This window comes from Stenella coeruleoalba (genome assembly GCF_951394435.1).
Source record: "Stenella coeruleoalba genome assembly, chromosome: 15".
Lineage (NCBI taxonomy): Eukaryota > Metazoa > Chordata > Mammalia > Artiodactyla > Delphinidae > Stenella > Stenella coeruleoalba.
The window spans coordinates 26,194,404-26,265,158 of NC_137161.1; the positions used below are offsets into that span (position 1 = coordinate 26,194,404).

Here is a 70,755-nt window from a genome sequence, read left to right on the forward strand (position 1 = left end):
GACACAGGCTCATGCTGATTTGAGATGAGGCCTGGGAAAGCACATTCAGCACATCACTGACTAGCAAACAGTGATGATTTTCGGTTATCCCTGTTCCTACATCTGCAGATCTGCCCTGCCCGTAACTCTCCAATGGCTCCCCTTCCCCCAGGCACATAGCTCCGAGGCTCCTCCCACCAACACGGACAACCTCATTGTTGGCCGTATTTCCCATGTTTCTCTGGCTAGGTTGCATAAACCCACTGGCCTCTCTGTACCTTTCTTCCAGAGGTCCTTCTCCCCTGTAATGCCCTCTCCCCTGGACCCCTCTTCCCATGCACACATGACAGATCTCTCTTCATATCTGTTCATCATCCCCGCCCCCGCCCCAAAATAGGATCCTGCAAACTTCCTCTTTCAGCTGGGTTTTGTCTCAAGCTCGCACGAAGGAAATTGCTGTATGTGCTGGCACCTAAGAGGAAAATGTGAACTGCGCATCTAACAATTAAAACCAAAGTCCCCCTTGAAAACCTTGGAAGTTACCTCAACCACCCTTATCAAAAATTACCTTCATAGGGACTTCCCTGGTGGTGCAGTGGTTAAGAATCCACCTGCCAATGCAAGGGACACGGGTTCGAGCCCTGGTCCGGGAAGTTCCCACATGCTGCGGAGCAACTAAGCCTGTGCGCCACAGCTACTGAGCCTGCGCTCTCGAGCCTGTGAGCCACAACTACTGAGCCTGCATGCTATAACTACTGAAGTCCGTGAGCCTAGAGCCTGTGCTCTGCAACAAGAGAAGCCACAGCAGTGAGAAGCCCATGCACTGCAACAAAGAGTAGCCCCTGCTCGCCGCAACCAGAGAAAGCCTGCGTGCAGCAACGAAGACCTAATGCAGCCAAATAAATAAAATAAATAAATAAATTTATAAAACAAACAAACAAAAAATTACCTTCATAGGCAGAGCTGCGAACAGTGCATGGAAGCCTGAGAGAGGCCCTCATAATAGTTTAGTTATTTATTGCATTTATTTAGCACTGCATATTTATTTATAAATATTTATTATTTATTATTTATAAATTCTTTATTTATTTATAGCTCTGCATTTATTGGGTGTTTCCTTATGCCAGGCACTGTGGTAAATACTTTACAGTTTATCTTTCTCTTCACACATTTATGTCTTTAAGAGGTGGGAACTATTATTATCTCCATTTTACAGGTGAGAACTGAGGCTTCAAACCATTACCCAGTAAGCGGCAGAGCCAGAGTCAGTCTGTTGTAATCCAGTTTCAAAGCCCATGACTTTGGTGTCTCTGGGCCCACAAACTGGTGAACTGTGGGAGCATCTGCCTGTAGTTGCATTTTATCTGGCCTGCTCCATGTTTTAAAAAATAGAGAATTAACTGCCGACATTTAAAGACTAGGAGATTTCTCATATCAGTTGGGATCTTCAGCTTCTCTTGAAATATCCAGGGAATTCCCTGGCGGTCCAGTGGTTAGCACTCCACATTCTCACTGCCATGGCTCAGGTTCAATCCCCGGTCGGGGAACTAAGATCCCACAAGACATGCAGGGCGGCAAAAAAAAAAAAAAATAAGAAGAAAGAAATATACAAAGACTGGGCTCCCCTGGTGGCGCAGTGGTTGAGAGTCCACCTGCCGATGCAGGGGACATGGGTTCGTGCCCCGGTCCGGGAAGATCCCACATGCCGCTGAGCGGCTGGGCCCGTGAGCCATGGCCACTGAGCCTGCGCGTCCGGAGCCTGTGCTCTGCAATGGGAGAGGCCACAACAGTGAGCGGCCCGCGTACTGGAAAAAAAAAAAAAGAAATATACAAAGACTTGGCCACACTTGGCCTGGGTTCCCACATGGCAATAATTGGCTGGGAGGAGTAGCAACTGTCCCCCTTAATCAGGATGTGTGCATTCCACTTTGCCATATACTCGCCAGTCACCTGCAGACCTACCTCATTTATTTTCATTGCCTGCCTGGCCCTTGGAAGCATGTGAGTTTATACTCCTGGGTCCACACTCTCTGATAGCTGTAATTTCCTTGCAATGTAATGAGCTTCCCATCACTGGAGATGTGCAAACTGAGGCCAGCTGGCTGTTCGGTATGGGTGTTGGAAAGGGATTTCAAGAGGTAGTTGGAGAACTAGATCAGATAATGTATATAATCTCCTCCAGTCCTGCAATGCCAAATATTTACTTAAGACTTTGCAGCATATATTGTTAAGAACTAACTTCCCCCTTGGTCTCAACTTACTGTTTCAAACTTTCCTTCCCTTCACCTTGGTTTCTTCATCTATTTATATATTTTAATCATATGATTACGCTATATCAATTCTAGTAAGCTTCCTCAGATCCTTTTTGGAACAAGGCATGGGGAACAAACAAATCCAGACATAAATATTTACATAAAGGGCTTGGTTCCAGATACTGAAAAGAAAAAAAAGGAAAAAGAAAGGATTAAAAGTTGTAACAGCAAGTTATCTCAGTTTCACTGAGATGTTTGGGCTCAAGGAGATAAGGACCTAGGAGTCTGGGATGCAGCAGCTGTGAGCATGTGCCTAGGAGGTCCCAACCCACTATCTCAGGAAAGGCATCCTCAATGTTTTATTCTCCATTCTCTATTTAAAATAGATTTAAAAATTTTTTATTTATTTATTTTATTTTTGGCTGCATTGGGTCTTCGTTGCTGTGTGTGGGCTTTCTCTAGTTATGGTGAGCGCGGGCTACTCTTTGCTGCGGCATGCGGGCTTCTCACTGCGGTGGCTTCTCTTGTTGCGAAGCATGTGCTCTAGACACACAGGCTTCAGTAGTTGTGGCACTTGGGCTCAGTAGTTGTGGCTCGTGAGCTCTAGAGCGCAGGATCAGTAGTTGTGGCACACGGGCTTAGTTGCTCCGCAGCATGTGGGATCTTCCCGGACCAGGGCTCGAACCCGTGTCCCCTGCATTGGCAGGCAGATTCTTAACCACTGCACCACCAGGGAAGCTCTAAAACAGATTTTAAAATCATATAACTAATTGTGGCAGTTTAAAAAAATTACTTCAGTTTCCTTAACGTTCCTCCCATCAAGAGGGAGAATCTATGTCCTCTTTCCTTGAATCTGAGTAGGCTTGTGGATGATTTAAACAATACAGTGTGGCAAAGTGATGCTCGGTGACTTCTGAGACTGGGTCATAAAAAGACATGCAGCTTTGCCTGGTTCTCTTGGAATATCCTCTCTCCAAGAGATATTCCTCCTGCGACACAGCTTCCATGCTATGAGAAAGACCAAGCCACAGCGAGGGCCCATTTGTAGGTGTTCCAGTCAGTGGCCCTACCTGAAGCCAACATCCCAGCCATCCAAGCCCAGGCACCACAAATGTAGTCACTCCCAGCTGTTTTCGTCCCCCAACTTAGGCCCTTAGACTCCTTGGAGCAGAGACAAACCAATTCTGCTATGCCCTGTCCACATTCCCAACCCATAGAATCTGTGAGCAAAATAAAAGGATTATTATTTTACAACACTAAATTTGGGGTGCTTTGCTACATAGCAACAGAAAATTGGAACAGCAAACCCAACAAATGATTCAAACTATAAAGTAAACTATAGTGTAAAAATGGTAAGTTCCCTTTCACAACATTTCATTCCATCTCCCTTCCCAGAGATAACACTTTTAACAGCGTCAAATGTATCCTTCCAGACCTTTTTCTATACATTTACATATATATATATGAGATACGAATATGTACATTTTGTTTCTTTATTAAGTGCAATTATATGAAAAGGCAACTTGCTTTTTTTCTATTAATAATATATCTCAGTGATCTCTTTAAATTTACAAAAGAATTTGAATTGGTGATCTATTCACATACTGTGGTAGGCAGCATGTAAGATGGCTCTCAATGACACTCACTGTATTCAAATCCTCGTGTAGTCCCTTCCCGCCCTGAACCAACAATGGCTTGTATGGTTAGAATAGGGTTAGAATAGGATATGGCAGAAATGTTGGTGTGCCACTTCTGAGGTTAGTTTTTTTTTTTTTTGCGGTACGCGGGCCTCTCACTGCTGTGGCCTCTCCCGTCGCGGAGCACAGGCTCCGGACGCGCAGGCCCAGCGGCCATGGCTCACGGGCCCAGCCGCTCCGCGGCATGTGGGATCTTCCCGGACTGGGGCACGAACCCGCGTCCCCTGCATCGGCAGGTGGACTCTCAACCACTGCGCCACCAGGGAAGCCCTGAGGTTAGTTTTTAAAAGGCACTGAAGCTTCCATCTTGATCTCTTGGATCTGGGGAAAACAGCTGTCACATCAGGAGCAGCCCTATGGAAATGCCTACGTGGGGAATAATTGAGACTTCCTGCCAATAGTCACCGGGGAACTGAGGCCTCCTGCCAATAGCCATGTGAGTGCACCATCTTGGAAGGAGACCCTTCAGCCCTAGTCGAGACTTCAGCTGACTACAGCCCAGGTTGACATCTTGACTATAACTTCATGAGAGACCCTGAGCCAGAACCACTCAGCTAAGCTGATTCCAGATTCCTGACGCTCAGAAACTGGGTGAAGTAATAAATGTTTGTTGTTTTTCAGCTGCTGAGTTTTAGGGTCATTTTTTCACACCAACAGATAACTAGTACAAGAGGTTTGAAATTTTTAAAAATAAGAAAGAGAATATAGCAAAAGCTCTTTGTCACTCCTACCTCTAAACACCTGGTCCCCTATCCTCTCCCAAATCCCCCAGCTAGCTTATAGAAAGCCCTTGGGAAGCATTAGATTTATTATCTGGGATACAGAAGCAGATATCTTCCTGGCTCCTCTTATAGATCATTTGACCCAAGAAAGGCTGCAGCAATATGGCACTCCCTTTCAGCAGCTGTAAAATCATGCCCTTCTTTCTCCACAGGAACTGGGCCTTTTCAGCCTTGATGCCACCTTTCCCTGCCAAGGCCTCAGTCTCCCACGAGCGTCCCCACATCCTATCTCAGGTCTGGGGGTGGGGGATTCCCCTCCTTGCACACCAGTGGAAAACATTACCTGGCCTTGTTCTTCAACCCATAGAAATCAGAAATCAACCACTCACTTCCCAACATGTAGTCTTAGCCTAGTCCCTGGCCTTCTTGCTGAGGGGACCCACCCTTCATCTTGCCCCAGCCTGGCATCCTCACCCCAGACAGCCCAGTCTCCTCCTAAGATATCGCCCATGCTCATCCCTCTGCCCTGAATGCTCTGCCCCCAACCCACCCTTCTGAAAACAGCCACGTATCTTTGAGACTCAACCCAGGGGCCATCTCTGTGAAGCTTCCCCAAACATCCTCACACGCCTCCTTGCTTCCAACCTGGCCCCCACCCCCACCCCCGTCAGTCCATGGTCCACTTGACAGCCAGGAGGATGGGTGCAAAACCTGAGGTAGTGCTTACTTCCAGTGAGTTGGAGAAACAGTCTCCACCCTGCCTCTGCTGCTGAATGCAGCTCCAAACCCTGGACAGAAGATACTGAGCAGCTCTTGAGGGCTCAGAAAAGTCAGCAGTAGCAGGCAGACTGGGGAAGACCAGCAATCAAAGTACCACCAAACTGGCAGTGAGTTTACACTTTTGTTTCCCCTCTGTATTCTTTGGGCTCTCTCAATGCAGTTCCAAACCTAGAAGTGGACATCAGCATGACAGAGAGAGTGTCAGGAGAAACCCTCTAGTTCTAGCTCCAGAAACAGGAAAGAGGTCTCCTAACACTCAGAAAGACTGGCGGGGGGGTGGGGGGGAATTCCTATTTCCTTTCTTTTCTCCGTTTTCTTGTGTCCTAGTCCCCAGGCCATCCATGGCGGTGGAGATGGTGGCAGGTGCCTCCAGGAGCCTGAAACTATGAGGAAAGCGAAACTTCCTCTCTAACTGGAAGAGCTGTGTCCTGAGATGTTGGGATGAACCCCTACTGATTTTCAGTTGTTGGAAATGCACATCAGGGCCACGTAAATAAAGCCCCAGGGAGCCAGAGAGTCCCAGGGAGACAGCACTGAGGGAGGAGTTTGGGAAAGTGGCCCTGTAACGTTATCAATGGGCTTCTGGGCTCACCTGCTAGCTGCATATCAGTGGATCTAAACTAAACAGCGTACCACAGACTTTGAGAACTGAATCATGAGAGGCCGCTTCCTGAGCTCCAGACTGGCCCATGAGCGGCATGCAAACAGAGCAGATACACATAGCACCGCTGAGGGTTTGAAAACAGGATTGACACTGGAACTAAACCCACAGAAGGCAGGTGGAGCCGAACCCACTGTGCCAATTGCCTTCTAAGACAAACATATCGATATCTCCATGGGATTTTAGTGAGACCCATTGCTCGTAACATCCTATTCAAAATGTCCAGGACAATTTACCTGCAAGACAAAAAAGCAGGAAAGTCTCAACTCACATGGGAAAAGTCAATGAAAAGATGCCAACACCAAGATGTTGGAATGATCTGAAAAAGACCTTAAAGCAGCTGTTACAAAAATAATCCAAGGAGAGAACGGGGAGTATTTAATGGGTATGGTTTTAGTTTGGAAGGAAGAAAAAGTTCTGGAGACGGGTAAGGGGTGATGGTTGCACGACAATGTGAGTATACTTAACGCCCCTGAACTATACTTAAACGTGGTTAAAGTGGTAAATCTTATGTATGCTTTACCACAATCTTAAAAAAATACTCCATGTAGTAAGGATGAAGACTCTGGGCTTTCTCTAGCTTTTTCATAATAGACAATCTCCAATGGATATTTTAGAACTGAAACGTACAAAAACTGAAATTAAAGACTCAATGGACGGGCTAAACAGCAGAATGGAGATGGCACAGGAAAAAAAAAATCTGTGGACTTGAAGGCAGAGCAATTGAAATTATCCAATCTGAACAACAGAAAAAAAATAAACAGGGTCCATGAGACCTGTGGTACAATATCAAAAGGTCATCAGAGTAGCAGAAGGATGGGAGAAAGAGTACAGTGCATGAGTGTTTATAGCAGCTCTATTCATAATCCACACTTCCCAATTGGAAATAACCTCTTCAATGGATAAATCAACAAACAAACTGTGGTATAGCCATACAGAGCAATGCAGCTCAGCAATACAAAGAAATGAGCTATTAATACTTGCAGCAACCTAGATGAGTCTCAGCGGCATTATTCTGAGTGAAAGAAGCCAGTTTCAGAGGTTGATGTACTACTGTACGGTTCCTTTTATGACATTCTCAAAGACAAAACTATAGTGATACATCAGTGGTTACCACAGGTTAAGGGTGGGAAGAGCGTGTCACTACAAAGGGAAACAGGAGGGTTTTTTGAAAGGTGATGGAACTGTTCTGCATCCTGTTTGTGGTGGTGGTTATGCAAATCTACACGTGTTAAAATTCGTAGAACTATACACCAAAAAGAAGTACATTTTACCGTATGCTAATTAAAATAAAACAAAATAAAACTTGTGGTAGTCAGTCTCAAGCTGGCTCACAGAGATCCTCACTGCCTTGTATTTATGCCCTTGTGTAGTCCCCTCTCACATTGAATAGGGCTGGCGGGTGGGACAAATAAAAATGGCAGAAGTGACAGTGTATGACTTCTGAAGCTGGGTCATAAAAGACACTGCAGCTTCTGTCTTGGTCTCTTGAGTCACTCACTCTGAGGGAAGGCAGCAACAATGCTGTGAGGACACCCAAACAAGCCTGTGGAAAGGAGCTGAGGCGTCCCATCAACAGCCAACCCCAACTCGCCAGCCACACAAGTGGGCCACCTTGGAGATGGAGCCTCCAGCCACAGTCAAGCCTTCAGATGAGTGCAGCCCTGGCCAATACTCACTGCAACCTCATGAGAGACCAGAACGGCTCAGCCAAGTTGCTCCCAAATTGCTGACCCACACAGAAGCTGTGAGAGAGAATATATGATTATTGATTATTGTTGCTTTAAGAGACTACATTTTGGGGGCTTCCCTGGTGGCGCAGTGGTTAAGAATCCGCCTGCCAATGCACGGGACATGGGTTCGAACCCTGGTCCCAAAAGATCCCACATGTCGCAGAGCAACTAAGCCCGTGCGCCACAACTACTGAGCCTGCACTGTAGAGCCCGCGAGCCACAACTACTGAAGCCCGTGTGTCACAACTACTGAAGCCCGTGCACCTAGAGCCCACGCTTCGCAACAAGAGAAGCCACCACAATGAGAAGCCAGTGTACCGCAACAAAGAGTAGCCCCCACTCTCAGCAACTAGAGAAAACCTGCGTGCAGCAGTGAAGACCCAATGCAGCCAAAAATTAAATAAATTAATAAGTAAATAAATTTATTTAAAAAAAAGAGAGACTACATTTTGGATTACTTGTTATATAGCACCAGGTAACTACAATCCCGAGATATAGTTCAGATCATGTCGCTCCCCTGCTCAAGATCTCCCAGTGGCTTCTCACCTCACTCACATAAAAACCAGAAGTGAGGTCCACTCTGATCTGGCCCGTGCCCCCCTCACACCTCACCCTCTTCCCCTCCTCCCTGTCCCTCAAACATGCCAGGCTTACCCCCACTCCAGGCCTTCTGCATTTGCTGTTCCTTCTGCCTGGAATGCTCTTCCCAGGTATCCACACACTCACTCACCTCCTGAGGGTTTCCGCTCAAATGCCACCTGGACACAGAGGCCTTCTCTGACCACCTCAGCCACTCTCCTTCCCTTTATCCTATTTCATTCTCCTTCATGGTCTTCATCATCTCCTCACACTTTATGTATTTTTTCCTTAGCTGTTTCTCCCCACTAGAAAGCAAGCTCCATGACAGGAGGGACTCAATTCATAACTCAATTCAATGGTTTAATTTCTATTCCCATTTTACAGATGAGGACACTGAGTCCCAGTGATTACGCACTAGATTAATGTTAGGGTAGGCTGTGCACCCAAGTCTTGGGACACCAAACCTAGTGCCTTTTCTATAGAATTACCCAATCCAAAGTCCTCATTTTCTAGTTGAAGTGGAAACAAGAGTTCAGAGAGGGCTGGGGACTTTCCTGCCACAAAGAAACAGTTCTCTGTACCCTCCCCTTGTATACAACTGGCCTACTCCTCAGAAGCTTAATCCCCCAGAGGCAGGAGCGGTTCTTTCCCGCCAGCCCATCTCCCAAGTGGGCTGAGTGCTCAGCTCCTGTTCGCTTACTGGCAATGGCTGGGAAAAGATGGTCTCACTGTGAGCTAACACAGCACTGAAATGCCAAGGAGACACGTAAAGGAAGTTTACAGCAGGTGGCGCCTGGCAGGGCTCCTGTAGCCCCAGTAAAGCTTAACCCCTGTATCTGGGGCCCTCGTAATAGTTGCAAAACATTTTCATGCACTTTGGAATCTCTCTGGCAGCCCCATGCCAGCTGTTCCTGGGTGAAGAAACTGAGCCTCAGAAAGATGCTTTTGCAATTTCATGAAATAACAACACTGTTATCATCAAGCATCTATGATGTGCCAGGTACTATGGCAACAGTCATTCCTTAAATTCTCACAATGACCCTACAAAGCAGGATGAAGTTATACCACATACGGGTTTAACAAATTAGGGCACAAAGAGAGTAAATTTTGTCTTTATACTTTAGGACCTGACTTTAAAGTAAGATAGACTCAACTGAAGACATTATTTCCATTTGACAGATGCAAAAACTGAGGCTCAGATAGGCTAATAACTTGATTGAGTCACACATCAGTTAGTGGCTGAGTTGGGATTCAAACCCAAATCTCCTCGACTGTGTAGAGCCAGCACAATGCAGCACCAGGACAGAAATTAAAGTGTCTAGACCCAAGATAAGTGGCTTCTCCCTAAGCCACATGAAAAACCAGTGAAACCAGACAGTGTAGGGAACAGGCATTATGCCAGGGAGGGTGAATTGGCACAAGCTCTTTGGAGGGCAGTGTGGCCATGCCCATCAAAGTGACAAATGTACACACCCTTTTGACTCACCAATGCCACTGTCAGAAACCTATCCTACTGATGTATTTGCACATATGGGAAATGGCACCTGTTCCATGTTTTTCATTGTGGCTTTGTTCCTGATGGCCGAAAACATCAAACTTAAATGTCTCACAAAGGTTAAATACCCCTCCCCCGACAGCCCCATGGGTCTTATTCTGAGGGTCTGCGGGGCCTGGCATAAAGATAAGGCTGAGTGAGGGTCTCCTAAACTTCATCTTCATCATTCACACCATATCATTTACTTAATATTTTCTCTAAATCAAATCACTTTTTGTAACCTAAATCAATTACTTAAAAGGAAACTTTAAATCACGTCTGTAATTGAAAACATACAAAATATCCAAAAAATAAATATAGTGAAAGCAGAAGTGTTACTAAATTCTAGATAGCTAACTCTGACTCCAGGTCTGCTCTCTCGCTTACCAGGATGGATTGGCAGGTGGCAGAGGACTTAATGAACTGCTGGGACCAAACTGAGACTTTCTCTTCGGCATTGCTAGCAGGACTGAGAAAACGCTGAAAAGACAATTCTCTCCTTCTGCTAGTGCGCTGGGCCTCCTAAACCATCTTGTACACTGTTAAGAGGGGAAATAGCCCCCACGCTGCAGAGAATGGATGCGTCACCAGTTTTGTTTTGTTTTAACAAATTTATTTATTTTTGGCTGCGTTGGGTCTTCGTGTGCACAGGCTTTCTCTAGCTGCGGCGAGCAGGGGCTACTCTTTGTTGCGGTGCGTGGGCTTATTGCGGTGGCTTCTCTTGTTGAGCAGCACGGGTTCTAGGCGCGCTGGCTTCAGTAGTTGTGGCACGTGGGCTCAGTCGTTGTGGCTCGCGGGCTCTAGAGCACAGGCTCAGTAGTTGTGGGGCACGGGCTTAGTTGCTCCGCGGCATGTGGGATCTTCCCGGACCAGGGCTCGAACCCACGTTCCCTGCATTGGCAGGCGGATTCTTAACCACTGCACCACCAGGGAAGTCCCAACCAGTTTTTTTTAGACGTGGATCTTCAAAGAGGGATGGGGTGTCCTCCCAGGCTTCCTTCTGCCCCTTGGGTGGGCATCAGTCCCCACTTCTGCTGAGTCACTGCTTGTGGAGAAGGAGGTAATTTCTGGGAAATGCCTTTTGTTCCTTTCCTTCCCGCTCTTTACCTGATTGGGCTTGGCATTCTGGGCTGATGATCCATAAAGGATTAGCTGTAAAAACAAACCAAACCTTCTCGTCCTTAAAGATGTTATTTCAGGGGCTTCCCTGGTGGCGCAGTGGTTGAGAGTCCACCTGCCGATGCAGGGGACACGGGTTCATGCCCCGGTCTGGGAGGATCCCACATGCCGCGGAGCGGCTGGGCCCGTGAGCCATGGCCGCTGAGCCTGCGCGTCCGGAGCCTGTGCTCCACAGCAGGAGAGGCCACAACAGTGAGAGGCCCGTGTACCGCAAAAAAAAAAAAAAAAAAAAAAAAAAAAGATGTTATTTCAAGGGAAAGTTCCCAATCCTGAAATAAACCAGGTTTCAAGTAAGAATTTGAATTACTCCTGACAACATAATCCAGAGAGCAGGATTCGCCTTCAGGCTATGGGTTTTTTCTGTCAACCTCACTAAGGATAAAGAGAAAATTGAAGCAAGGGATCTTTACTTTCAGGCCAGGGAAAGATTATTATTATTGCTATTATTACCATTAAGCTTCCTTGAAGTGAACAGAATGTGGACATGAGAGCTCAGCTTTCTTCCGTCCTCTATCCCGTCTCACCTTCCTTGCCCCCTTCCTGTCCACTCCCTTCCATACTTTTGGAGGATCTATAAGGACAGCATTTTCCCAGCTTTGGTTCCTTTGAACACCAGTTTCTCCATTTCTGCCTCATCCACAACCCACCTCTACTGGTAGTTACTTAATTTTTAAAAAATGTAATTCCCATCATTTTACTTATGTAAGTTTGGCCCCATCCTAAAACAATGAGATCCATTAACTGAAGGGCTTGACTATCTAGCTGTATATTTCCCCCAGTGCACAAAAAAGAGAAAAAAGTCAATGTTACAACACAACCTGAGCACTACTGGGCACCTTGCACAGCCACGCCGCTGACCACGCTTGGTGGAAACTTCGAGGAGTGCCAGAGAGGCACCTCAGTGAAGGCCCTCCATAAGTGCTTGCTGGCTGACCACAGTGCGCCATCCCCACAACTTTGTTATCAGTGGTGCTCAAACTTTAGCTGCTGGAGAGCTTGTTAAAAGATTCCTGGGCTGCATCCGCAGAGATTCTGATTCAGCAGGTCTGGGGTGGGGCCTAGGAGCCTGCATTTCTAGCAAGTTGCCCCAGATGATGTCGATGTTGCTGGTCCAAGGACCACAATTTAAGTAGGTCTTGGGCTACTGGGCATCACAATCACTTGTAGGTGCTTAAGATGCAGATTCTTGGGCACTGCACACCAGGCATTGATTCCTCAGACCTGGGTGGGTGCCCGGAATCTGATATATCAACCAGCACTCCAAGGAGCCTCCAGAGACCACCATTATTAACACCTGGAACTCACAGGTGAGGTGGAGAGGTGAGTGACCCGCATCAAGGTCACTCTGCAAATCAGGGACAGCTCCTCCTCCCCGTTGCTTCGGCCCTAAACCTCAGAGCATTCTGGACTTCCCTCTTCTCTCCTAACCCCACTTCAGTGTGTCAGCAAACCCTATAGGCTCTTCCTTTGAAACATTCAGATTTTCTTGAAAAGTCTCCAGCACATGGACTTGGGAATGAGACAGTAAATGAAACAAGGCTGGTGAAACGTTGAGGATTGTTGAAACTGAGAGTTCATTTTACTACTCACAATTTTTATGTATATTTGAATTTTTTCCAAAAAAAAGTTTTTATTTTTAAGTCTTGATCTAACAAATCCACTTCTGGGAATTTATCTTAATGAAAATTTTAGATATAGAAAAAGACTTACAAATAAAAATATTTTTCAAATAATAGCAGTGAAAAATTGGGAACATACTAAGTTCTCATAATAGGACAACAATAAGCTATGGGACACCCCCCAATGGAATTTTATATCATTAGAAACATTTATTCAGGCCATGTACCAACATGGAAAACATGATATACTATTAAGTGAAAACCAGGACATTAAATTGTAAATACTGCATGATTAAAACTATGCAAAGACTTATATCTTTAAAAAAGACTGAAATTTTTAAATGATTTTATACATGCAGAATCTGACCACTTCCCACCACCTCCAAGACAATAACCTTTGCCTAAGCCCCATTGTCTCGCTCGCCTGCATCCTTGTGACAGCCCCACATTGGTCTCCCTGCTGCTACCCTTCCTCCTTCCCATCTCTTCACGTGGCAGCCAGAGAGGCCCTTCAAAAATGTAAATCAGGGTTTCCCTGGTGGCGAGGTGGTTAACAATCCGCCTGACAAGGCAGGGAACACAGGTTCGAGCCCTGCTTGGGGAAGATCCCACATGCCGCGTAGCAACTAAGCCCATGTGCCACGACTACTGAGCCTGCGTGCCACAACTACTGAGCCCTGGCGCCACAACTACTGAAGCCCGCGTGCCTAGAGCCTGTGCTCCGCAACGAGAAGCCCGTGCACTGCAATGAAGAGTAGCTCCTGCTCGCCGCAACTAGAGAAAGCCCGCGTGCAGCAACGAAGACCCAGTGCAGCCAAAAGAAAAAAAAATAACCAAAACTTCAAAAAAAAAAAAAAGTAAATCAGACCATGACCCTCGTCTGTTCAGACCCAACAAGGCTTCCCATCTCTCTCCAAATAAAAGCCAAGTCTTGACCTTACACTGCCCTCCAGGCCGTAGGATGGGTCATGTCACCTGCTCTCATCTACTCTGTTCCCTGCCTCGCTTCTGTCACTCCAGCCACACTGACCTCCTTGCTAGTTTTCAAACGCTCATTCCAGCTTCAGGACCTTTGCACATGCCGTTTCCTCTGCCGGGAAAGCGCTGCCTCCAGATCTCTGGATGAGTGCGCCCCTCCGCCCTCCACAGTAGCTCTTCAGAGAGGCCTTCCTGAGCTCATCTAAACCAGAACTACTCCCCATCTGCACCCACCACGCCCTTTATTTTTCTTTAAAGCGCTTAATTAACACCTCCCACAGTACATTTGCTTATTATGTCTTCTACTTTATTAGAATGCAAAGTCCTTGAGTACAAAGACTTTATGTCTGATCCTCTGCTGAATCCCTAGGACCTAGCACAGAGCGTGGCACACAGTGGGTCAATGAACACCTGCTGAATGAAAGCATGTTGAATTAAGCAACCACCCAAGAGAACTGTAAGCTTCATGTGGGCTTTCTGTTTCTTGGGTGATCCCCCCTCCCTGAAAGCTCCTGGCAGTGGCAGACCCACGGCTGCAGCCCAGTGGGGATAAAGGTGGCTGACCATTTCTCCATCCGAGGCCTCCACAGCATACAGCATAAAGTGTATCCTGTGAACTGGAGGAGCAGAGCGTGCTGGCTAACAGCACTGACTTCTGGAGGTCAAATCCGGGCTGACCACTACTGGCTGTGTGGTCATGGGGAAACTGAGAATTTTCTGAGCATTAATTCTGCCCTGTGGGACTTCCCTGGTGGCTCAGTGGTTAAGAATCCGCCTGCCAATGCAGGGGACACGGGTTCTATCCCTGGTCCGGGAAGATCCCACATGCCGCAAAGCAACTAAGCCCATGCGCCACAACTATTGAAGCCCGCGCACCCTAGAGCCCACTCGCTGCAACTACTGAGCCCGTGCTGCAACTACTGAAGCCTGCGCACCTAGAGCCTGTGCTCTTCAACAAGAGAAGCCACCGAAATTAGTAGCCTGCACACCGCAACGAAGAGTAGCCCCCGCTCGCCGCAACTAGGGAAAACCCACACGCAGCAATGAAGACCCAACGCAGCCAAAAATAATTAAAAAAAAAAAATTCTGCCCTGCCCAGAAGTTCCTACTTCCCAGGGCTGAGGTGGGGGCTAAACCAGAGAATGTCCACAAGCACTTAGCAAGCACAGTGCCTGGCGCAAAGGAGGCATGCAACGAGAGGCAGTCAAATTATCAACAGCCATGTATTTGCCTTTGTCTGTTTCACGTTTACAACGGGCTCTTATACATGCTTTATGTGATTGGGGCTGTTCAACAACCCCATCAGTTTTATCACCACTTTATAGGTGAGGAAACTGGGTCAAAGGAATAAAGTACTCGCCTACAAGACAACACTGAATCTGACTGCAACTCCAGCACCCTCACCTCCAGAGACACGAGGATTTGGCCGGCCCATTAGAGCCCCAGACTCTAAGGCGTGTGCCTAGTGTGGGGCAGCAAATGACATCAGGCAGAAAGCCACAAGCCCCCAGCCGCCGGATGGAGGCAGGGGTTCCCTTGTCCCACAGTGAGGCTCGTGAACAAGTCTGAACAGATAAACCATCTCTCAGAGTCCACCCAGGATTTAAAACATTGCCCCCGGAGGGAAAATTCAAATGTCCTTTCTGTACAGTTTCTCCCGCTAAGAGTTGGGCGGCAGCTCTAAGCAGCGAATGCCACCTTTGGTGTTTGAGATCCTTGTTGCCCTGCAGCCTCTGATTCAGTCTGCCATGAAAACAAAGCATCTCTTCCCAAAGGTTACCCAAGGGGCACCGCTGCATGGAGCTCTGGGCCTGGCTCTCATCAATCTCCTCTACCTTACCAGGATTGACTGTGGCCTTCTGAGGGAGGCCAGATGGCGGGGAAGTGATCGGCAGGTGTTAGACGTGAATTTTAGAACCACAAGGCCAAAAAATCAGACTCTCAGGAGTCATGGATTTTTACAGCTACAGCATCTGAGAGACAGAGAAACTTATGACTGTTAACACCTTAAGCCTCATGGGCTTGGCTGAGATTATACTGGATGAGATGGGCAAAAAAACCTGGGAATCCAATGGCTCCTGGGAACTGAGCATCTTTGATCTGGTCAGAGGCTTAGTGAACACTCCCTTGTGAGAATATAGTCTGAGGGCTCCAGCTGCAGGAGGAAGGCTGGGAGGACAGGCCTTGGACAGCAGCTTAATGGCAAAATTCTACAACCAGGCCCCTTGGGACATGAGATCAGAAGAGGAGACTTCAGAAGGATCCTGCCAGGCCAGCAAGTCCTGGCCCTGGTGAGGTGTTATGAAACCCTGACGGTGCCAGGTTTGTGGCACAACTACCAAGAGACTTTGAGGGCAATACCATGATGGTCTGGCTTGACGGCAGGTGCTCCTTGCCGGGAATGCGCTGTGGGAGCAGCACTTAGCCGTCTTCGGGGTACTGACAGCACTGTGATTGATAACTTCTATTTGCATAGTGTGTACAATGGAGAAGAGTGTTTGTGCCCCAAACCCTGGCAATGGCCTAGGAAAGGGGGGCTGACAGATGGCTCTGGCCAGGCAGTGGGGATGAGTCTGAGGGCCACTTTGGGGGTCATCTGGAAAAGCGGTCAATACACCCACCCACCCCTGGCCTTATCCACATTCTGTTAAGGTCACTTCAGGTACCTATGTTAATGAACTTCACTGATTTTTTAAAATGAGGGAGTTCTAGGGGAGTCATGACCTTGTATCAAAACTATAAAAATCTCTCTCTCTATATATAAAAAAAATCTCTCCTAATACAGTTCAGCATCCCAGGCTGCTCAGAGCAGGGCAGACCAAAAGACAGATGTTGGACTGCTTTGCTGGTGTGAGAAATTCCCAGGAGAAGCAGCAGGGAGCACATGAGAAAGGGAGATGGTCTGGCTACTAGAAGCTTGGAAGTCCCGTGCCCTGGGAGATGGACTGTTTTCCTACTCCTCCAGGAAGTCCCTGGTACTTTTTTCTGTTCTCTGATCCTTGGGGATCAATCCTGGGAGCACCTCTGGCTGCCAGGCCTGGCTGGAGGGAACAACTCAGACAGGCGGTATGCTCCAGGTAGGATCAGAACTCATCCCGCAGCTGAGGGGGACTGTCCATGCCGAAGAAGGAGGACTGCCTCCCCTGGAGGTCCCGCTCCCGCTTCACGAAGGCAGTGAAGGAGGAGACACAGTTGCCAATAAAGTGGTCAGCTTGGCCGAGGATGTACAGGTCGATCTGGGCCACCTCAGGCTTCAGACTCACCACGTTCACCTGCAGGAGGAAGGGCAGGGTGTTTTAGCCAGGGTGCAGGCCTAAGTGGCCAGCTCAGCCAAGGTCTGCAGCTACCTGCCACCTTCCTTCCCTGTGCTGAAGTCACAGACAGACAAGGAAGCATACAGAGGATTAAAATGCAGGGTCGGGGCACCTGGGGGAAGTGCTGCCCAGCAGCTGCCTTAGCCCCTCAGCTGCAGACACACCACTCATTCACACTCTGCCTTTGCTTGTTGGTTCCCTCTGTCGGGAACGCCTTTTCCCATCCATCACAGTCCTGACCATACTCTCAAGGTTCAGCTCAAGGTCACCTGAGGGGCTTGGCTTCTCCCACCAAACCATGATCTGACCAAAGCGCACCCCACCCACTTGGTTCTGCTGCCTGGATGCCTCCAAGACTTAAGTCCTGTCCAATCTATCCCCGAGATATTCCCCAAAGGTGAACCCTTCTCTTGATGGATTACTACTCCCTGGCCAGTCACCATAATCTTTTCTCCTCCAGGTCTATTCACCAAATGAAAGTAGCCAAAGGAAACTTTTTCAGATTCCCCTACCCGCCTACTCCTCCCTCTACCCCAAGCTGAGCACCCTTAACTGGTGCCCTACTGCTCTTCAGATAAAGATGACAAATCTTGAATGTGGCCTATAAGGCCTGTTCAGCTGCCTCTCCACCTTGAGCTCCAGCCACTACACCAGTCTCCCTTCCACCTCAGGACCTTTGCACATGCTCTTCTGTCTGGCGTGCTTGTCTCTTTGCTCGGTTAACTCCTACTTAACTCTCACCCTGCAGCTCAAGTCACACCTCCTCGGGGAAGCCCTCCCTGGCTCCCCCATCTAGTCCAGGCTCCTCTGCTCTACACGCTCACAGAACCACGTTCTTTTACTTTGTAGTATACATCTCAGTTTGTAGCTTTCACTCCTTAGTGATTCTCTGGTTAACGTCTGTTTCCTGCACCTGATTGGGGCTGGGGCTGTGTCAGTTTGCTTGTCGCTGCTGGCTGGGGTCTGCCTCAGTATGCATCTGTTGACTGGACAAGTGAGTGAATGAGCCTCCACACCCAAGCCTGGCCCTCTCTTGTGGCGTATCTTATAATTCTTTGCAAATCTCTTTTCCTGAGTTTAGACTGTGAGCCCTGGAAGGCAGCACCACATCTTATTTATCAGTATCACCGGCTCAGCACTGGCCCAGCTTAACAGATGAGCAAGGCTTAGTTCAAGAGGAAGGGTGGGCTGAGCCCATGGAGAAGGGGGCAGAGTGGTGGAGAAGGGCAAAAACAGTGGCACAGGAACAGGAAATAGAAAATGGCAAGAAGCTCAAGGTATAACAAACATACCAACTCTAGAAACTCACAAAAAAACTCCCTGGGACTCTCCAAATGGGGGTGTGGGCAGAGTTGGGGCTGAAAGTGCTTTGCTGTCACACAGAGATTTCTGATGTAACAAAAATCATCATCTTGCTATTTGGATGGCAGCATAAAAATAATAGCAGCTTAACCATGGCCAAAATCCCCTGAACAATTCCACCCACGCCCTGAAACTTACCCGCTCTGTGTCATGCCCACTAAAATGAGCCCCGAGACCTCCTGGGTAAATTCTATTCCTTTATGGGACTTTGGTTTTCTCAGTTATAAAACGCAGGGCTTGGGTTAGAGGCACTCCAAGGTCTCCCGGCTCTGATATTCTTCTATAAAGCGGGTGGGTGGGGACCAGAATGCTCTGACTCGGCACTTCCTCTACAAGCCGGTAAAAGAGAGAAAGGGAGCCCCTCGACATAAGCCAAGGGCACCCACTGCTAGAAAGCGGATGTCTGTCTTTTAAGGTCTGCACAAGCATTTAGGGCCTTCATTCACTCAAAAGTCTTATTGAATGTTCACTATTAACTCCGTCATTTTATCGATACCTACTTATTATCTATTCTTCACTCATACAGTAACAAGCCTGTTCTATTATTTACTCATATACTGAACACCTACTATTCACCACCTCTTTAATCATTTACTAAGCACAAAAGAGCCTTCCTTGTATTCATCAACCACCTACTTCTACTATCAATGACAGCTAACTTTATTCAGCACTTATTTTTTACTGGACCTGTTTTCATTTCTTTTTATTTGATCTTCACAATTACACTATGAGATGTAGGCACGACTCTCAGTCCCATTTTATTGACGAGGAAACAGAAGCACAGAGAGGTAAAGTAACTTGTGTGAGGCTGCACAGTGAGTAGAGCCCAAGTCCTCTGGCTCCAGAGTCCATGCTCTTAATCCCTCTGCTGCACTGGACCCCTTCCAAGGGCCCACTCTTTATGGCCTTATTCACCAAACATTTACCAAGTGTCTACCACGTGTCAGGCACTGTCCTAGACACTGAAATGGCAAGGCGGGGTCTCAGCCCTGGAGGAGGTCAAAGCAACAGGCTACACCCTGAGGAGTAGAACAGTGAGTCCACCTTGGATCCTGCCTTCAAGGAGTCGCAACTGGGAAGAAATAAGACCTGTTTCTACACTAGTCTCAGTCTAGAAGGTGTCTCAGGAGATGTGATAAAGTGCTGTGACAGCTCCCAGTAGGGATCCATTAGCGACAGGAGTGGAGGGAAATCTGCGGAGCACCTGCGGAGGTGTCTGAGCTGGGGTTTAAAGAAGGGTAGGAACTGGAAGGGAACCTGATGTTCAAGTAAAAGCCTGGTGGTGGGAGGACGTGAAGCATGAGGTGGGAGCGGGCAGACCACCCTGGTGCTTCCTCTGATTCCCTTCCTGCTGCCCTCCCACCAGGCCCACGCCCCATGTGTACCTTCCCTTTGAAGAGCTGCTGGATCTCGGGTACATAACTCTCAGAGTCAGTGGCAATGTAGACCGACTGGGCGTTCAGCGCCGTCACCCAGAGCTTCAGGGTGCGCCTGATTTCCTTCAGGTCGGGGAGGCACATGGTCATGGTGAGCGGGGCGGCGGTGTGGCGGCTGTAGCCCACGCACTGCGGGGAGGCCATGAAGTGGGCGCCGGCGGTCCCGTCCTTCAGCATGGCGCACGCATTCTTCTGTGGGGTGGGTGGGGACAGAGCTAAAGACGGCCACCGCCCGCAACCCCAGAAGCAAGAGCCGGGAAGGGGAAAAAGGCAGGCAATACAGGAGGAGCGCAACTATTTTTTTTTTTTAAAGCATTGAGGGAAGAGGGAAATGCTTCAAAACAGTTAACGGTGGTTATTTCTGGGTAGTGGGATATTGGCTTTTCACAATTTTTTTTTCTTCGTATAACTGCACTATCTGGGACTTCCAGCAGAATTCTGAACTGTGGTGGTGACGATGGGCAGCCTTGTCTGATTTCTGACTTCAGTGGGAACACTTCTGATAGCTCCCAAGAAGTACGTGTTTGCTGTGGGTTTCGGAGAGATAGCCTTTATCAAGGTAAGGTGGGTCCCTTGTATTCCTGGTTGGTTAAGAGCTGTTTTTCTTCTTTTTTAAATCATAAATGACTGTTGACTTTTTATCAGGTGCTTTCTTGGCCTCCATTGAGATGATTATATGATTTTTCTTCTTTGGGTGTTAATATAGTGAATTTCCCTGCATTCCTGGGATGAATTTTACTTGTTTGTGTTGTATGTTCTTCAATGTGCTACTGGATTTTACTTGGTAATATATCTATGCTCTTTATGAGAATGGGCTGTACTTTCCAGAGTTGACCTTATCTGAGTTTGGTATTAGCATTATGCTAGCTTTATAAAAAAAGAAAGCATCTTATATCTTCTTATGTTCTAGGGAAGCATAAATGGGAACTATCTGAAACCACTCACAAAATACTCTGGGCCTGGCTCCTTTACTTTGTGGAAGGGGGCAGGAAGGGGGGCAGGAAGGGAATCTAGTGGGTAAATGTGTGATTGCTTCCTCAAGTGACACTGAATGAATTGTGATCTACTTTCTATACTTTTCAGTATTTTTCAAGTTTTCAACGATGAGTATTTCTCACACACATACATATATATCTTCTTCTGTAAACTAAGGAGATTGTCTACATTACTCCAGTTATTTTCACAGGGAGGATGACCTGATGAGCTTTCTGCACATTTCAGCAGCTGCTAAACTTGGAGGATGACATCTTCATTTCTTGGGAGCCCCACCCAACCTCCAGAGCTTGTTTTTCAACAAGGAGTCTACTGGCTAAACACTGAACTGGGACAGAGGACTGTGGGCTATGGGGCTCTTTCTGGCTTGCTGTCTGACCCAGAGCCTAGCTTGATACCTCAGTTTATCCATCTGTGAAATGAGGATAAAAATGGCAACTGTTAAAATGAAAACTGTCAAGCAAGTGCTCTGGAGCTACATTTCTGACGTGTCTGCAGTGGGATCGTGGGGCACAGTCCCGTGAACTTGGCCAAGTGAGACCTCTCTACCCTGGCTAGGACGTGGTGCAGTGGGTTCAGTGTCCAACCCCCATAGGCATGGGCCCTGCTCAGAGATGTGTCCATCCCAGCCATGAGAGGAAGGGGGAAGTTACCCAGTCGGAGCCAATGCGCAGGTGGATGCCCACATAGGGTCGGATGAGGTGGGCACGGATCTGGGCCTCCCCTGTCCTCACCATCTCATCTGACCACACCATGTACTTTTGGAGCGGCCTATGCTCCTCCAAGACAGGGAACTGGGCCGGGGCCCCTGGCAGGGCAAGCACTGGATGTTCCTCTGGAGAAAATCTAGGCATGAGACAGAAGGAGAAGAAGTCAGACAGAGAGCGCACAGCGAGTCCAGCCGCCACCCCCATGGGAGAAAAGACGGCGTTGCACCATGCCCCAGAGACCCTGCGGAGGGGCCCCTGCAACATGCAAGAAGCACAAGAGGTTGTGAAACCCCAACGGGCTGATAAGAGACCTTGGCAGCGGCAAGAGGCACAGTATGCAATACTGTCCCGCCACATGGAATTTACAACTCTCTTTGATTGTTTAACAATTAAAAATTTACAGCAGAGCACTCCAACCTTTTGTATGTCATGCTGGCTTCCAATCTGTAGTGCGGTAATTCACTCCAGGTTGGGGTGTCTAGACTGAGTCTTTGCCATTTTACCCACACAGTGGGATTGGGAAGTGCAGCTGCTGACAGGTCACACTCCCAGGGAATGTGTACGCTGGATGAGACCATTCACTCAACATTTAACACATCATCTATGGATTGCCTACTATGTGCTGGGGGCCAGGGGAGAATGAGACAGGCATGGTCCCTGCTCTCATGGAAAACACTAGAGGTCTGTAGATGCCCCCCACATACCCTGCCGAAAGCTCTCCCTCCCCCTTGTTCACAATGCACCTTGTAATTATTTTACCCCTGAGTCCAGAAAAGTCTGCTGGACTCAGGCTTCTGAAGTCAGTATCTCCGCGTGCCTAGAACAGTACATGGAAGAGCTCAGTAAAGATCTGTTGACTGAATAGAGTGAGGAGCAAACCTGTGTTCCCTCATTAGCTAAGCCCAGACTATATTCCAGCAACATGAAATGCCCCGCTCTTCCATAAGCTTGCAATGCACTTTCAAAGTACAGATCTCTGCAGACTTCTCCCCTCTACCTGGTATGCCTTCCCTCTGCCAGCCAAAATCCTTTTCCTAAAATTATGAAATAGGTACAGGCACTCGGGAAAAGTTTGGCAGCTTCTTATAAAACTAGACGTGCAATGACGATATGACCCACCAATGTACTCTTGGGCATTTAACCCAGAGAAATGGAAACCTATATTCACACATGAACCGGTATGCGAATGTTCACAGCAGCTTTCTTCATAATAGTAAAAAACTGGAAACAACTCAGACGTCGTTTAACAAGTGACTGGTTAAACAAACTGCAGTACATCTACACCACAGAGCACTATTGCAGTAAGAAGGAACCAGCTACTGATACAGGGAACAACTGGGATGGATCTCAAGGGAATTATGCTGAGTGAAAAAAGTCTGCCTCAAAAGGTCACATACTGTATGATTTCGTTTATATAACATTTGTGAAATGACAAAGTTGAGAAAAAAGAAATGGAGATGGGATTAGTGGTTGCCAGGGGCTAGGGTGTGTGTGTGTGTGTGTGTGTGTGTGTGTGTGTGTGTGTGTGTGTGTGTGTGTGTGTGTGTGTGTGTGTGTGTGTGTGTGTGTGTGTGAGAGAGAGTGAGTGTTTAGGGAGGTGGGTGTGGTTATAAACTGGCCACACAAGGACCTTTGTGATGTTAGAACTGTTTGATATCTTAACTGTGGTGATGGATACACGAACATACACACGTGATAAAATTGAATAGAACTAAGTATACACACACACAGAAGTGAGTACAAGTAACACTGGGGAAATTTGAATAAGATGGATGGACTGTACCAATGTCAATATCCTGGTTGTGATACTGTGCTATAGCTTCGCAAAATGTTAACATTGGGGGAAACTGGGTAAAGGGTACATGGGATCTCTCTGTATTAATTCTTACAAGTGCTTGTGAACCTACAGTTATCTCAATAAAAATTTCAATCAAAATTTATTAAAAATTTCAGAGCATACAGGATAATACTGAAAATAATTTAACAGTCCACAGAGCTGTGACCCAAATTAGCAAATATTAACACTTTACTTTGTTTCAGATTTTAAAAAATATACACCTGAGTAAAAGCTCTATCCTATGATCTCTTTTCCACTTCCTCCTCTTTCCAGAAGATACTGTGGTTTCATGCATGATTACACCTTACTATTTATATTAAAGGGTATTATTCTGTGTGCTCTTTACACAGTGCAATGGTAAAAGCATGGATGGTCGAGCCAGATGACCGTGCTCTAATGTTGACTATGCCACTTACTAACTAGGGCAGGTGACTTAACCATTCTGTGCCTCAGTTTCCTTATCTGTATAATAGAGCTGATAATAGTTCCCACTTCATAGGGCTGTTGAGATCAAATGGATTAATATAAGCACAGCATTTAGAACAGTGCTTGGCACGTAGAAAACTCTCAGAAAATTCTCTCACCTTCACCACCATCATCATCATCATATTGCACGTAACCTATTTCAACTTTTAAAAAATTCAACTCAGGGACTTCCCTGGTAGCGCAGTGGTTAAGAATCCGCCGACAGAGGTTCGATCCCTGGTCTGGGAAGATTCCACATGCCGCAGAGCAACTAAGCCCGTGCACCACAACTACTGAGCCTGCACTCTCGAGCCCGCGAGCCACAACTACTGAGCCTGTGTGCCACAACTACTGAAGATTGCATGCCTAGACCCCGTGCTCCGCAACAAAGAGAAGCCACTGCAGTGAGAAGCCTGCTCACCACGACGAAGAGTAGCCCCCACCTGCCACAACTAGAGAAAGCCTGCGCGCAGCAACGAAGATCCAATGCAGCCAAAAATAAAAAATAAAATAAATTTATTTTTAAAAAGTCAACTCTGTTTTAGAGATTTGGCCATGTTGATGGTGTGGGTCACGTGATCGTGTTAGTGTCTCTTGAAGGTTTCCATTTGCATGAATAAACTGCAGTTTACCTACCTAGTCCCCCCCTGCTGGTCAGTGAGGCTGTTTCCGATCTTTCCCCATACAACAGTGCTGCAATGGACATGCCACTCTTTCTTCACACCCAACCAAACACCTCGCTCCACAAACACCTTCCAAAGTTCCAAGACCAGTTGCCGCTCCCAAGTCTCAGCTCCTAGGAGAGGGCTCTGTACCACTTCTCCTTTGCTGCCTTCTGCACACTGATGTGCTCAATAACCACCTTCCCTGTCCACTGCCACGAGGGTAGGCCCCAAGCACTCTTGTTCACCATGATTCCCACACACACTGGTGCAAGGCCTGTGCCAGCTAAGCCACAGCAAGTGTTCATGGACAGCTTGGCTCTATCTAATCCTCGTCTTGTCAGACTTTACATGTACATACATGTGACAGGCAATGTTCCAATTACTTTGTGTACATTAACTCACTTGACCCTCTTAAGAGCCCCGTGAGGTAAGTACTACCGCTAGTCTCACTTCACAGATGAGGAAATTGAGACACAGAAAGGTTAAGTAGCATGCTCCTGGTCACACAGCTAGGAACTGGTGGAGCAGGGATTTGAATCCAGGCAATCTCCTCCAGAACCTTTGCTCTTAACTACTATACCTCACTCCCAGCTCCCCCACCCAGTCAATAAGCACCTCAAAAGCCGAGTCTGTGGCTTATTCTTCTGATTCCCAGCCTAGACACAGGCCTCAACACATAGTAGGTACAATAAATATGTCAGTGAATGAATGAGAATTCAGGGATCTCACCAGAAAGACCAGATCAGGATGTCAGGGGTCAGAGGAAGAAGTGAATAGTAACTGAGTACCTACTATGGGCTAGGACCTCAGCTAAGCGACTTTCATAGGCCACCTTAAAGGGTTTCAAATGGAAAGCAAAGCTGTGATCTCCCAGGGGGCTGGAACATTAGGATAAAATCAGGATCTGTTCCCTCCTTGACCTCTTAGAAAGTACCTGCTGTTGACCTTTGGTGAATTCCAAATCTGGAATATGCAGCCCCTCCACATGGATCTGGATCAGCACATATAGCTGTCCCAATGCAACGTCAGCTCTGACGTGACAAGCAGGAAGAGGCCAAGACTGACGTGCTCGTTTGCTCCCAATGAGGGAGGAGAGTGTTGTTTGGAAAGAAAGTGGGGAATAAGGGTCTTGTTTGGGAAGAAAGCTTGACCAGGTCCATCTGTTCGCATCCCTGATGGTTGACGCTAAGTCAGGCCCTTAGCCTGGTCACTGTTCAGCTGAAGAAGGCACACTTTCCTGCTGCTGGGTGCAGTGAACCTCTGGGGTTCTTCACCACCACACTGACACTACTGAGATCCCCCTACCAAGCTGGGGTTTCTCCATGCACAGCACCCACATGTGAGCCCAGGATACACCAGTGGATGGATACTATGCTGAGTGCAGAGGGTGCAGGGACATGAAAGAGGCAGAGTCTAGTTCTCAATATCCCTGACATGAAGAACTACCTTTCCCTGCAGCTCTTTGCATGCCTGGCTTCTTCTCATCCTGCAGGTCTCCGCCCTGCCAATTACATGTCACCTGTTTATGTCCTCCCAAGGAGGCTGCAGCCTGGGAGAACGATAAGCCACGTGCTCAAACACCTGTTGCCTTCATACCAAGAGAATGGTTCATAGCCTTCCAACAGTAAATGTGCAATAAATAATAAATGTCTGTTCAATTAAATCTCCATCAGGGTATTCACAGACTCAGAACCAGCAGAGCTGGAAAGATCCTCAGCGGGAAATCACTTAGTGGGGAGAAATAACTCTTATCCTCTTTTCCTAGAAGCCAGTTTTCAGCTGGACACACAGAAGCCCCAAAAAAGACATTTCTCAGTACTTCTTGTAGCTACGTATGGCCACATGTCTAAGTACTGGCCAATGAGCTGGTGTAAGCAAGCTATAAGGAAGGCTCCTTAAAAAGGTGAGGATGTGCCCTTCTTCTGCCCCTTTTGTCCTTCCAGCTACCTGGGGCTTCATGAGTCATCTTGGCCCATGAGGTGACACTAAGGATAAAAGCCAGTACTGGGGGAATTCCTTGGTGGTCCAGTGGTTAGGATTCCACGCTTCCACTGCAGGGGGCAGGGGTTCGATCCCTGGTTGGGGAACTAAGATCCCGCATGCCGTGCAGTGTAGCCAAAAAAAACAAAAAAAAAACAAAAAAGCCAGTACTGGGATGGCTGAGCAGAGATGGGAGCCTAATTCCTAGACACAAGGGAGCTGCCATGCAGCCCTGAGTTGCACAGCCCAGTCCTTTTACTTAAGAAAACAATGAACTTTTATCTTGCTAGTCTGCTGTTATTTGGGGTTTTCTGTTACATGTAGCTAAGTTAAACCTGGTGCACCCGGACCTGTGGCCACCAGCACTTCTAGCTGATATACAAGAGGGTTACTGGTTGAAGGCAGTGGGGGAGGGGAACCAAGCAGTTCCCACTTGGCCCCCGTTGCTGCCCCCACAGCACACAGCGCTTCTCCAGAACTCTAAAACTCAAAGAACAGTTTGAAAGTGACCGATCTTGCTCAATCCCTTCATTTTGTAGATAGAGCACTGTGGCCAGAGAAGGGAGGCAATCTGCAGCTACACAGTGAGCCAGGGAAGCGGCTGACCCTTTCTAATGCCATTCTCCCTACACCCACGCCCCTGCCCCCAAAGGACAATTGTCTACAGCAAGAAAGTGTCCACTATTTAAGAAAATGTTTAAAATACTTAAACTCTCAAAACTCACCCCTGCAAACACTCACAGGATTCTTATCAGACTGCTTCACCAGGGCCTACAAAGCCCTGCACAGTCTGACCCCTGCCCACTTCTCCAATCTCCTGTTCTATGTGGCAGGTTAATTCAAGTCTCCTCCCATTGGGTGGGCTCTATGTCCCCTCCCAATAGCACTTGGCAGAGGTAACAGTGTCCTGGATGCCAGGCCCAGGCTTTAGGGGGCCAGCAGCTTCCACCTTCTGTCTCTTGGAGCACGCACTCCCTGGATGCACCCTCTCAGAATCCAGCTGCCACGTTGCCCGAAATCCAAGCCACACGGAGAGGTCAAGAGTATACATGCCAGCCGACTGCCTCAGGTGAGCTCCCAGACGACAGCCAGCACCACCTGCCAGCCATGAGTGAGCCCTCTTGGACATGCAGCCCAGTTGAGCCTTCAGATGACTCCAGTCCCAGCCGACAGCTGACTGTAGCCATGTGAGACCACAAGCAAGAAGTGCCCAGCTAACCCAAGTGTCCATCAACAGATGAATGGACATCCCACACACATACCCTACCCAATACACTCCATTGGCATGGAGTGGAATACACATATAAACACCAGTTAACCATTTTTTGAAATCTCATGTTTTTACATGTTTAGAACTGATCTTGCCAATGATATTTATTTACTAACCTGATAAATATTAATTACTCCTCAGAAAAGATAGTTACTCAATTACAAACTATATGTAATAATTTCATTTTAAGTTAATATGTATAGGTATACATTGTATATGTACATAAAAATACACCCATTTTGGAGGGTGGAAGTATACATATCAAAATTCTAATACTTTTTTGGAGGGGTGATGGGAGTATGAGTAAGTTTAATTTTCTTATTAAAAAAAAAAACAAAAAACACCAAATGTGGTGGGTATTCCAAAGAGTATTCATCTTAAGAAATTAGATGTTTAACATGGATTGGAACTTTGTACAGTTGGGATTCCATAAAGAAAATGGAAAAACAAAAACCAAACCAAAGACCTGCCCTGCTAAGCCCAGTCGACCCACAGAACTCTGAGCAATCATTCTCAATTGTTGTTGAGCTACTGAGTGTTAGAGTGGTTTATTACACTGTAATGGACGATGGGAACACCCTACCCTTCTCCTCCTGAAATGCTCCACACCAGCCACTCTGGCCTTTCTGCCCCTTGACCACACCAAGCTTGTCCTGCCTCAGAGCTTGCAATGTTCCCACCATGAAGAACTACCTTTCCCTCCAGCTCTTGGCATGGCTGGCTCCCCATCCTTCAGATCTGTTATGGACTAAATGTTTGTGCCCCCGCCCCCGCCCCGCCACCAATTCATATGTTGAAGCCCCAACTCCCAATGTGATAGTATTAGGAAGTGGGCCTTTTGGGGGCAGTTACATTTAGACGGTTATGAGGGTAGAGCCCTCGTGATGAGATTAGTGCCCTTATAAGAGACCAGAGAGCTTGCTCTCTCTCCAACATGTGAGGATACAGTAAGAGGCAGCAACTGCAAGTCAAGGAGTCCTTACTAGAACCTGACCACGCTGGTACCGTGATCTCGGACATCCCAGCCTCCAAAAGCATGAGAAATAAATGTCTGTTGTTTAAGCCCCCTAGTCTGTGGTATTTTGTTATAGCAGTCCAAGCTGACAAAGACAAGGTCTTTGCCTGTCAATCACACATCACCTGCTTATGTCCCTCACAGCACTATGTCTTCTGGGACTATCTTACGTAAAAATGTATTCACTGTCTCCCCTGTTAGAATCAGCTCCATCAGGGCAGGGGCCTTATCTGCTTTCTTCTTGCCTGTCTCCCCAGCATCCACACCAGTGCTTGACACTCAGGCGGTGCTTCTTACATGTGTGTGGAAGGAAGGCATCTGCCCAGGTGGTCCTAGCTCTCTCCAACTGCCTCCAGGGACCTCATCTTCCCCACTAGTCTTCCTTTCCCAAAAATTTGGTTGTGAGGCACAAGCTTCCCCAAGCCCTTACACAATTCCTACAACTCAATGATCTGAAGCAAGACCACGCGGCCATGAACAAGTGTTTCAGCAACATTGTCCGACTGATGCATCCATGCAACCCTGTCCCTTCTCTTCCAACCAGGACTGTGTGCTTTTTGGAATTTGCTCTTAGAGCTGCTTTTAGAGCTGGTGTCATGGTTTTTCCCCCCACCCCGGCATTTTAGAGGCAAATCTCCATCCTTTGAGGACAGGTCTGCCGTCTGGCAATAGCTCTGGGTCATTCAGAGTTGAATGGGGAGAACCAAGCAGGTGATCAAATGGGAATCAACAATTCCCTATCTGGGATCAACAATGAGGGGGATTAGACTCTGCCAGGACTGAGTATCCTCAGTAGCTCATGAACTAGCTCTGAAGGCAAGTCCCACATAGGAACTGGCAGCTATTAAAGGCACAGCTCTTTTCTCCACAGTGATGAAGAATGGGTGCTCTGGAGTCAGGCTGCCTGGATTCAAACCCCAGCTCTGCCACTTCAAGCTGCATGACCTTAGGCAAGTGACTTCACTTCTCTCTGTCTCAATTTCCTTACCTGTAAAGCAGAGACGACAGTAACACTTGTCCCCCAGACTCATGGAAGCATTAAATGAGCTATTACCTTAGAAGACTTAGGTAGTGAAGATTTAGAACAGCAACTGGCACAAGTAAGCACTAAATAAATATTAGTTCTTATTACCTATGAAAGCCTTACACACAGACCCCTGCTGCCCAGTCAATAGCTGCATTACCTTGGGCAAGTTATTTAGCCTTACTGAGCTCAGTTTCTTCACCTGTCAAATGGAAATTGATCATAGTACCCATTTCATGAAATTTCTCAAAGACTTAAATAAAATAAAGGATGTGAATAATAGTAACAGGTAACAGTGACTGGCCCTCTACTACGTGCCATGTGATTTACACACTTGGAGGCAGATACCATAGTGCTCCTTCCATTAAACCAAGGAGGAACCTCAGGCCAGACAGCTGGAGTGGCTCACTCAGGGGCATCTGAGAAAGAGGCAGGGCTGGGTCAGCGCTCAGGGCTGTCTTATCCTGAGCCTGTGCTCGTTCCTCTGCATCAGTCCATCTTTGGCTAACTAAATGCCAAGTGCTGGGACCTCACAAGAATTCATAAGCCCCTCACGGTTTCTAACCCAGGTCTGACATCTAAGCCCACGCTCTTTCTTGCCACACTACAGCATCAGGGGCAAATGTACTATGTTAGTGTCATCACTATATCTAGACTGTAGCCCGCTGAAGGCTGAGACCGGGTCTTCCTCATTTTTATGCATCACCTCTGGCCTTTGAGCACTACGTCTCATACGTGACGGCTGCTCTATAAATATTTCACAGCCTGTGCCTATGCCCTGCTAACCTAGTTTTTGTTCTTTAATAGGGCTTACTGGAGCACAATTAATAAAGCACATCCAATTACTATCAGGATGACATCATTTCTCCGTCTGCACCTGAAGCTGTTTTTCTCTAGAAGCAGCTTCCAATTTTCACCTTGTGAAGAGGAAGGTAACAGGGGAGTGATTCTCACGCCTAGAGGAGGAAATCGAGACTCATGTGACTGCACAATATTCTTTTTATGACATCCTTTATTGGCTGATAAACTCTTGCTCAACCTTGTGGCAGGTCAACGTCCCACCGTGTCAGGCGTTGAGATGGGAACAGATCACATAGGATCCCAAGTTCAACAGACAGAACAGCCGCACCTTTGGTCTCATACATCAGGGTGTGGTAGAGGGGAAGAGGGCCAGGAAGGTGCTGAATGCCCGTGGGCCCCCCACCTCTCCCCTAATCCCAGCAATGCTGCCCCCTCCACATACCTCTGGATCCACTGATCTTTGTAGGAGGCGCTGAAGGAAATGCCTGCAAAAAGCTCAGACCTGTTGAAACTCACATGAAACTGATCCCAAAATGGGCCAAAGGGGTTTCCTTCCTAGAGAAAGAGAGTGGGAAAAGGCTTACTGAGCAGGAGGGAAGGCCAGTTGGGGATGGGGCCAAGGGACTGTGGATGGGGGAACCCTGGGTGATTTGACTCAGGCTGAAATACTCTCACAGGATGGGCCAGTAGGAATATCACGTCGTAATTTCTGGGCTGGGTGCTGAGGAGGGCAGCTCGGCCTCCAGTCTGGTTTTCAGCAGGCAACGTTCACCACAATATCTGAAGGAGTCTTTCCTGCTCGTGTACCATATGCCGCTGACCCTGCAGCACTGGTGGGGGTCTGGGGAGCAAGTCAACCTTGGATTTAGGACCATGGACTACGAGCTCCAAGAGACCTTCAAGACTCGGCTAATCCAATGCCCTTATTTTCAAGATGGAAACCAGGACCCAGACAAGACACTTGCTCAAGCTCACAGAGCAAGTGAGGGCAATGTTGGGGCTGTAAGCAAGGTCTCCCTTCTCAAATCTCACAGCTCCTCCAACCACCCTCCTCAGACTGTAGCATAAGCGCTGAAACACATGTTGGGGACTGTCTTATTCCAAAAGTGCCAGAAATTTACAAACTTCTACTGATAAATATAACAGCTTTTCATTTATGTGCTGAGAGGCAAGAAAGTATACAAGTTAGGAGGGTGGACAATGGAGCCATATTACCACAACTTATTTGCTATTATGATTTGGGGCAAAATATTAAACCTCTCTTTGTTGCATTCGGTGTCCTCTCTATAAAATGGGGTATTAATAGTACTTTGCTCATGGAACAGTTTAAGGATTAAGTGGGATAATATGTGGAAAGCTCTTAACATGGTACTGGTGTGTAGTAAGTGCTATGTGAGTATTAGTGATTATTACTGATGTGGCACTTTACAGTTTACGAGCACTCTTACACCTGGCCCTCACTGATACTTTATGAGCAAGACACAGCAGGAACTGGTGTCTTTACTTTGTAGGCAGAAGTAAAGGCTCAGAGGAAGCAACGTCCTCTGCCCAAAGTGACACTGCTGACAAATGCCAGAAATGGGACTTAAATCTCCATCTTTCTATTCTAGGCCCTTCTGGTGCCTTCTCCCACACACTGCTATTGCAGTGTCTCAGGGGCCTAGAGGACCTGGAACAGGCAGAAAGGGTCCCCCAGACCCACAGGACCCACCTTCATGGGGCATGTCTTCTTATCAGGGCTTCGCTGGGCTGCCACCTCAAAGCAGTATGCCACCCGCTTCTCAGGGGGCCAGTGAGTAGGTGCCAGCTTCTCCATGAAGTCCTCCAGGCTGATGACCCGATGGTAGGCCTGGAGGGGCTCCAGCTTGAAGTACTTCTGGTAGGACACGTGGAGCTACAGGAAAAGTGGGGAAAAGGAGGGGGCGAGGGCCCCTCCTCAGTATCCTAGTGGCTGTTTCAAAGACATTCATTAAAACCATATACTCTAAGACCCAGACAGCTTGGACTACATGTCAATGAACAACTTTTGATAAAAGATACCACAGTTAGAACGGAGGCTGGGAGAAGACATCTGCAAACTAAAGAACAAACAGTAATACACCTCATATTCAAAAATGCCTGCTGATTTATAAGAAAAAAGACAAATGATGCAAGAGAAAACATGGGCAAAGGATAGGAGTGAGCAACTCACAGCAAAGGGAACCCAAATAGCCAACACACTCAAAAGATGTGCAAGCTCACAAGAATTAGGAGAAAGAAAATTACAATGACAACAAGACACCACTTCTTACCTGTGAGACCAGCAAAAATTTAAAAGCTTAACTCTAATTACTGGAAAAGATACGGCTGATAGTAGAAGTATACATTTTGGAACAACTACTTTGGAGTGTAACCCCTTACAAGCATCTAATAGGATTTTAAAGGTGCCCTCTACCTCTAGGTATTTGCCTTAGAGAATCCTGCCCTTCGTACCAAGAGATGGATAAAAGGATGCTCAGTGCCACAATGGAAGTAGTACAGGAAAAAACTTGGAAGGAGTCATACCAAGACACTAAATCCATGATAGTGGTTGCCTCTGGGGGGAGGGACTAGAAGTTACCTCGAGCCAAGACACACAATCTTTTAACGACTTTATCTATAAACTTTTATTTCTTTTATTAACAAAAAGAAAACATGAAGCAAAGATGAGAAAATATTAATGATTATCATTTCTAGTGGTAGATACATGGACGGTGATTATAGTAATCTCTGTATTTTTCTAGACTTAAGAAAATTTCTTAGAACACCATGAAATAAAATTTAGACTTTATCCTATAGGTCAGAGTTCCCAAGCATGTTCCACTAGTTCAGGTGGGTAAAGGGTTCTGCAATAAAAAGGCTCCAGAAATAAACAGGCCTGGGAAATGCTATGTTAAGCAGGTTTCTTTATGACAGAACTTCTCAGGGCCTTTAATATGCTAACATGCATTTTGAATCTCCAAATTTGGGGGGAATGAGGAATTGAGAACACAATTTCCCAAACTGACTTAACCACTGCACCATTCCTGCACGAGCCATTGATGTTCCAATGAACAGACTTCGAGAACCTTAATTATTAGCAACAAGGTCTTGCTGAAGGATTTTAAGCAGAAATAATGTGAGATCTGCTTCCTTGAAAGATCACTCTGGCGGCAGAAGAAAGAATGTACTGATGGTAAGATAAAAGGAAGGAGAGGAATTAGGAGGCTACTGCAATGGTCCTTTTACTTGTTCAAGTATTCATTCAACATGTATTTTTGTTTTGTTTTGTGTGCTTTGTTTTGTTTCAACATGTATTTTTGAGCATCTCCAAAAGTCCGAGAGATGGGGAAGCATGGACAGGTTAAAAAATGTAAAGGGAGGTGAAGTACAGAGTAAAGGGAAGCATTTAGGATGACTTCTAGGTTCCTGGCCCAGGTGAATGGAGGTGACATAAACTAAGGCTGGAAATATAGGTGGTTACACAGGTTTGAGGGGAAAGTTCTGGCTTTGTGAACTTCAGATTATCTGTGCGTCATCCAAATAGACCCAAAGGCGGAGGAGTTAGAAACACAAGGCCTGTGGTCAGAGGAGAGTCTGGGCCATAGGTAAATTTGGGAGGTACGTGGAGAAAAGTGAAAGCCCAAGAGTCAACAGAAACTTATAGCAAAGCAAATAATGGTAATAAAAGCAACTAATATTTACTGAGTGCTGGGTTAGTGCCAGGTGCTGTACTCATGATGTTTCATGGACTTATTCATCTAATTGTAAGAGGTAGGAATACAACCATCTCCAGTTTATTTATGAAGAAACCCAGGTGGACAGAATCTAGGTAACTCATCTTAAGTCACACAGCTAATAAGCAAACAGAAAGAGGAGACCCACCAACATTTAAACAGTGGGTGGAGAGAGAGGAGCCCCTGATGCAGCACAAAGAGGAAAATGTGGATAGGTTGGGCTGAAGCAGGAACAGGCTGTGTCTTGGAAGCCAGGGGAGTAGGAAGTTCAAGAAGGAGAGAGGCACATGGGGCCAGGTGCCACCGGGAGGTCAGTTAAGATAAAGACTGAGAAATGACTCCTGGATTTGGCAATTCTGAGGTCCTTAGTGGCCTCTGTGAGAACAGTCTCAGTGGGGAAGGGGAGCCCAACTGGGGTAGGTTGAGTAACCCATAGAAAGCAAGAAGTGGAAACTCTGAAAGACTCCTAGCTGAGAAGGCAAGGTGAGAGAAGGCAAGCAAACCAGAGGGAGACCAACGGGCCAGGTCTAAACTATAACAGTGAGTACAAAAAGTCAGAGCATCAACAGCTCCCGGTTACTAAGGACTCCCTGCATCCTAAGCACTTTCAATTGATGGCTTCAGCTGATTCTAAGAGGGAGGCATTCCACAATCACTAACTCACTGAGGGAGGTAGCAACAACTATTACCAGCCTGTTTTAAAGATGAGGAAACTGAGGCACAAAGAGGTCACGTACCCTGCCCAGGCGATACGGCTAGTAAGTGGTCAAGCCAGGCTATGATCTCAGGTACTCTGGCTTTTAAACTTTCTAAATACAGGCATGTGCAGGAAAAAATAAAACCTACGGTTTAGGATGTAAGAATAAAGTACAGTGTTTTGTACATACTAAACATAATTTTTTGAAGTTTATTAAAAACTTTCAAAGTCAATTCACTAAATATTAATTTAGTTCCTACTGCCAGGCCCCTGGAGTTACATTGTGAACAATGACAGATACAGGACTGGTGGAAGACATAAAGAACATGCAAGAAATTACATGATGCTGGGCTTCCCATACTAAGGGACCCCTTGATGAGGTGAGAGGCAGTGCCGGAGCCAGACTGCTCCGGTTTGTGGCCCTGGACATGTTATTAACCAACTTGTGCCTCTGTTTCTCCTTCAGAACTGATAATAGCAACCATCACCTCTGACCAATGGGTGGGACCAAACAAGGGTGGAAATGGAGTCTGGAGGTTCAGGTCACAGGCTCAGGAGTCAGAGAGACATGGGCTTGAATTCCAGTCTACTACTCACAAGCTGTGTGAGCGTGGGTAGTTACCTAACCTCTCTAAACCCATTTCCTCATAGGGATGTGATGAGAAGGAAAAGAGCTAATCCTGATGCAGTGCTCAGAAACAGTGCCTGGCAGACAACAGGTGCTGGATAAATGTTAGCCAGTTAGCCAGGGAAGACAGGGGGGCGGGGTGGGGGGAGGTAGGGCAAACTCAGAGGGGTGGGAGGTAAAGCCTACAGAAAGACTTGGGGTCAAGCAGAGGTGAGCAGGATTAGGGAAAGGTGGACAAGGGTCAACAGCAGGAGGTACTCACATTGGTGAAAGGAGGCTTGTGATGCTGGTACTCAATCCAAGGAGGTACAGCCAGGGTGCGGTTCAACAGCTTTGCAAATGCCAGGGAGCCCAAGAAATGATCAGCCTGGTTCCCAAAGCGCCCTGGATGGTATATTGCAGGTGAAGTGAGGACTATGGCGTCGAGGGCTTGGGGCATGCAAGGCTCAGAAAGGATGCAGAGCCAGGAGTGTGGAGGGCCAGGACACCAAGGAGAGCCAGGGGAGCTGGCAGCATGGGATCACGTCTGGACTCCTGGGTCTGACAGTCAAGGCCCTTCAGGCCCTGCCTCTTCTGCCTCAGCCACTCCAGGTTCTTTGCTGTTTCCCAAACATGCTCTACACTTCCCATCCCCACCCCATGCCTTTGCTCTTGCTGTTCCATCAGCGAGGAGTGACCTTCTACTTCTATTTCCTCCCATCTGCATGTGAAGGGGTAACTCCAATGCCTCACTCACTGGGATCCTTTCACTACCCCTCTGCCATATTCAGTTCCCCTCCTCTGCCTCCCACCTTGGATATGAGTTACTTGCGGTTCTTCACTCTTCCTAGAATGTCCTTTCCCATTTCCCGGCCTTTGGCTGTTTCCTCAGCCTGTGAATGCCCCAGGTGCAAGGTCCCTGTCTGACTCTTTCTGTTATCCCCAGCATGGCATCCATTCATTCATTCCACAAAGACTGTTGAGAGGCCACAACGTGTCAGGCTCTCTGCTAGGTGCTGGGACACAGGAGTGAGCAAGAAGGACAAGGTCTCTGCCTTCAAGGCATTCACAGGCCGGGTAGGGGGACAGTAAACATATAAACAAATATACAGTGATAAATTTTGATAAGTTCAAAAATGAAGTGAAAAAAGTTTGGTGATGGAGAACAATGAGGAGGAGATTATTTGGGTTGAGGTCAGTGAAGTCTTTTCTGGTGACATTTAAGTTGTGGCCTGAGGATGGGAAGGAGTTGGTCTGGCACAAGGCAAGGGGAGGGTGTTCCCGGCAGAGGGACTAGCACAGGCTGCAGGACCTGAGTATGTGTAAGGAACAGAAAAGGGTAACTGTGCCTGCAGCTGGAGGGTCTGGGGAGAAGGGTGTGGTGGAGATGATGCGCAGAGGGCAACATCATCATGGTTAGGAGTGTGAAGGATTTTAAGAAGAAATAACTTTAACAGTGACGATCCACCACTCCCATTTAAATTGCACTCCTAAGCCAGCTTTTAGATTCTCCCTTACCCTGCTCTATTTTATTTTCCCATAGCACTCATCCATAAATATTATGCAGTTACTTATTTTTTATATTTATCTTTTATGGTCTGTCTTTCCCAACTAAAATGAAGGCTCTACAAGGGCCTGGAGCTTTCTGTCTTATCACCACCGTATCCCTGGAGCAGAGAACAGGGCTGGGCACACAGTAGGTGCCCCATAAATACGTGTTGAATGAATGAAAGAATCGCCCAGAGCCAGCGTTGGGTCAGTGCCATCAAGTCCTGCCCCACTAACTCCATTTACTGGACTCGGGGCTGGCTTAGGCCTTGCGCAAGACACATCGTAACCTCTCCCGGCCTCAGTTTTCTCATCTGCCAAACGGAAGGTTGGACACAGAGGTCCCTTCGGTGCCCTTGCAACTGGGGCAGAAAGGTGAGGAGCAGGCCCTGCCCCGCGCTGGGGTCCTTTCCTGGACCTGTCAAGGCGTCTCTGGGCGCCTCAGAGAAATTGCTTCTCCTCTCTGGGCCTCAGTTTCCCCATTTGGACAGAAGGCTCGGGAGGCCTTACCCATGCATGGGCAGTAGAGCAGGTAACCCGCCGGGTCCCAGGAGCCCACGGGCAGCCCCGGGAACGGCAGAAGCAGCAGCAGGAGCGACACACGCGGCGGCAGGGGCGACGATGCCCACGCGGCGGCTCCCATATTGGCCCCAGAGCCAGGGCGCTCCGCGGCTCGGAGGCGGGGAGGGAAGGAAGGGGGCGAGCGTCCGCCCCGCTCCCGTCAGCCCCCGCGCGCCGCCCGCGCGCCGCTCCGGCCGCTCTAGCCGGCGGGCAGGCGGGACCATAGAGACCCCGCGGCACCGCCCCCTCCACGGGCAGAACGCCCGCTCGTGCGGCTCCCAGAATGCACCGCACAATGGCCCGACCGCCGCCACTACCGGGGCCTGAGCGGGCCTGGCGGAGCCCGAGCGCGGCCCGGCCCGCAGCGCGGGGCCCGGAGCGCGGTGAGTGTGGGCGAGGGCCCCGGGGGACGGCGGGGAGCGGGGCGGGAGGCAGTCTCGCTGCACCCGCGCGCCCGGCGCCCGGAGTGGCAGCGCCCCTCATCTCTGGCCCCTCAGCACGGTCGCCCACACCCCCGACCCGAGGCCCCCTCTGCGCCAGCCCGGGCCAGATAGGCCCCAGGGTGACGAAAACTTTCCCCGGACCCGATACCTGGGTCTGGGGGACCTGAAGAAACCCCGTTGGCCCCCTCCCTTCCGAGACCTGGAGCCTCAACCCTGGGGGGGGGGTCCCCACTCCGACCCCGCAGGCTCCCTGGAAACACAGATAACGCGCTGCTGACCTTACCAGGGACCCGGGTCTGGGGGACGCAGATAAGCTGCACCTGCTCTCTCCTCTCAGACACGCCTACCCGGACCCACATAACCCCCTTTCCTGCTCCAAATAGTTCGCTCTTTCTCCTCTGTTTCATTTCCCAGAACCACATAACCCCTTTTGAGGCTTCCCCCAATTATTTGGTTCTGGGGAACCCAAATAATTTCTACCTATAGTTCCCTCCTCGGCGATCGTACTCCCAAACTCTAGACAGTTTCCACCCGGTACCATTTTGAGACTCTTGAAATTCAGGGAATTCGCTTTTATCTTCAGCCCCTTTAACCCTCCATCCCATGTAATCCATCCCCCACCCCCCACCGTCTCTCTTTCTTTGCGGAGGGTGGAGTGGGGGTCTCTTAGGGATCGAGATAACTTGCTCCTCCCTCCTTTCCATTCCTGAGACCTCCAGACTTCTTCCTGAATTTCTGTCCCTGGTCCGGCAGCCGTCTACCCCCAGCCCTCCCAGCCCAGGGGCGTTTAACCTTTCCCCCCATGCAGTATGGTGGTCTAGAAACGAACCAGAAGACAGGCTATCCCCTGCAAATCCTGTCCTGGCCCCATCTCGGTGGGGGAAAGGGACTTGTAAGGTGAAAGATAAGGGGACGTCGGGTGTGGGGAGTTGGTACTTTCACCAGCAAGTGTTCCTGTGACCTGGCCTGTGTGTTTTCCCACCTGTCTGCCTGGGACTCTGAAAGAGTCTCGCCTGGGGTTGCTAACCCTACCGCCCAAGGTGAGGCCACGGGATTGGGGGGGGGGGGTGTCTAATCAGGTTTCCTCTTGGTGAAGATGGGGCTGTTGTGAATTGCAGCCATTTGCTCAAGGCCTCCTTAGGAGTGGGAGGCAGCGGGAATCAGGAAATCATGAATCAAAAGGACTCCAAAAAGGGTCCATCTACACCGATAGAAGAACTAGCAGCCCCTGTTAATCCTGTTTGATGTCTCCTGGAATGATGCAAGTCATTGAGACGCTCCAGCCTCCCTGTAATTTAATTCTACCCCCCACTCTGGAGTGTATGTGTGTTTGTGTGTGTGTTTTGGTGGCGGGGGGCAGCTATACCCATTTCCCCCTTTCCTTCTCACTGTTCTCCAGTCAGTCAGTGTGTCTTTTGGATTTGTTTCTGATGCCCAGGTCAGGACCTGTTTTTTATCTCTAAGTCTATTTATAATTTCCCAGTTGCTATTTTGGGTTCTGCTTAAGGGAAGATTGTGTCCACTGCAAGGAAAGTTCCTGGGTGTGTTTCCTCCTCGGCAGGTGTTGAATTGAGTTCTTCAGATCCCCAAGTAGCTCTTGGGCAGCAGGGATAAAAGCTATTTTAGGGTAGTCACTGAAGTGGAGCTGTTAATCCTCTGTGGGTCTCTCTAGTTAAGAACACTTACAGATTAACCCTTTCCTTGGTGCAGGGGCGCTATTTCTCAACAGTTTTGGGGGGAGGTTTGAGAGAATTCAACTGTGGCAGCAGAAGGTGGGAACATGCAACTCTATACAAAGGCAAAGATAATAGCTGCCTTTTGTTGGGTACTTAGAGCAAGCCAAGCCCTGTGCTGAGTCCTTTGCATACCTGACTAAAATAATCCTTACAACAAGCCTGTGAGGTAAGTATTTTTAGTTTTACAGATGAGGAAACAGGCTAATAATGGAGAAAGAACGCAGTCTCTATAGAGATGATGTAACACCATAAAAACTATAGTTTCATCAGAGGGCAGCAGGCATCGTGGCACACAACAGAGGACAGACAGACGAGGAAGCGATTTGTCTCTTTTAAAGGCTTCCAAAGAGGGCCATACAGAGTTTTTAGCAAGCATTTGTATTTGGGGTATGGGGCCTTAATAACAGAGGAGATTCCTACAGTGAGGGAACTCTGGCCCAGGATATGGTGCTGGAGGAAGATAAAGTAAGGGGGACTGGCTCCGGGGGATGTGCTGAGGGTTAATTGTGAGGGAAAAGGGGAAGGCTGCATTCTGGGGAGATGTTGGGAAGGGAAGGAAACTCACTCTGAGGCCTGAGAAGACTCATCTAGGGAGGAAAAAAAAGTAGTACTATTCAGGCCCCGTGCGGAAAAGAGGGAGACACAGTTTAGACCTCAGAGACAGCACTGTTTGTATTTACACGCTTTATGTCAGACATTTCAAGAGTTTCACTGAATCTTCCATGAGGATTTTATAGGTAAGGAGAACAAATGTCTATTTTAGAAATTGAGGAAACTGAGGTTCAGAGAAACTACGTAACCTGCCCATGGTTTCACAGCCAGTAAGTGGCAGTCTTCTGATAGCAAGTCCAAGGTTCTTTCCACAATACCTCCCTCTTCATATCAGACTCCAGAAGGAATCTTAGGATGAAAATATACCGAGTTACACCAGTAACTGGGAGGGATTGATTGTGTTTGTTTTATGGGAACAGGTTCTGTCAGCTTCTGTAGTTGTTAAGGTTAGAGTATGAGACCAGAAGAGCAGCTTTGAAAGAGAAGCAGAATTTTTTCAGTTTTGCAGAGGAAGATGTCTGAAGGAATAGGCCTTCGGATAATGTGGGAGAGGCCCAGGAATCTTCCTGGATGAAAGGATTTTGCAGACAAGGGACAGAGGGAGAAAAACTAGATTTCCAGAAGGGTTCCTAAGGTAACACTAAAGCCATAGCCCCATTAAGTGCAAATCAAGGCAAGCACATGGCTGCTGCCTTCCTTCTTTGATTCTATCAGTACAACCTTGAGAGCTCTTCTTAGCCACCATCAGCCTGTTTCCTAGAAGCCCATTACTCTTCCAGCAGCAGCATACTAAACTGCTGTGTCTTGTTTGTGCTTGTTCGGGAGAACAGATGAGGTGGACGTGTGGGAGGTGGGGGACATACTGTTCTCTTTCTGAGTTTGCGTGGAATTTCCAAAGCTAGGCTCCTCTCTCACATCAGCCAAAGTGATGTGACTTGCTTCCCTCTGGCTGCCATTCCCAACTTTCCAGAGGCTGAGGTGCATGATTTCACATATTGACGGGGGGTGGGGCAGAATTTGACTTTGAAGGTGGGGGAAATTCCCTTCAAACTAGATGTTCAAATTCGTGCTCACTCACTACCCAATTCCAAGCTGCCTAGTAATCACTGGTATTATAAACAGGTAATTCCACCCTTTGGAAGAAGGAGGGGACTTAAACGATGAAAGCCAGACATCAGAGGCCTTTGAGGTTTATCGTGAAGCAGGCAAATATGCCATGATGACTCGAAGGCTCAAGTGGGACTAGTTTTTAGTGCTAACACGTGACTCACGCAAAATGCAGCCACCTTTGTGCAGATCTTTCTAGGCAAATCTCCACTCGTGATAGGGAGATGTTTATCATATTACATTGCAGTGTTTCTTCAACAAGAGGAATGGTTCCTGAACAGGACGTAGCTTATGTTAATGATGAGCAAAGCTCTCTCGGGCATAAACCCGCTGATCCCATCATCTCGTTCACGGCCAGCCTGTTGGTTGAATGGTCACTGTAAGCAGCAGGTGCTAATGAGCTGAGCAAGCATTCTTTGGCCCACAGCTAGTTTGTGCAATTGGAGCCCTCCCCAGATTCTCATGGACAATCCCCAGATACCCCTTTTGCTCCCTTCACATGGAAAAGCCTCATGACCAAATTTTGGCATGACCTCTTCAAAGGAAATCCCCCTGTTATAGCAAGTTGCATTGGGGTTGGTAATCTCGTGTGATGAGCTTGTGAGTGTGAATGTGGCTCTGTTGTCCCCCTTTTGAGAATCAGTATGGTAATGCCCTTTCTCTCTTCCTCTGAGTTGAGTCAGGAAAGAAGTTGTGTCAGGAAAGAAGTTGTGTCACCTTTGCTCCCCCGCCCCACTCCACAACCCAGTAGAAAGCATCAGACTTCAAGATATTGGCTCCCCACTTTGGAACTCAGTTTAAACCAGAACTTCCTGAGCATGTTAGCCAATAAGAATCCACTTGCATTCAATGACTGATTTACTCATCTAAAAGAAAGTTGAAAGTCCTTTTCTAGGTGCTAGGTGTGTGGAGATGAAAGAGATGTGATCTGAACTCTCAAAGAATCAGAGTTTGGTGATGGCGTCTAAGTTCTAATGCAAATGTGTTACTTGCTCATAATGGAGACATGCACGTGTTCTATGAGGGTCTTTGGGACCCTCAGCACCACTCAACACCTTGCGTGTTCAGCGGACTTTGCTAAAGAAGTATGGTTTGGGCCCTGAGACCAAGAGACCCAGAGTGGTGGTTGAGGGCGGGACAGGACCAGTACTGGTTTAGTGGAAATGCTGAGTTTGCTGTTGCCTTCCTCAGACAGAACCTCTTGATGTTGATATGCTGCTAAGAAACACATCTGCTAAGGAACACATCTGGCGCAGGGGCTGACTCTCCAGGGTGTAAATTTCCTAAGTAATGGCTTCTTCTTTCTCCTCTGATGCCTTTTGGGCATTTTATTGCTCCTTAGCACCTCTATGAGGAGAATTGTAGAAAGTGAGGAGGAGGTAGGGTGAAGAGGAGGAGGAGGTGCTGCTATTTCTAAATTTAGTGGAAAGGATGTAAAAGTGAAGCTAGAAGGGAAAGTCTGGAGTTTAGGGCTTTTACTTCCTCTGATTATCCTGTTTTCCTATTAGCCTAGGTGGTACTTGTAATAATAGTTACCACTAAGCACTAGGTGCCCAGCCTTCTGCTGAATGCTTTGTATTTATTATCTCATTTAATCGTCAAAAGATCCTTATGATGTAGGAGATTATTAAGCCCATTTTGTAAATGAGGGAACAGCTCAGGGAAGTAAGTAATTGGCTGAAAGTCACATGGCTTCTAAGTGGAAGGGCTGGGATGGAACGGGGATCTCTCTGCCTCCAGAGCCCATGTTTTCATGGTATTGGGCTCCCTAACACCAGGTGTTCTGATGTTTCAGGTGAAGAGATTGTTTTCTGAAGGCTGCGTTGGAGGCTGTGACAGAGCACAGAGCCCTGTGGAGCTGATGGGGAGGCTTTCTCAATAACATGGCCCTTCGCCATTAGCCTTGCCATGACCACATTTTTCACCAGCGTACCCCCCTGGATTCAAGATGCAAAGCAGGAGGAGGAAGTGGGCTGGAAACTAGTTCCCAGGCCTCGGGGCCGGGAGGCGGAGAGTCAAGTGAAGTGCCAATGTGAAATCTCGGGGACACCCTTCTCAAATGGGGAGAAGCTGAGGCCTCAGAGCCTCCCCCATCCAGAGCAGAGACCGTATAGCTGCCCTCAGCTGCACTGTGGCAAGGCGTTTGCCTCCAAGTACAAGCTGTATAGGTAGGTGATACTCCCATACTTCTTCCTGCCCTGAGGTTTCCAGAGGATAAAGCCAGAGAGACTCCACTGAGTGTGGGACTTTATCTGTGGCAGAAGAGTAGAGGTTAATTTGTCCCATAAGTGTACCCTGAACGTCAGCCATTTGAGGTCACTCACTGAAAAATAATGGTGGTATTTTTTATTCAAACACTAGAATCTGATGGGTACAATATCAGGTAGCCACGAACAAACTAGATAGAATTTTTTTTTCAATACAGGTATACCTCATTGTATTGCACTTCACTTTATTGTACTTCTCAGATACTGCGATTTTTACAAATTGAAGGTTTGTGGCAACTCTCAGTCAAGAAAGTTGGACCAGTTTTCCAACAGCATTTGCTCACTTCATGTCTCTGTGTCATGTTTTGGTAATTCTCACAAAAAAAGATTATAGTTTGCTGAAGGCTCAGATGATAGCTAGCATTTTTTAGCAATAAAGTATTTTTTAATTAAGTATATACATTGGTTTTTTAGACATAATGCTATTGCACACTTAATAGACCACAGTATAGTGTAAACATAACTTTTATATGCACTAGGAAACCAAAAAATTCATGTGACTCCTATTATTGTGATGTTCACTTTATCGCAGTGGTCTGGAACCAAACCTGCAATATCTCTGAGGTACGCCTGTGCTACTATCCCCACCTGTGTCGGGTAATGGTCAGAATATTAGCCCCAAATTAGGAATCAGTTTTAGAAGTTAAGAAGGAAAAGGAGACCCTCAGGTCCAATCTGTAAATTTTAAAGTGCAGGCTCAGAGTGGAGAAGTAACTTACCCAAGGTCTATAGCTTCTTAGGTCCTGCAGTGCCTCTTCTACTGAACTAGTATGCCACTCAGATGATTACTTATGTCTCTGTAGAGTCCCTGGTGTCCTCTGGGTTGGAAGATTTCCTGAAACTTCTAAGCCCAAGAACCCCTACTTAAAGTGAAATGGAATGTGAAAGCCCTGGTGTAAAGCAGATAATGACAGAGCAGCTTTGAAGGGAGGGGGGCCCGCTCGGACATAATTTTGATTTTATCCTTGCCTTTCCGTCAGAGGACCATGAACATGCCCTTTACCAATAATGTAGACTTCCCTGATGCACAGTCATTCATCTCTTGACTATTATTTATTGATCTCCTGCCACATACCAGGCACAGTGTTCAGTGATACGGACAGAATAGTGAGCCAGACAGATGGGGGTGCTGGCCCTCCTTGAGTTTACTGTCTAGTAGCAGGGACAGACAGTAAATGAGTAAATACAAGGACAAGATGACCACAGAAAGCCTCAGTTCCTTGTCTGGAAAACAGTTGATAGGAAGGAACTAAAACAGGTAACAGGGTAGCGTGTGGCCAGGATTGCCCTCATGACAGTTCTGTTGTCCTCAGGAATGCTTTGATTCTGTGTGCTCCTCTGTCTTAGGTGAATTCCAGTTGGGGCTGTCCTCTTAGACTTTCTTAGTGACAGTCTGAGTGTCAGTGGGAGGCTACAGGAAAGGTCCTGGGCCAGGAGACAGGAGCCTTGACTCCACCCTTAGTCACTGTATTTTAGGTGAATTACTAAACCTCTCTGGGCCTTTGTTTCCTCACCTTCAAAATGAGGGAAATAGACTGTGGATCACTCAGCATCTCCCTCTCATACGTTTTCATGCCAGTTGTGTCACAGGAGGTTAATAGTAACCCTCATAGGTGTGAGCATTCACACATAGCATGAGGGTAATGGGTACGATTGATAAGAATCACTGGGTGCTGTGCTAGAGACAGCAGTGGCATACCTAAGTGAACCTGGGTCTCAAGAAGGTCTGTGTTTAAATGCAGCCTCTGCCACTTACTGACTGGTGGGTGGGGCTGCCCTGTGCTTCAGCCTCTTAGGGAGAACAACGTTAATCACACATCTCACACAGGGCTTGCAAACCATGGGACTCCAAAGTCTTGCTGAGTTGATTCTGAATGTACTGTGGAGCTCTGGATTGCAGTTCCTGGATTCTGAGCTGCTTTCCAGACAGAAAGGAGCAGGAGCAAACCAAGGGACACTGAGGTGCCAGATCACTAAAAAAAAGTTTTTAAATGTTGCTGCTGTGCTCGCTTCGGCAGCACATATGCTAAAATTAAATGTTGCTGCTTTGTGTGGCAAACAATTTAAATGGTACCAATGGACATGCAGTGAAAAATGAATTGTCACACTCAAAGCCACTGTTCTCCTCCCCAAAGGCAGTTGCTTGTATGTCCTTGTTGAGACATTCAAACGTGTATTCCCTTCCTTCTTTATTTTCACAGGGGATTGTATTATACACACTATACTGAACTTCCTTTTTTGACTTGGCTCCCTATATCTTCGGATATTGTTCCAGATCAGGAAGTTTAGATACATTTCATTTTCCCTTTATTGTGTCATTTAAATTTTTATAAATACGCTTTTTTTTGCAAAGGAAATGCATTCAAAATTCAAAAGGTATATAATGAAAATTCTCCATCACACCCATAAAAGCTGCCCATTTCTTCTCCCCATAGGTAGCCAGTGTTGTCAGTTTCTTGTGTAGCCTTCCAGAAATATTTTAAGCTCATACAAGCAAACATACATATATCTTCCCTCTTTTCATATGTATAGTACCATTCCATAGGCACTATTCTGTCTCATGGGTTTTTTTGACTTAAGTGTATCTAGGAGCTTGTTACCTGTGGTATGTATAAAGCTGCCATTATTTTAAAAAGTTGAGTTGGGAATTCTCTGGTGGTCCAGTGGTTAGGACTCTGTGCTTTCACTGCTGAGGACCCAGGTTCGATCCCTGATCGGGGAACGAAGATCCCACAAGCCTCATGGCCAGAAAAAAAAAAAAGTTGAGTCATTTTATGGACATAGAATAACTTAATCAATTCCCTATTGATGGACATTTAGATTGTTCCTGATTTTTTGCCACTAAAATCAGTGCTGCAAAGAATAGCAGTACATGATTTTGCAGGTGGTCAGGGATATCTATAGAATACAGTTGGCGTGGTATTCCATTCCATTGCATGGCTGTACCATAGTTTTTGTGTCTGGTTGCCTGTTAGTGGACAACTCAGTTGTCTAGCCAGCTCTTGTGATCTCATTTCTTTCTCCTCTGTCCTCCATCCCTATCTCCAGGCACATGGCCACTCACTCAGCCCAGAAACCCCACCAGTGCATGTACTGTGATAAGATGTTTCACCGCAAGGATCATCTGCGGAACCACCTGCAGACCCATGACCCCAACAAAGAGGCCCTCCACTGTTCTGAGTGTGGTAAGAATTACAATACAAAGCTGGGCTACCGGCGCCACCTGGCCATGCATGCCGCCAGCAGTGGTGACCTCAGCTGCAAGGTGTGCCTGCAGACCTTCGAGAGTACCCAGGCCCTGCTAGAGCACCTGAAGGCCCACTCACGCCGGGTAGCAGGTGGCACCAAGGAGAAGAAGCACCCCTGTGACCACTGTGACCGGCGGTTCTATACTCGTAAGGATGTGCGGCGGCACCTGGTGGTCCACACAGGCCGGAAAGACTTCCTGTGCCAGTACTGTGCCCAGCGATTTGGCCGCAAAGACCACCTGACACGTCATGTCAAGAAGAGTCACTCGCAAGAGCTGCTCAAGATCAAGACAGAGCCAGTGGACATGTTAGGCCTACTCAGCTGCAGCTCCACAGTCAATGTGAAGGAAGAGCTGAGCCCTGTGCTGTGCATGGCCTCTCGGGACGTGATGGGGGCCAAGGCCTTCCCTGGCATGTTGCCCATGGGCATGTATGGTGCCCACATCCCTACCATGCCCAGTGCGGGCGTGCCACACTCCCTGGTGCACAACACGCTGCCCATGGGTATGAGCTACCCTCTGGAGTCCTCACCTATCTCTTCCCCAGCTCAGCTTCCTCCAAAATACCAGCTTGGATCTACCTCATACTTGCCCGACAAATTGCCCAAAGTGGAGGTGGATAGTTTTCTGGCGGAGCTTCCTGGAAGCCTCTCTCTCTCATCCGCTGAACCCCAGCCCGCCTCACCTCAGCCGGCGGCAGCTGCGGCCCTCCTAGATGAAGCACTGCTCACCAAGAGCCCCGCCAACCTCTCTGAGGCCCTCTGCGCTGCTAATGTGGACTTCTCCCACTTACTGGGCTTTCTTCCTCTCAACCTGCCCCCATGTAACCCACCCGGGGCCACAGGAGGCCTGGTCATGGGCTACTCCCAGGCCGAGGCGCAGCCCCTGCTCACCACTTTGCAAGCTCAGCCTCAAGATTCCCCGGGAGCTGGGGGACCGCTGAACTTTGGGCCTCTGCACTCCTTGCCTCCTGTCTTCACCTCTGGCCTGAGCACCACCACCCTGCCTCGTTTCCACCAGGCATTCCAGTAGCCCCACGGAGGACCTCAGCTCAGTCTTGGCTCTGTCAGGGAGTCTCAGTATCTACCCCATATGCATCCCCCATGAAGGCAGCTGAGCTTTCAGAGCTGAGTTCAAAAAGAAAAATTTCAGTATCTGTATGGAGCACTTGGTTTCGGGGCTTGGGCTCCAGGATCAGTTCCAGGAGGAGCCTTGAGCCCCAACCCCATGAAAAGATTTCATACAATAGGACTTCAGGTATTTTTACTTTTTTTTTTTTTAATCTGAATCGGGAGCCACACCTAGCCCTCTCCCTCTCCAAAGCATCAGAACCTCCTTCTCTTTGGAGAAGGGAGAGGTCTCGGAGACACAGAGGGTTTTACTTTGGATGACCTCGAGAGAAATAGCCCAAGGAGCCTGTCTTCTGGTCCCAGCCTGCAGACCCCACAGCAGTTGGTCAGGCCCTGCTGCAGCGGGTCCATTGCCTGCTTCCAACCAACAGGCAGGAGAGAGGGCCTCTGTTCTTCCCATCACCTCCATCCCTCCTGTCCTAGCACCTCCATTTTCAGTGTTTTCCAGCAACGGTACCGTTTACACAGTCGCCTCAGACACACCATTTCACCTCCCTTGCTGAGCTGTATAGCCTTAGAATGATTGCAGTGAACATTGTTTACACACCGTGAATCCATTCCCACCAGTCCATTCCAGTTGGCACCAGCCGGAACCATTTGGTACCTGGTGTTAACTGGAGCCCTGTTTACAAGGCGGAGTCGGGTCTCACTGACTTCTCTTCACTTGAGGTCATATTTTTCCCCTGTGGGGAAATAAACTGACTTTGGACTGCTTCAGTCTCTGCCATCTTCCATGACTGTGTCTGTTCCTGCCTTCGTCGGCAGAGTCCACAGGAGACAGGCAAGAAGATTGGAGCGGTTTTCTCACAGGTCTGCAATTCTGTTTTTCTCCAAGTACATCATGACCCCCTCATCCTCCTTTTGAACTGGAGAGGGGAAGAAATGAAAGGCATGCCCACTTCCATCACCTCCCGCCCCAATTCTCTAATCCCCACCCTGAATGTCATGAGCTTTTATCATTAGTCTTGGAATGAGGGACTCCGGTTCTAGGCTGGTGTGGATAGCAAAGGAGAGGGTGAGACCTCATTTGTCTCTCCCCTGTCTCTTTTCCAGGAAGTTGTGGAATTGTTGGAAGAAGAGTTTTCAGAAAGTTAGGACTGGGCAGATAGTTGAGTCCTAATCTCTGGGTGTACATCATTGCCTCCCATACCAAACTTTTTTCTTCTCTACAGTGTTCCTCCTCTCTCCCACTTTGCAGTCCCGTGGACTCAGGCCCACTGTGCCTAGGCTTCTCTGCTCTCCATCAAAGAACTTCCATCTTCCTTTTGTGGCCCCTCTCACTTTTGCCCCCAGTACTCAGCAAGTTTCTTGCAACAAATGATTAGTTCTTCTCTTCTGACTTGTGGGGCTCCCTGCCACAGATAGCACAGCTCTTGCCCAGCTGAACCCCATCCCTGCTTCATCTCAGTTCTGCATGGGCTTCGCTCTTCCCACTCGTGGAAGGGAGGCAGCTCAGGGACCACCAGTGTGGGGCCCTCTTGAGACACTTCCACTCTGATTCAGAAACACACTCCTACCTCTTTACTGTTAACTCCTACAGATGCAGCCAGCAGTTTCTGGGCACTTCTCTCAGCAGGTGCCTCGTACTGGCTTCTCCACTAGGGTTTCAGGACAAACTACCGAGGAACTGCCTCAGCCTCTTCCCAGTCCTCCCCCCCTCCCCCTTCTGTCTAGAAATCACTTTGGTTTATCATCAGGAACTGAGCAGGTCCAAGACCCAGGCTTCTGCTTCAGCCCAGGCCAGTACTCTTCCTTTGAGGTGAAAGCCTTATAATGTAGCTCCCTGGCCCTTGATTGGAAGCAATGTGGAGTGAATAAGCATGTTTTAATTTAGGCAGGCTAGTTTGGGATACCTTTTAAAAAAAAGACAAAACCAGATATAAAGGTGTCTGGCAAGATTAGAATCAGAGTAGGTGATTTGCTTCTAAAAATTAGTTTCAGTGAGTCCCAGGGACTAATTAAGGTTTACTTTTAAAAGCGTCCCCTTGGTACGCAGCCACCTCCTGCATGCTGTGCATGTTATTGGGACTCGTGTATAGGAAATGGTATGTGAGGATCCAAACAGGACTCTGCTGCCATTCTCCTTGTCGTCTCTGATCTTCATCACTAGACCCAGCAACCCTCACCCCTCCCTGCCACCTTCCCTGCATCTTTCGTTTACAGAGGCAAATGGGCCTCTGGCCACAGAATATAAAGTCTTGGGCTGTTAGAAGAGTCGCCTCCTCTTTGCTCTTTCCTGTCCCTTCCTTGAATACTCTCCCCCATTAGTGATGCTGGGAAACTCATAGGACAGGCAAAGCAACTATTTAAAACCTTGTAACGGGCCTTGCCCCTCCTCCCCTCACTTCTTCCTTCCGTCCTGTTCCTCTTTTCTTCTTCCTTCAATGCCCTTCCCACCCACAAGGAATTTTCCTATCACTGTGAACTTTGCTGGTGCAGAGGAACATTTGCCTTCACCTTTTTTTTTTTTTTTTGGACCATAGACACCCAGCCATTTCTTAAACCTCCCCAAAATTTAAAAAAAGAAAAAAGTCCATATTGGCCTGGTTGTTCAAAGGATAAGAATAGCTTTATCCTACTCAGTACCAAACCCACTTCAGTACCCTTACTGAGGCCATGAGAGCCTAGGGGTTTCTGCCCAGGACAGGAGCCACGGCATGTTGGCAGAGACCAAACGGGGACCAGGAAAAGGGGTGATGTTCCCTTCCCCCACCACCTCCAACCTCTGTCAGCATGAGCTGCCTTGAACAGTGGCAGGCAACTCCCCCTCTGCACAGTAGCTGGTCAGGGTTGAGTGCAGTCCTGGGGGCCAGGGGATAGCATGCCCAGTTGTGTCAGCTCAGAGGATCTGTGCACATCTTAGAGATGTGAGAGGTAGGGAAAGGAATAACAATGAGGTTTTTTCCCTCACCCTTTTACAATGGCATTTTGTTAATGGAAATCTGGGAAGCAGGTGTGATTACTTCTTTTGCTCGTAGATATTGTCCTAAGTTGAAATTCTCTCACTGCCCTAAACTTTCCCCTAGTAGCCCTTTAAGTCCCCACCCCCCTTCTTTTTGGTAGCTGTTTTCTCCACCCTCTCTCCACCTCCTCTTTATCTAGGAGCTGTTTTTAAGCACGATTTTTTTTAACAGTTTATATTGTACAGGATCAATATTTTGCTTTTTAACAAGGATATTTATGTAATAAGAAACTTTGCCTTAGGCAGGTGTTGGCCAGAAAAGTCCAGATTCCTCTGGGACCCCACCCTGGCCTCTCCTGGAACTCTGAACCTGCTGTGGAAGGAATTGGCTGTAACCTCACCACTGGAGAGTAGGGTCTGTGGCGAGGGAAAGGGGTGTACTGGTGTGACAGGAGAAGGATCCACCATCATAATCTAGTGCCTCTATGGAGGGGTTTGGAAGAAGCATTCCAGTTCAGTTTCTTCCGGTGTGAGCTTCCTTCCTTAGCGGGTTCTCCCCATAGTGCACCTCTCCACCTCCTACTGTTTGGCACTAGCACTCCTGAAACACCACTTCTCATACACCTCCCTCCCTCCTTCCCAGTGGTCAAGGCTTTGGAGCCACTCTTTCGGAACGCCAGATTATTTAAAGAGAGAAAAATACAAGACAAAACCTTCTAGCACTTTGTAAACACAGTGAATAACCTCTTGGAGTATTTTTGGCTTTATATAAAACAAGGTTTTTAATTGTAAAATATAAGTGCCATTAGAAAATGCACAGGGCCTATCTTTGTTAAAGTAGATTTTTCAATGTTTTGCAGAATTACATTTTCAAAAAAAGTTTTTATAATGAAGTTGTTTATTAAAAACTTCTGAATGATGTGTTTGGAAGTTGTGAACCTGTTTGATTGGGAAGGGGTAGGAGAGAGCTTGAAGAAGAACTGGAATCCAGACATCTTTAGCATCCAAGGGGATGATGAGTATAGGGCAGACAGTAACAACCTTTCACATTAGCACCTACAAACTTTGCACTTTGATATTAAAGATCTTTGAGGTAAGTGGCATCATGCCACCACTTAATATTTTTGGGTGCAAGAGTCAGAAAAACCAAATTGGCTTAAATGGTGAAATTTCATGTCACTGAAAATGCCAGATGAAGTGCAGTCTTGAGGTTAATATTGATCCAGCAGCTCAAACATGGTTGGCCTTAGCATTCCTGTGTTTGCCCTATCTTGTGCAGTTGTGACTTCATCCTCCAGCCCTTCAAAATGGTTTGTCCCTTTATGTAGAAGAATGCTGCCATAATTCCAGTCATTTTCGCACAGTGCTGACCACAAATGGAGAGGGACCCTTTCTGGGAGAGAGGAGTCCTTTATTCACGTAAGCGTCTCCTGTCTCATTGGCCATGATGGCATTGTGTGCCATCCCAAAACCAGTCACTATAGGCCAGTGATGACAAGGCTGAGACAAGGGTTGGAGTAGTTTCTCAAAGGAAATTTGGGGTACTGTTAGGATGAGGAATGGATGCTGGTTGTCCAAGAAAAAAATGTCATCCATTGCCCAAGGCGCACAGCTGGTAAGTGACAGAGCTAGGACCTAACCTTGACCACACTCGTGCCTACCCATTTGGTTCAGACAGGCTCTTGAAAGGCCATTATGGCTTCACCTGATGTTGCTTGGCCAGTCTCCAGTGAAGATAGTCATCACTATTCCGGGCCCCATCCTTTGTACTGAGATCCTCCTGTCCAGGGCTCAGACTGAGCTTGCCTTTCTGGGGTCTGGAGCCAGTGTTCATAGCCAAGCAGTGCAAATCACTGCAGAGACCAGCCCAAGAATTTATGGGACGTTAAGTGTTAATGTGTGTAACAGGTGCTTTATGTACAAAGGCAGTGGGCTGGCTGTTCATCTCTTTGGCCTTCTGTTTACTTGACTAACTGTCCACCCCAGTGGGTTGGATCCCTGCTAGGGCCCCAAGAGAATCCACCTTGCCCTCTAGGGGATGCATACCCAGGAGTGGGTCTGGGGGCTCAAAGCTATCTTTTCCATTGGATGGGAGGAAGCTGAAGGCCTTCTGGAGGAGGTGGCAAGGACTTCCAGGTGAGCGGGTGGGGTATTGGGTGTATTGACCTCCATGGGCCACAAGTTTGGGAGCTGAGATCACAGGAGTGCAGGTGCACTTGCAGGATCAGGGCTGCGGGGGCTGGTCCATCCAGGCTCTTACTATCTGTGCACAGACCCTGCACTTCAGACTAGAGTTCACATTTGTGAAATGTCTGGAGCAGAGAAAGGGGTAGCCCCTAGGCCTAGGACGAGGTGAAGCCATGTCCACCCTTCAGCCTGTCAGCCCAGGAAGATCCAGCTCGTTCAGGGAAACCAGGCAGAGGCCCACTTGCTTCCTGGTTGGCAGCATTTGGGATCTTCCCTCGCCCTTAGATCCTTCTACTCAGACCTTGTTTCTGCCTTTCCCCACAAATATTTTGAGCACCTCTGTGTGCCTGACAATTACTATGCAAGTTTCAGTCTAGTCAGCCTCTGCAAAGGATACCTCTTGGGTCCTCTGCATATGCCTGAGTAATTTATCCTGTGAAAGCTGCCCCAAAGCCACAGTCGAGTGTGGGCATCAGCCGACTCCCACCTGTCCACCGCAGATGCGGGGAACAGTAATTGCCTGGCGTGGTGGCTCTGGGGTTGGGCCTGATCCTGGGCGCCTGCTCAGAGCTGCTCGCTGCTTGGTACACCCCTGCTCTTCACCCCATTTCCACCGCCGACTCCCAGTTCTGTCTGGGCGCCCGCAGTCGCATCCCCACCGGGCAGCCCCCTGCCACTCCACCAGGCGCCTAGTCCCAAGACAGCCGGGGAACCCTTGCGAATCACATCCGTAAAAGCGTCGGGGCGCAAGGGGCGGGGCGAGCCCCGTAGGAGAAAATCGGGCCTCCCTGCCTACTACCCGCGGTCCCGCTGGGGTCGCTGCCAGCCATCCAGCCGCCCCTCTCGCTGAACCCGCAGTATCGCCCGCGCGCCCCGAGCCCCTCCAGGCCAGAGGCTCCCGCAGGTGATGGCGGACGAGGGTGCGGGGGGCCTGGAAACCGCCGCGCGCCCGGTCACCGCGTCTGGGGCCCAAGAGGCTGGGGGACGCGGGTATCCCGACCCCGCAGCCCGCCCAGGGACCATCCTACCTTCCCCGGGGGGCCGGGAAGCGGCCTCCGCGGCCACTGGCCTGAGCCCAGAAAACGGCCTTTTCGGGGACGGGGGCCCAGAAACCTGTGGCGCAGAAGGGTGGGAGGCTCGGGCTGGAGCCGGCGGGAAGGCAGAGGAAGTGACGACTGGGGAGGGCGCCATCTTCATGGAGGAGGCGGAACGGGAGGTGGGGAAGCAGCCTGTGGGAGAGGAGATGGAGGTGGCCGAGAAGCTGGTGCGGGGGGAGAAGCTGGAGGTGGGAGCGGAGGCGCAGCAAGGCCCGGGGCCCCTGAACTGTGGTGGCCCAGTTGTGGACCCGCTGGAAGCCATCCAGTGGGAGCTGGAGGCCGTGAGTGCCCAGGCAGGCAGGGCCTACCTGCGGCTGGAGCGCAGCTTTGGGCGCATGCACCGGTTGCACCTCGCCCGAAGGAGCTTCATCATCCAGAATATTCCTGGCTTCTGGGTCACCACCTTCCTGAACCACCCGCAGCTGTCAGCCATGATCAGCCCCCGAGGCGAAGACATGCCCTGCTACCTGATGAATTTGGAAGTGAGGGAGCACAGGCACGCCAGGACGGGCTGCAAGTTCAAGTTCAGTTTTTGGAGCAACCCCTACTTCCGGAACAAGGTGATAGTGAAGAAGTATGAGTGCAGATCCTTAGGCCGGGTGGTGTCAATTGCAAGTCGCATTTGCTGGCACTGGGGCCAGGAACCTCCAACTCTGGTACACAGGAACCGGAACACCATCCACAGCTTCTTCAGCTGGTTCTCAAAGCACAGCCTCCCGGAGGCCGACAGGGTTGCCCAGATTATTAAAGAGGACCTGTGGCCCAACCCCCTGCAGTACTACCTGCTCTGGGATAGGCCCCACAGAGCCAGGCAAGGCCTAGCAAGGTGGCCCACAGAGGCCCCTCCTAGGCCCTATGGGTTCCAGTCTGGCTAAGTCCTGCCCTGGGACCTGGCCCCTACACAAGACTCCTTTCTGCCTCCTGGGGACCTGGGCTTAGGCCAGCCATGGCACTCTGCTGTCTGCTTTCTGTTCCATGTACTCTGACCCCTTTGGACTTCAGTGGACTCAGCTCCGAGATTGTGGCCTTCATGGCCACGCTCTTCTGTTTCCATGTAGGCTCCATGCATCACATGACTGTCACATGCCACAGTGTCTACCCAAGCACCCAGCGCTGTGGACAGGTACTACCGTCATCTTCATGGCCCTGGACCTGTCTTTGATCATGGCCTTCCACCCATTTTTTTTTTTTTTTTGCGGTACGCGGGCCTCTCACTGTTGTGGCCTCTCCCGTTGCGGAACACAGGCTCCGGACACGCAGGCTCAGTGGCCATGGCTCACAGACCCAGCCGCTCCGCAGCATGTGGGATCTTCCTGGACTGGGGCACGAACCCGCGTCCCCTGCATCAACAGGCGGACTCTCAACCACTGCGCCACCAGGGAAGCCCCACCACCCATTTTTTACATGGGCACCCACAGGTCATCACTAGGAGGACCAGTGCCTCTTTGAGGCCTACTCCTTCAAGGCCACAGCATGCCAGGCTTCATACTTATGCTGACCCCACACCTGTCTGTGGCAAGCTGAGTCTTGTCACCCAAGAGGAAGTGGGTGCATTTGGTCAGCCAGACTTGGACATTCCAGGACCTCAGGACCACAGGCCAGGCTAATGGACTGTTGGGCATCTAGCAGAATGGCATGGGGTGAGGTCAAGGACATGAAGCAGTGGGCAGTGCATTCTTTGTGATCACACTGCTCTTCTTACCCCTGTGTTGGTCCTACCTCCCGACCTGCTACTGACTTTTGAAGGTCTGTGTCCTACCTGTGTCTGGTCATCGCCCTTCTCATGAGTTTCACCCAGGTTGCCAGCGACCTTGTTGCCTGCTCGCAGGTCTATAAGGACCTCAAGAACTGCCTGTGAACCCAGGTGGGCCACCTGCCAATGCACAAGAGCTCCCCAAACCCCAGGAACTCTGCCACGCTGGCATATCTGGGCATGCACTTAAGGCAGGGGCAGTAACGGAGTCCCTTCCAGAAGCCTACCTTCCTGAGCTCCAGTCACTGGACTCACACAGAACCCAACTCCCCTGTCTCCACTTGTTTTTAGGCGGCCAGCTTGGGGGTGCTGGAGAGGGGGTGTTTCTGGTCGTGAGGCCTTTCTCCACCTGCCGAGATCTCACATGTTTGTTTTTATTTTCTTTAAAGTGATAGCTCAGAAACAAAATAACTGAAGAAGCAAGGTTTTTTACAAACAGCTGAGGAGACAGGCTTTCTTGTTGAATTTGCCTCTCCGATTGTCTCCAGAGAGGGAGGGTTGTCCTCTAGCTTGGCGGAGCTCTCTTTGCCCCCTCTGCTCCAGTGCCCTGTCCCCCTCAGCAACGGGGGACAGCACAGGGCCCCTGAGCAGAGACACCAGGAGCTCCGGGCCCGCAGGGATAGCACACTGTTTTGTTTCGTGCTGTGTTCTTGGAGACTAACTTTAGCTCCAACTCTACTTTCTTCTCCTTTCGCCGGGTCCAAACCCTCATGGGATCCTGTTAGTACAGGAACTTAGCCGTGCCCCACTCCTGAGACCCCCTAAGACAGTTTTTTTGGGCTGTCTCCATCTCATTTTGGGGGAATGACCATACCCAGGTCCCTTCCCATGGAAGGGCTTCTCTTCTGCTCCCGAGGACCTGGGGAGACCTTAACACAAAATAAAGGGGGGGCTGCTCTCGGCAGGGGCGTGCAAGAGAAGTTGGAGCCAGCTGGGAAGACAGGGATGGAGGAGGGCCTGCAAGGTGCAGGGAGGGGAGCCCCCGAATCTTCTTAACTTTTTTGATTCACCAACTGATCTTTTAATTTTTTAATACTTTTTTCCTTTTATTTTTTTAAATTTATTTTTATTTGATTATTCCAGTTTCTAAAAATTTTGATGGTCAACCCTATTGAGGAAATTTGTAGTTTTTTTTGACATCTTTATTGCAGTATAATTGCTTTACAAATGGTGTGTTAGTTTCTGCTTTATAACAAAGTGAATCAGCTATACATACACGTATATCCCCATATCCCCTCCCTCTTGTGCCTCCCTCCCACCCTCCCTATCCCACCCCTCTAGGTGGTCACAAAGCACCGAGCTGATCTCCCTGTGCTATGCAGCTGCTTCCCACTAGCTATCTAGTGGGATATGTATGTCCATGCCACTCTCTCACTTCGTCCCAGCTTACCATTCCCACTCCCCGTGTCCTCAAGTCCATTCTCTACGTCTGCGTGTAGATTTTTTTTTTAATTAATTTTTATTGGAGTATGGTTGCTTTACAATGTTGTGTTAGCCTCCACTGCACAACAAAATGAATCAGCCATACACATACAGATATCCCCTCCCTTTTGGACTTCCCTCCCATTTAGGTTACCACAGTGCATTAGGTAAGAGTTCCCTGTGCTATACTGTATGTCCCCATCAGTTGTCTATTTTATACATAGTATCAATAATGTATATGTGCCAATCCCAGTCTCCCAATTCCTCCCACCCCACCCCTTTCCCCCTTGGTATCCATACGTTTGTTCTCTACGTCTGTGTCTCTATTTCTGCTTTGCAGATAAGATCATCTATACCATTTTTCTAGATTCCACATATATGTGTTATTATACGATATTTGCTTTTCCCTTTCTGACTTACTTTACTCTGTATAACACTCTCTAGGTCCATCCATGACTCTACAAATGATCCATTTTTATTCCTTTTTATGGCTGAGTAATATTCCATTGTATATATGTACCACATCTTTATCCATTCCTCTGTTGATGGACATTTAGGTTGCTTCCATGCCCTGGCTATTGTAAATAGTGCTTCAGTGAATATTGGGATGCATGTGTTTTTCTGAATTATGGTTTTCTCTGGGTATATGCCCAGTGGTAGGATTGTTGGGTCATATAGTAGTTCTATTTTTAGTTCTTTAAGGAGCCTCCATACTGTTCTCCATAGTGGCTGTATCAATTTACATTCCTGCCAACAGTGTATGAGGGTTCCCTTTTCTCCACACCCTCTCCAGCATTTATTGTTTGTAGGTTTTTTAAAATAAATGTTAATTAATTAATTTTTGGCTGCATTGGGTCTTCGTTGCTATGTGCAGGCTTTCTCTAGTTGCAGCGAGCGGGGGCTACTCTTCGTTGTGGTGGGCGGGCTTCTCATTGCAGTGGCTTCTCTTGTTGCGGAGCATGGGCTTAGTTGCTCTGTGGCATGTGGGATCTTCCCAGACCAGGGCTGGAACCTGTGTCCCCTGCACTGGCAGGTGGATTCTTAACCACTGTGCCACCAGGGAAGCCCTGTTTGTAGGTTTTTTGATGATGGCTGTTCTGACCGGTGTGAGGTGATACCTCATTGTAGTTTTGATTTGCATTTCTCTAATAATTAGTGATGTTGAGCATCTTTTCATGTGTTTGTTAGGTCTTCTGCCCATTTTTTGATTGGGTTGTTTGCTTTTTTGATGTTGAGCTACTTGCATATTTTGGAGTTTAATCCTTTGTCAGTTGCTTCGTTTGCAAATATTTTCTCCCATTCTGAGGGTTGTCTTTTCGTCTTGTTTTTGGTTTCCTTTGCTGTGCAAAAGCTTTTAAGTTTCACTAGGTCCCATTTGTTTATTTTTGTTTTAATTTTCATTACTCTAGGAGGTGGCTCAAAAAAGATGTTGCTGTGATTTATGTCAAAGAGTGTTCTGCCTATGTTTTCCTCTAAGAGTTTGATAGTGTCTGGCCTTACATTTAGGTCTTTAACCCATTTTGAGTTTATTTTTGAGTATGGTGTTAGGGAGTGTTCTAATTTCATTTTTTTACATGTAGCTCTCCAGTTTTCCCAGCACCACTTATAAAGACAGAAGAGGCTGTCTTTTCTCCATTGTATATTTTTGCTTCCTTTGTCATAGATTAGGTGACTATAGGTGTGTGGGTTTATCTCTGGGCTTTCTTTTTTTTTAATTAATTAATTTTTAGTTTTGGCTGCATTGAGTCCTCATTGCTGTGTGCGGGCTTTCTTTTAGTTGCGGTGAGTGGGGGCTAGTCTTTGTTGCGGTGCGTGGGCTTCTCATTGTGGTGGCTTCTCTTGTTGCGGAACACAGGCTCTAGGCGCGTGGGCTTCAGTAGTTGTGGCACGTGGGCTCAGTAGTTGTGGCTCGTGGGCTCTAGAGTGCAGGCTCAGTAGTTGTGGCACACGGGCTTAGTTGCTCCGTGGCATGTGGGATCTTCCCAGACCAGGGCTCGAACCCGTGTCCCCTGCATTGGCAGGCAGATTCTTAACTGCAGCACCACCAGGGGAGCCCCTGTCTCTGGGCTTTGTACTAATTCTGTGAAAGATGACATTGGTAATTTGATAGGGATTGCACTGAATCTGTAGTTTGCTTTGGGTAGTAGAGTCGTTTTCACAGTATTGATTTTTCCAATCCAAGAACATGGTATATCTTTCCATCTGTTTGTGTCTTCTTTGATTTCTTTCAAGAGTGTCTTATAGTTTTCTGCATACAGGTCTTTTGCCTCCTTAGGTAGGTTTATTCCTAGGTATTTTATTCTTTTTGTTGCAGTGGTAAATGGGATTGTTTCCTTAATTTCTCTTTCTGCCCTTTCATTGTTAGTGTACAGGAATGCAAGAGATTTCTGTGTATTAATTTTGTATCCTGCAACTTTACCAAATTCATTGATTAGCTCTAGTAGTTTTCTGGTGACATCTCTTTAAATTAGAAGAACGCATAACAGAACACTACAATTTTAGAGGTTCCCTCAATCCAGGTATGACTTTGGGTATGTAGAAAGTTTATGCTCTGTTTTACATTTCACTGCTTTGTTTGTTTGTTTTTGTTTTGTTTTGTTTTGTTTTGGTCATGCGGTATGCAGGATCTTAGTTCTCCAACCAGGGATCGAACCCATGCCCCCTGCAGTGGAAGCATGGAGTCTTAACCACTGGGCCACCAGGGAAGTCCCTCATCTCGCTGCTTTTAAGTCAGCCCCGATGCATCCCCTTCTGCATTTCCATCCACTGGGGAAATTGAGCTGTCCAGTCCTGCTTGTTGCTTTGAGCTGAGAACATTTACCAAGAATATCAGTGTAATTTTTCTACACCATTTGGAAACCTATGTGGCTATTCGTGATTGTTATTAAGTTGTTGTGGCTGTTAATATAACCCTGAACTTAGAAGTAGTTTGAATAAGGTGGTTTTGTAGGACTTAAGACTAGAAATTGTTACCATATTCTGTGAGGATAACCTCCGAAAAGAAATCTGTAACTCTGATGGTCTTGATGACCTGTGTCCCAGTGGCGGTGTTGTAATGACATCGCTGTAACTGACATCACTGCTTCTAGACAGAGAAACAGTCATAAGGTGGCTTTGTCCAATCAGAAGAGGATTCATGGCACTTTGTCTTCTATTGCTTGAAGAAAAAATAAAAACTTTTCGGTCTGGGGGGAAAAAAAAACCTCAGATCATGTTACTCCCCCATCCAAAACCCTCCATTGACAGAAAAAAAAATCCTAATTCCTTATTGTGGCTGACAGATTCCAGCATTTTCTGGTCCCTGCCAACATCTCCCCTCGATCTTCCTTCGCTTCCCCCATGCTTGCCTCTAAGCTGCTCATTAAACACACTAAGCACATTCCGACCTCAGGGATTTCGCACTTGCTTTTCTGGCCCCAAACGCTTCTCCCGAGGCCCTTCCTGCCCAGCCTGTCTAAAGTCATTCTCTGCCCCTCGGCATTGCTTCTCCCCTTCTCTTCCTGATTGCCTCCATGGCACTTGTAACTCTGAAGTGATCTTCGTTTTCTTCTTTTCCTCTCCCATCTAACGTGTGTCAGGAGGACAGGGACCTCTCAGTCTGCTGCTTTGCCCCACGTGCACCTCAAAAATTACTTGTGTGAAATGAATGACTTTAGCCAAATGTGTCAGAGTATCGTGCTCTGCCCTGCCAACGTGGTTGCTGCCCAAAGGATTTCAGTTGGGCAGAGAAGTGTGGGGACAATGAAGGGTGACCATGTAATTTGTCCTTAGCTAGAACACATCTGGGAGTGAAAGGGACACTACTAATAATTACACCAGGACAAGAGGCCTAACTGGTACATAACAGTCACCCCAAAGAGACAGAACCCAGCTAAGTCCAGCTTGGCATACAGCTCTTCCCAGCTGTGTATGATGTGGGATCAGAGGGTAGAGACTTCTCTGAAGCCAGGACACTGGAGCTGGGCTTTGAAAAATGGGCGGTAGTTTAGAAATTGGGCCTGAAAAAGGAAATTCCTGACAGAGCAAACAGTGTGACCAGAGGCGCTGGGATAGAAAATGCATGATGTGTTTAGGGCACAACATGTGCCCTGCGTGTGGCCGCTTGGAAGAGGCAAGCCTAGATGGGTAGGTTCAGGCCATTTTCTGGAAACAGGACCTCTGAATGCAAAGCCAAAGCATTGTCCTGTAGATAGTGGGGAGGGCTATCAGATGTGGTTCAGAGGTGGGAGAGCTCATGGGGCAGCTGGAGGCAAGGCAGGGCTCAGTGTCTGCAACTCCCGCTCTCCAGTACCTTCAGTTTGAATCTTTTCCATCTATCCAGGCTGCAGCTCTTCCAGGAAGCCCTCCATGATTGCCCTAGCCCACCACAATCTCTGCCACCTCCCAAGTAGACTGAGAACCCAAAATTGGCACACCAGTGCCTGGCTGGGCTGCACCCTCTGGGGTTCTCTTTTGTGCTGTCCCAGATGCTCCCAGGGGATTCAGGGCGAGCCTGAAGTGGAGGCGGCCTGGCGATTCTGGAAGCCAGTGCCCCATGTGGTTTGCCTGCCCTGCGCCTGGTGTTTGGCAGGTGCACTTTGGCTCCTGCAGCCCAAATTGGGGCCCGGCTGCATCCTACACGTCCTTAGGCCTTTGACAGTGGTGCTTACCCAGACAGGTGCTCACTTGATCTTCCTGCTGCGTGGCCAACAGCACACCTCCTTCATGCCGTGACTGGCCTCGGTGGGGGGCCTTGGCAACCGTGGGTCTTGGCGCTCTTCTGGGGCCTGAGTCTCGTCCTCAGAACCCACTCCTGCTTGCTCATTTATTCGGGTCCTGAGTCATTTGTTTATCCACGCATCTTAGCGTCCTCCGTACCGGATGTTGGGGGCGCAAGATGACTCTATTCAGGTTTCTGCTCTCAGTGAGCTCAAGAGCCTGAAAACAGTGATAATAACCCCTGACGTTTAGTGAACACCTACTGTGTACAGGGAGCTCACACGGATACAGCAGCCAGAGTGGTTCTTTAAACCTACGTCGGGTCATGTCTTTCCTCTGCTCCAAACCCTCCAACGGCTCCAATCGCACACAAGAGGGAAAGCCAACGTGCTCCTCGTGGCCTGCAAGACCCTCAAGATCTGACCTTATCACCTCTCCAACCTCATCTCCTCCACCTCTCCCTTCAGATCGCTTTCCAGTGACACCAACTCCTGTTAGTCTTCAAACCTGGCTCAAACCTTTGCTTGCGCTTCCCTCACCTGGAACCTTCTTCTCCTGATATCTGCACGGCCGACTCCTTGATTCATTAAGGTTTCTCAGCTCATCTGTTACAGTTTCACCTCCTGAGGGAGGCCGTTTTTGACCACCCTTTCCGAAAAACACCCTGACAGTCCTCCTCCCGGTTCTCTGATTTGGATTTTGTTATAGCGCTGACAACCCCTTACGTTAGATTGCATATTGATTTATTGATCTGCCGTTTCCTCTGCACTCATGGGGACTTTGTCTTATTCACTGCTGAATACCCCTCACCTAGAGTAGCACCTGGCACAGCTGGGGGCTCAGGAACTCTTTGAGGAATGAATGCTTCACACGCTCGAGGTTCAGGAAGCTCTCACAGGTGGGCAAGGGGAAGACGATCTCTAACGATAGGAGCTCTGTATGGCCCGAAGGCAGCCATTTTCCAGGCACTCTCTGGAGTTGAGGTGATGTCTCTGGGCCCATTCCTGGTCCCTCCTACAGAGATATGGCCGCCTGGCTTACACATGCTCCAAGGGTGGAGGAAGGAGTTCAGGGCGAGGAGGGTCTTCCTGCTCTGGTGTGACAGACACGAGCCTATGCTCTCAGAGGTCTGCCCTGTTCCGTTGTCCTGGGAAGGAACTTTGGACAAGTTCTTTTCAATCAGAATGAATCTGTCTAGAAACTATAGCAATTAGTTGTTACCTATAACCGCCCTGATTACAGCTTGGGGGACTTTGATATTTTCTCCCAAGGACATGATTTCAGCACAGAGATGCAAGTATGTCTGATATCCGCTTGCCTTTGCTTAGCAGGAGAACTAAACGCTAACTTGGGCCAGTGAACTTCGAGGCTCCCACCTCACAGGCCCCACCATCACAGCTGACTCGACCTCAAGGGCAGGGGCTGGGGTGGAGCAGGCACTAGCCGGAAGGCTGATAGGCCGGCATGCTCTTGATTCCCCACTGTGTGGCCTTGGACACATCCTTTCATGGCTCTCAGCCCGAGTTTCTCACCTAAAGGAAAACTTGGAAATTCTTTAGCGGGAGGAAAAAGTCCCTTCAGGTGTCTCCCCCTCCCCATAAGCCTGCAGCCCTCCAGGTGGCCAGTTCAGTGACAATGCTTTTGGTTGCATCTAACAGAAACTCTAATAGACTTAAACAAGAGAATTTTTTCCCCTTACGTGAACATCCAGAGGTCAGGTGGGCTTTGGGGCTGTTTGAATCAGCAGCTCAATGATGTCTGCAAAGACTTGGGCCTTCTTCTCTGATCTGCCATCCTTCCTGTTGGTTCCATTCTCGGGTTGGTACCAAGATGGTAGCAGTAGTTCCAAGGGTAACTTCGGGATATGGCAACTCCAGAGAAGGCAGATTGTGTCTTCCCATGACTTGCTTAAAATGGAAGAAAACTTTCCCAGAAGCCACTTTAGACTTTCTGGGTTCCGCATCTAATCGGCTAGAACTGGGTAACAGGTCTGCTCTTGAATCAGTTATCGGTGAGGGGGAACATGGTACTGTGACTTGCTTGGACCAAACATCAGGGGTAAACTGGGTGTCTGTCCACAGCGTCCAGTGGGGTGGTTAAGACTGTCATCTCTAGGAGCTGCAGTTATAATTCAGCTCTCCTGTGGGGCCCTAGATAGCACTTTCACCCTGCAGTGGCCCTCAGGGTTAGAGGGCGCAGACTTCTCGGCTAGCACACGTTCAATCGCACAGTTTCTCGGCCTAGAGCATTCTTAGGTGCAGCCAAGTCACTGCCAAGCTTAGATTGCCAGGAATTAGGCCCTTTAGACTCACCATCCATGGGTGAGGAGGGAGTAACCGATTAAGCAGCTACCATGAGTGACCCTTTCATGTAACAGGACTCACACAGCCCTTCAGAGACCCCGTGATCTTACAGGTTAAAAAAGGGAGCAGCAGAGACTTCTGTTTTTAGCCAAGATGAAATAACAGGTAAGATTTATCCTCCCACCTGCAACTACCAGAAAAACTACATATATGAAACAGTGGTTTTCAAGGCTTTGGACATTGATCAATAAAGGACAGTAATCCCAGACAGATGGGAAACAAGTGAGGTAAGTTCCATGACTGCCTAGCTCACTTCCTTGAGAGTGTTTTCAGGCTGCAGCATAAGGAGGAGGACTGAAGTAGAGCCGAGTGCCCTCCCTGAGATGGTGCCGAGAGTCTGGAGACCAATGTAACAAGGGTTCAGAAATGGGCAAAAGATCTGAACGGACATTTTTCCAAAGAAGACAAACAGGTGGCCAACAGGTACATGAAAAGATGCTCAATATCATTAATCATCAGGAATATGCAAGTCAAAAACCACAATGAGAGATCACTTCACACCTGTTAGAATGGCTATTATCAAAAAGACAAGAAATATTGGTGAGGATGTGGAGAAAAGGGAAACTTTGTGCACTGTTGGTAGGAACGTAAATTGGTGCGGCCACTGTGGAAAACAATATGGAGGTTCCTCAAAAAATGAAAAATAGAACTACCATATGATCCAGCAGTTCTACTTCTGGGTATTTATCTAAAGAAGATGAAAACACTAACTCAAAAAGATGCACCCCTATGTTCCCTGCAGCATTATTTACAATAGCCAAGATACGGAAACAACCTAAGTGTCCATCGATGGATGAAGAGATGAAGAAATTGTGGTATATATACACAATGGAATATTATCCAGCCATAAAAAATGAAATCACCATTTGCAACAATATGGTTGGACACTGAGGACATTATGCTAAGTGAAATAAGTCAAAGAAAGACAAATACCATATGATCTCTCTTGTAGGTGGAATCTAAAAAAAGAAAAACAAGTAAAAACAAACTCATAGATACAGAGAACAGATTGGTGGTTGCCAGAGGTGCAGGGGGTGGGAGAAATGGGTAAAGGGGATTAAAAGGTAAAAAGAAAAAGGGGGAGAGAAGGGGAGGGGAGATGAGTGAGAGAGAGAGAGAGAGAGAGAGAGAAAGAGAGAGAGAGAGAGAGAGAGAGAGAGAGTTCTCAGAGAGAATACAGAGAGCCAGAGAGAGCTGTGCAAGGAGAAACCCCTGGAGCTCTGCATAGGGTCCCCTGAAGTATTCATTAGCATACTGATCAGCACAAGTGTGCGAGGAAACTACCTGAGGCCAAGTAAAGAACCAACAGGAAGAATGAAAGGGAATAGTCCTTAGTGCTCACATGAGTGGGGAATAGTGTCTATTCCCACCAGCCATGGCACTGGGGAGAATGTCATGGTATATACAGAAGAATACTCAGAAAGGTCTTGCCTCGATAGTGGCCAATAATTAGCCCTAGAAAAAGCACTGCTCTGAAATTGCCTAAACAATCTATGAGTAAGACCCAAAAGGATTAAACTGTTTCCAAGTAACTTAACTGTCCCAGAACGAAGCTCAAGAGGATTTACAGGATTACAAAAATATCCAGCCCCCAACAAGGTGAAACTCACAACGTCTGGCATTCAATCAAAGCCCGTCAAGCCTATAAAGTGGCAGGCAATATGATCCACAATGAGGAAAATAAGCAATGAAAACCAACCCACAACTGAAATAGATGTTCAAATGAGCAGATAGAGGCTTCCCTCCTGGCGCAGTGGTTAAGAATCCACCTGCCGAATCCAGGGGACACAGGTTCAGAGTAACCCTAACCTAACACAAGCCACAACTAGACCTGGTGCAGCCAAAATAAATAAATATTTTAAAATAATAAAAAAAATTTTTTATTTGCAGATCAAATGATATTCTACATAAAAAACCCTAAAGATTCCACAAAAAACTGTTAGAACTAATCAATGAATTCAGTAAAGTTGCAGGATATAATCACAATACAAATAATACAATAATACAAAAATCTGCTGTGTGTCTATACACTAATAGCAAAAAATCACAAGGAGAAATTAAGAAAACAATCCCATTTACAACTGCATCAAATATAATAAAATACCTAGGAATAGATTTTTTTTTACATCTTTATTGGAGTATAATTGCTTTACAATGGTGTGTTAGTTTCTGCTTTATAACAAAGTGAATCAGTTATACATATACATATGTTCCCATATCTCTTCCCTCTTGCGTCTCCCTCCCTCCCACCCTCCCTATCCCACCCCTCCAGGCGGTCACAAACCACCAAGCTGATCTCCCTGTGCTATGCGGCTGCTTCCCACTAGCTATCTACCTTACGTTTGGTAGTGTATATATATATAAATTTTTTTTTTAATTTTAAAAAATGGGTAAGGACCTAAATAGACATTTCTCCAAAGAAGATATACAAATAGCCAATAAGCACTGAAAAGATGCTCAACATCACTAATTATTAGGTAAATGCAAATCAAAAACACAAGATACCACTTCACATTCACTAGGATTGATGGGTATTTTCTTTTTTTAAAACAAATTTATTTATTGATTTTTGGTTGCATTGGGTCTTCGTTGCTGTGCGCAGGCTTTCTCTAGTTGCAGCAAGTGGGGGCTACTCTTTGTTGCAGTGCGTGGACTTCTCATCGTGGTGGCTTGTTGCAGAGCATGGGCTCTAGGTGCGTGGGCTTCAGTAGTTGTGGCATGCAGGCTCAGTAGTTCTGGCTCACGGGCTCTAGAGCGCAGGCTCAGTAGTTGTGGCGCACGGGCTTAGTTGCTCCGCGGCATGTGGGATCTTCCCGGACCAGGGCTTGAACCCGTGTCCCCTGCATTGGCAGGCGGACTCTTAACCACTGCACTACCAGGGAAGTCCCAGGATGGGTATTTTCAAAAAACAGAAAATAACAACTATTGGTGAGAATGTAAAGAAACTGAAATTTTCATGCATAGCTGGTGGGAATGTAAATGATACAGCCACTGTGGATAACAGGATGGTGGCTTCTCAAAAAAATTAAACATAAAATTACCATAAGATCCAGCAATTCCACTCCTAGGTATATACCCAAAATAACTGAAAGCAGGGACTTGAACAGATATTTGTACACCAGTGTCTACAACAGCATTATCCACAATAGCCCAAAGGTAAAAACAACCCAAATGTCCACTGGTGGGTTAATGGATAAGCAAAATGTAGTATATACATACAATGGGATATAAAACCTTAAAGGAGTGAAATTCTGACACATGCTACAATGTGAATGAACCTTGAAGACATAGTAAGTAAAATAAGCCAGACACAAAAGGACAAATATGTCCTGATCCCACCAGAGTAGTCAAGTTCATAGAGGCAGAAAGTAGAATAGTGGTTACCAGGGGCTGGGGGGAGAAAAGAACGGGGAGCCAGTGTTTAATGCATAAACAGAGTTTCAGTTTGGGATGATGAAAAAGTTCTGGAGATGGCTGGTGACCACACATTTGTTGCACAAATTATGTTGCACAATTTGTGAGTCTACTTAATGCTTCTGAATTGTACACTTTAAAACAGTTAAAGTGGTAAATTTTATGTATACTTTACACAATAAAAAGTTAGGTAGAAATATATAAAAAGAAAAGACCTAAATCAAATTGCTAGAGGTGAAAAAGACGATGTCTGAGATGAAAACCACTGGATTAGTGGCAGAGTAGACATGGTACAAGATTAGTGAATTTAAAGGAACAGTAATAGAAACTATCCAAAGTGAAACACAGAAAAAAGAATTAATGAAATGAGCATCAGTGGATGGGACATCAGTGGTGAAACAACTTCAAGTAGTCTAACCTATGGGTAATCAGAATCACAGAGGAAAGTTGGGGGGGAGAAAAAATATTTGAAGAAACAGTGACCTAAAAACTTTCCAATCTTACTGAAAACAATAAACGCACAGTTCTAAGAAGCTCAATGTACCCTAAACATAAGAAATATGAAGAAAACTATACCAAGGCATCCATAATCAAATAGCTCAAAAACCACTGACATAGTAAAAGCAGTCATAGAGAAAAGACTTGTTACATACGGGGGACAAAGAGAAGGATATCAGCTCTGTTGTTGGAAGCAACGCAAGCAGTAAGAGAGTAGACTAACATCTTTAAAGTACTAGGAAACAAAAAAATTTGTCAACCTAGAATTCTATACCAGCAAAAATATCTTTCAATCACAAAGCTAAAACTGAAATATTTTGGACATACAAAAACTGAAAGGGGACTTCCCTGGGGGTCTAGTGGTTAAGACTCCATGCTTCCATTGCAGGGGGCACAGGCTTGATCCTTGGTTGGGGAACTAAGGTCCTGCATGCCATGTGGTGAAAAAAAAAAAAAAAAGCTGAAAGAATTCATCATCAGCAGATCCTCACTACAAGAAATATTAAAGGATATTAAAGGATGTCTTTTAGGCAGATGGAAAGTCGTACCAGATGGAAATTTGTGTCTACACAAAGGAATGAAGACCACTGGAAATAATAACTACCTGGGTACATATGTAAGATTTTTTCTTATTACTTAAGCTCTCAAAAGACAACTGTTAAAAAAAAAAGACAACTGTTTAAATAAAAATAGCAACAGTATATTGTGGGGTTTATAACATATGTAAAAGTAAAAAAGGAGTGACAATCGAAATATAAAGGCTGGTAATGGAGAAATGGAAGTATACTATTGTATGGTTCTTATACTGTATGTGAAGTGGTATAATATCACTTGAAGGTAGACTGTGACAAGTTAAAGATATACACTAGAAACCCTAAAGTAATTACTGAAATATCCAGAAAAAGTTACAGTCAATAAGCCCATGAAGGAAATTAAAGTGCAAAGCATACTTAATTTGTCCAAAAGAAGGCAGAAAAAGAGGGAAAAAGGATACAACAAATGGGGAAAATAGAAAACAAATGGCAAGATGAAGGACTTCAACTTAGCCAAATCAAGAATCGTATTAGGGACTTCCCTGGTGGTGCAGTGGTTAAGAATCTGCCTGCCAGTGGAGGGGACACAGGTTCGAGCCCTAGTCTGGGAAGAATCCACATGCCGCAGAGCAACGAAGCCCATGTGTCACAACCCTGAGCCTGTGCTCTACACAGTTGCTCCACAACTACTGAGCCCGTGTGCCACAACTCCTGAAGCCCACACACCTAGAGCCTGTGTTCCACAACAAGAGAAGCCATCGCAATGAGAAGCCCGTGCACCTCAACAAAGAGTAGCCCCTGTTTGCCACAACTAGAGAAAGCCTGTGTGCAGCAAAAAAGACCCAACGCAGCAAGCAAGTAAGCGAGCAAGAAAGAAAGAGAAAGAAAAGATGAAAGAAAGAAAGAATCATATTAAATGTAAACGATTTAAACACTCCAATTAAAAAGCAGAGATTGTAAGGCTGGATAAAAAGCAAAACCAAACTATATGCTGCCTATAAGAAACACACTTTAAATATAAAAATATAAATAGGCTAAAAGTAAAAGAATGGAAAAAGACATACTGTGCTAACATTAGTTAAAAGAAAGTGGGATTGGCTGTATTAATACCAAAGTAGATTTCTGGGGATAAATTCATCCAAAGAACAACATGAACCTAACAGAGTTTCAAAATACATATAGCAAAAACAGAACTGCAAGGAGAAATATACAAATCTACAATTACAGTTAGAGATTTCAATACTCCTCTCTCAATCACTGGTAAAACAAGCAGGCAGAAAATAGGCAAGCACATCATAGACTTGAAAAACACTATCAACCAACCTGACCTAATTGACATTTATATAACACTCCACTCAAAAACAGCTGAATACTCATTCTTTTCAAGTGTACATGGAATATTTACCAAGACAGACCATATTTGGGGCCATAAAACAAGTCTCAATAAATTCAAAAGAATTCAAGTCATATAAAGTCTCTGCCCATTATTGTCTCTGTCCACAATAGAATTAAATTAGAAATCAATAATAGAAATATCCTTGAAAAAAATCCCCCAATATTTGGACACTAAATAACATACTTCTAAATAACCATGAATCAAACAAGTAATCAAATGGAAATTAGAAAGTATCTTGGACTGAATGACAATGAACACACAACATATCAGTATTTCTG

The 70,755-nt window shown here is 47.4% G+C and overlaps 3 protein-coding genes across 4 annotated transcripts; 2 read left to right on the forward strand and 1 right to left on the reverse strand.

Annotated features, from left to right (window-relative positions):
• Nucleotides 1–12,779: 12,779 nt before the first annotated feature.
• POFUT1 (protein O-fucosyltransferase 1) lies at nt 12,780–37,952 on the reverse strand. The gene is made up of 7 exons (XM_079945012.1): nt 37,682–37,952; nt 35,907–36,028; nt 32,297–32,479; nt 31,028–31,140; nt 21,472–21,664; nt 19,775–20,017; nt 12,780–16,985 (listed from the first exon to the last, which is right to left on the reverse strand). The coding sequence occupies exons 1-7, from the start codon at nt 37,812–37,814 to the stop codon at nt 16,797–16,799; spliced, it is 1,176 nt and encodes a 391-aa protein (XP_079801138.1). The 5' UTR covers nt 37,815–37,952; the 3' UTR covers nt 12,780–16,796.
• Nucleotides 37,953–37,990: 38 nt separating this feature from the next.
• PLAGL2 (PLAG1 like zinc finger 2) lies at nt 37,991–48,121 on the forward strand. 2 transcript variants are annotated; one of them, XM_079945010.1, is made up of 3 exons: nt 37,991–38,115; nt 43,366–43,738; nt 46,886–48,121. In XM_079945010.1, exons 2-3 carry the CDS (start codon nt 43,479–43,481, stop codon nt 48,114–48,116), a joined length of 1,491 nt encoding a protein of 496 aa, XP_079801136.1. In that variant the 5' UTR covers nt 37,991–38,115; nt 43,366–43,478; the 3' UTR covers nt 48,117–48,121. The 2 variants fall into 2 exon arrangements, with proteins under 2 accessions (XP_079801136.1, XP_079801137.1); XM_079945011.1 differs by lacking the exon at nt 43,366–43,738 and having other exon boundaries at nt 38,003–38,115.
• A 6,075-nt stretch (nt 48,122–54,196) lies between these two features.
• LOC307198244 (putative testis-specific Y-encoded-like protein 3) lies at nt 54,197–58,339 on the forward strand. Its single transcript, XM_079945013.1, has one exon. It carries the CDS (start codon nt 54,211–54,213, stop codon nt 55,273–55,275), a length of 1,065 nt encoding a protein of 354 aa, XP_079801139.1. The 5' UTR covers nt 54,197–54,210; the 3' UTR covers nt 55,276–58,339.
• Nucleotides 58,340–70,755: the final 12,416 nt, after the last annotated feature.

Coding starts and splice junctions, on each gene's coding strand:
- PLAGL2 (XM_079945010.1), top strand. CDS start 43,479: ATGACCACATTTTTCACCAGCGTACCCCCCTGGATTCAAGATGCAAAG. Junction 43,739..46,885: donor TCCAAGTACAAGCTGTATAG/GTAGGTGATACT, acceptor CCCTATCTCCAG/GCACATGGCCACTCACTCAG.
- POFUT1 (XM_079945012.1), bottom strand. CDS start 37,814: ATGGGAGCCGCCGCGTGGGCATCGTCGCCCCTGCCGCCGCGTGTGTCG. Junction 31,141..32,296: donor AGAAGACATGCCCCATGAAG/GTGGGTCCTGTG, acceptor CTCTTTCTCTAG/GAAGGAAACCCCTTTGGCCC. Junction 16,986..19,774: donor AGCAGCTCTTCAAAGGGAAG/GTACACATGGGG, acceptor TTCCTCCTGCAG/GTGAACGTGGTGAGTCTGAA.
- LOC307198244 (XM_079945013.1), top strand. CDS start 54,211: ATGGCGGACGAGGGTGCGGGGGGCCTGGAAACCGCCGCGCGCCCGGTC.